At 31.9% G+C, this 72,089-nt stretch overlaps 2 protein-coding genes and 1 non-coding gene across 3 annotated transcripts; 1 reads left to right on the top strand and 2 right to left on the bottom strand.

The window, feature by feature from the left end:
• The first annotated feature begins 12,586 nt into the window (after nt 1-12,586).
• Nucleotides 12,587-17,049, top strand: LOC110636825 (mitochondrial fission 1 protein A). Its single transcript, XM_021786671.2, has 5 exons — nt 12,587-12,817; nt 13,234-13,372; nt 15,625-15,746; nt 16,570-16,633; nt 16,712-17,049. Exons 1-5 carry the CDS (start codon nt 12,725-12,727, stop codon nt 16,795-16,797), a joined length of 504 nt encoding a protein of 167 aa, XP_021642363.2. The 5' UTR covers nt 12,587-12,724; the 3' UTR covers nt 16,798-17,049.
• Nucleotides 17,050-18,361: 1,312 nt separating this feature from the next.
• Nucleotides 18,362-49,595, bottom strand: LOC110636858 (AUGMIN subunit 1). The gene is given in 10 exon segments (XM_058143312.1): nt 18,362-18,588; nt 19,221-19,346; nt 43,221-43,269; nt 48,444-48,518; nt 48,680-48,728; nt 48,731-48,796; nt 48,799-48,809; nt 48,896-49,002; nt 49,337-49,397; nt 49,399-49,595. Coding segments are annotated over 10 exon segments (858 nt in total). The 3' UTR covers nt 18,362-18,471.
• Nucleotides 21,889-21,994, bottom strand: LOC131178864 (U6 spliceosomal RNA). Its single transcript, XR_009147872.1, has one exon. It is a non-coding gene; the product is annotated as a U6 spliceosomal RNA (small nuclear RNA).
• Nucleotides 49,596-72,089: the final 22,494 nt, after the last annotated feature.

The following is a 72,089-nucleotide window of genomic DNA, read 5'->3' on the forward strand; positions in this document are numbered from 1 at the left end:
TAAAGGTTTTATAGTGGAGCTCGTCTATAGAGGAATGTACCAGGGAGTCAGAGTAAGAAATGCGAAACAAGTACCCTTACCTGTTTAGCACGTGAAACTTAGCCTGTATACTTGGTAATTGGTTAACTTCTTTGCCTTGTTTTAAAATTTGAGGACAAATTTCTTAAGAGGGAAAGATTATAATAACCTAAAAAACTATTGTTATTATTATTATTATTATTATTATTATTATTATTATTATTATTATTATTATTATTATTATTATTTAAAACTTATTTGAAAAGAGTTTTAGTAGAAGTGGACCTAATTGAAAAAGGTTGGACTTAATTGAAGAATCCTTGATAATTTAAGGATCAATTGGTAATTTTGCTTTAACTTAAAAAAAAAAAAACTAAAAATTGAAGGTTACACAGACCCACCCCCTTCTCACATTCTCTCTCCCTCCCTCCCTTTTCTTTTCTTCCCTTTTCCTCTTTCGTCCTCCCTTTTCCCTTTAACCAGCCACCTATCCCTACCATTCACCACCCTCAACAACACCCTGCAACCACCAGTACACCTTTTCTAGTGAGCTATTGGCTAGAAAAACATCCCACACACATAAAACACAAGTTTTGGTTTTTCGGTCTTTTCTTCATTATCCGGCCACCATTTATAGTGTTCTTGGTATCAAAATAATCCTCTCCTCAAGGGCATCGTGTACTACCAAGCTTGCATGTTATCATTTCTCAGTTTGCACGAATCGAGCTTCAAAAGTTTTAGTCCATTTTGACTTCTGGACAAATTTCTCCCAAACCAAAATTTTCTTAAAAATCCAATTATATCATTGTGTTGTACACTTCAAGAGTTTCAGAATAATACCAATTTGAGAATTTTTTGACACTGAAAAATTTTTGAGACCCACGAGCTTGCTAGTGAGATTTCATGTCTTTAAGGTTGATTTTTTTTTAAATAAAATCATATTCTAACTCCTAGTACTGTGGGCTTTGTGTAGGTACTTTCATTTTGAAGAAATTCCACCAGTAATCAGGATTATAATTTTGTTTCGAATGTGTGAGCCATGGGACCCATCTCGAAAGTGGGTCAATATTACAGTCGTTCCTATAATTTTCAAATGCCCTAGATGCGTTCTAGGTGTTAGAATTAGCTTAAGTAACTTCAAACTCAAATTAACTCTTTTTTGCCTTAAGCTCAATTTATCTCATTAACTAATAAAACATTTATCAATTGTGATATTAATATAATAATATTAAGGACCCCCGAGAATATTTATAGAATTTTCAAAGTTGATTTAGATAATTTTGAACAATACTGAAGTTTAAGCACCTGAACTGGAATAGAACAATTGCACTAGTTTAGGTTATTCTGGTAGGCCCCAGATGGGCATTATGCATAATTGTGTTGTGTTGGGAGCCTAAAGTCTTTGAATTGTTGAGATATAAGTTGTGTTCTTCTTATAGGGAGGTTAGGTCTTAGGTACCCGGTATGAACCCAAATTGTGGATTTTTTATTGTGTTACAGGTCGGATGAGTTGGATTATCCATTTTATGGACGGACTTTGTCCATTTGATTTCTTGATTTTTGGGCTTTATTGTTGGGTTGTAGACTATTTAAGCTCACTACGAGTTTCGAGGGCCTTATACTAACCCAAGTTCTAATATCGATCCGGCCTAGAAATTGGGTCATGACATGCTATGTTAGGTTTTTATTTTATTTTATTATCCTAACAAGAAGATCTTTTACGTCATTTCTATAATGGTGATCAAACTCCAATGGCCATTAAAGCTTCTTTAGAGAGAAAAGAAGATGAAAATGGTGGTTGAAGTTGAGGTAGGGATGACAATAGATACAGTACCCGCGAAAATCATTCTATTTGAAGGGAACTTGATTAATATTCACATAACTCAAATCTGTTCTGAATCCAATTCAAATTTATTTTTAAATACCCGATTCTATTTTAAATTCAATTATTATTACTTAAATAATACTTGAATCCATTTAATTTTATATATTTTAATTAATAATTTTATAAAATATTTAAATTCTATTTATTTAAAATAATATATATATATATATATATATGTATATATATATACATATATATATAAAATAAATATTATTATAAAAACATATATTTTATACTTAATTAGTTATTTATATAGGTATCCAATATGTCAAACCCAAATCCAATCCAAACTCATCATGGATATTATTTATCAAATCCACCTAATTATATACTACCAAACTCGTCTTACTAATATCTGCAAATATCCAATATGTTGTCATCCCTATGTTGAAGCATAAGAAGGTAGATATGGAGGGAGGGAGGCTTTAGGAATCTTGGCCTAGTTCTTATCTTCCCTAATCAAAATGGTAAAGATGGAGAAGAGATGGGTATCAACCAAGATTAAAAGATGAAGGGAAAGATGCTTGTTTATTTAAAATTAAAAAATGAAAATAATATACGTTTTTCTGCATGAAATTGATTTGGTCAATTTACACATGTCAAAAGCGGATATAGTCTTTTTTGAATGTGAGAATTGGATTGCGGGTATGCCAAGGACGCATATGATCCCATTTGTAAGTATATTTGCATCAGTCTAACTTCTAATCGGAGCGATTGGCAGGAAATAAAGGATCGAATTTTCCCTTAGGTTCCTTGACTCTACTAGGATGCACTTTGTCAAGATTTCTACTTAATCAACTTGAAAAGTTTGAGAATTGAAACTGACTGTTGAGAAATTAAAAGATCACTTATGCATGAAAGAGTAAATATTGTGCTTAAAATGTAAAGGCTGATCATGATTGATTGCTTTGAAAAGTAAATCCTGTGAAGAAAATGTAAAATTTGTGCTTGATTAAAAAAGTAAATTGCTTGCTGAGAAAATGTAAATAGATGCAAAAAGTGTAAATGAGAGCTTTGAGAAATTGAAAGATTGATTTACTTGAAAATATAAACATTTGTGGAAAATTATAAACTAGCTTGCTAAAAAATTAAAGAGCTAATTTGTAGGAACTAGAATATGAACAAGAAAGCAGTAAATTGCATTGAAAATTGAAAAGTTTGCATACAGGAATGGAAATGTAAATTGCTTGCTTGAATTAAAAAAAAAAAAGACTATAATTGAATTCGATGTTAGCCTAAAAAATAAAAGATCGCTTGGAAAAGTAAAGAGATTGGTTGAACTAGAGAAAAATTGAGCTAAGAAATTGTGTTTGTCGGGTGTTGATTGATTAGTTGTTATTGTATGTTTGTTGTGTATTCTCTGAATGAAGCCTAGCACGTCAATTATCAAGGAAGATTTGCTTGGTGCTCAAGTTTGGTGGTTTCCACTTCCACCACTTGCCACATTTTTCTCTCCTCTAAGTCACCATCCATAACCTCCCATAACCACCAACAATCACCAAAAACCACCCGCTAACTCCATAACCACACACAAGCACCACTTCACCACTTTCCCATAACTCCACTTAATGCTCATCCTTCAGTAGATAATTGTAGACACTAAATATCTATAACTGCCCAATAAATAACATCCACTCGTACAGGTAATTATTTAATTAGTCTGACTCTATATAATTAATACCCACTGACTGTTAATCTTCTGCCAGCTTGAGTTATGGGCCTAGTCACATTAAATTGATAATTTAATTTAATATTTTGGACTTATTAATTAACTGAAGTCCAAAAATATTAAAATAAATAGATGCCCCCCATGTGTATAGCTTAAGAACTTAGGTTGTACATATATAGAGAAGAGGTTCAATGTCATCTCAGGGGTCACTTGGCTTTCTTGAATTGAATTTCAAATTTTATAGCTTCTGTACTGCTCTTGTTGACTTGCTTCCATGTAGAAATTCTTAAAGAATTTAATCTATTGAATAAAAATTGGCAATAACGGTAGCACCAAAATTTTACCTAAAAATTTAAATAAAAGAATATTTTAATTCTATTAAATAAAATTTAACTAGCGATATGCCAGCCAAATTTATTTAATAAAATTAGCTTTGAATTTTTTTCGTATGACTAAGCTCATATTTTTTTCTTAGCTCTTTATTTTATTTTTTCCTTCTCTCTCTCTCTCTCTCTCTCTCTCTCTCTCTCTCTCTCTCTCTTTTACACACCACTCTTTTTTTGGATAAATTTTGACAATTGTCCCTAAACTTATCTAGTTATAACATTACAATCATTCAACTTAAAAATGTAATATAAAACCCCATCAACTTTTAAATTTTACACAATAAAATCTCTCTAATCTCCAATTACCTATTTTTCAGTTAGATGCTGACCTGAACAGTTTCAATATGGAGCTTAGTCAGTATTTCTCTTTTCTCTCTCAAGCCATGTGTAAATTGAATCCTTCTTCTTTCTATAGATAGAATAAGTTTTCACGTGTAAAGAAAATAATTTTACATTTTACATAAGAGAGGAGAGAGAAATGTTGACTAAGCACCATACGGGAGCTTTTCACGTCTGTTTCTAACTGAAAAATTAGTAATTAAAAGTCAGAGGGATTAGACTATGCAAAATTTGAAAGTTTAGAGGGTTTTATATTACATTTTAAAGTTGAAGGACTGTAGTATTACAACCATATAAGTTCAGGGACAATTGTTGATATTTGTCCCTCTTTTTTTTTTTTTTTTATCTCACACCCATGGATCAATTTTCTCATAAACCATAGAGACATTGAAAATTAAAATAATGTGGTGTTATAATTCTCAAAGATCTATTCGCAATTTAATTTTCTCTCACCTAATTACAATGGACATCAACTCTCTTACCCATAAATAATAAACCCAGTCTCACAAATTTCTTACCCAAAAATAATATACTATCAAATTTTCTCTCAAATGGGCTCAATCTCATAGCTCTCACTTTCACAAGCTGATCAACTCTTTAAATATAATGAACCCATCTCACAATCTCACTACCCAAATATATTGGACCCATTAACTCTCTCAAATATAATGGTTCCAATCTCAATTCTTATCCAAATATAATGGACCAATCTCACATTTCTCTCGCCTAAATAGGCCCATTAGCTCTCTTACCCATTCAGACCCAATTCTCACACAGATACCCAAATCACCTAAACATACCAAACCTTTTCATTCTCTTTTCCAAATGATCTCTCTCTTACTCTCCATCGATCTCTCTCTCTCTCTCTCTCTTGATCTCACAATTTTCTCTCAATTTCCCTCCCAATGTCATATAATTCCCAATTTTCTCTCAAAATTCCTTACCATTCTCTCATCCTAATCAAAACCTCACAAACCCATCCCATTAAAACACTTTTGTTGGCAAGAGGAGAATCCAAGGAACCAATTTTTCCAAACACCAAAGGGAAAGGAAAAAGAAACGCCGGCCATGGAAGAAAGAGGCAGCACAAGGTGAAGGAAGGAAAAGGAAGTGGCGGCGCAAGGGAGAAGGAAAGGGAAGGAAAAGAAAAGAAAAGAAAAGAAAAGAAAAGAAGAGAGAAAAAGGAAAGGAAAGAGGAAGAAAAGAAAGAAAAGAGAAAGAAAAGGAAGAAACATGAAGAAAGAGGTAAAGAGGTAAGTTTTCTCTAAATTTTTGGCATTTTTTGATGTATTAAAAATTTTTGGGTAATAAACAATTTTTAATTTGATGAGAATAATGTGAAATTGTATGATTCCGAGTACCAGAAAAGTTTATGGTTGATGAATTTAATAAGATTGCATGAATTTCTTAAGTATTAGAATTTTTTGAATAACAAATAAACTTGATGCAACTAGCGAATACGGGTATCAAAATTTTTTAGGCAACAAAAAATTAATAAAAGTGAATAATCTTGGGTATTGGAATTTTTTTGGATAACAAATTTGATGGGAAAGATGAAATTTGAGAATTAGAAAATGCTCGGTTAGTGTACTTTTGAATAAAACTAATGAATTTTGAGTATCAGAATTGTTTAGGTAATGTATCTTTGAAAGAACTAATACTAAACTGCATAATTTTTATCTGTACCATGTAATTGATGGATAATATTTGCAAATTGAGCTTTTATAAATTTTTTTGGACCTCTGATTGTTGAGAAAACCTTGATCACATATTGAACATATGAATTGTGTAATCGGAAAAACTTAGAGACTTTAAATAATATCTTAATTGTTTGTAGTTTGTGTCTTGATTATAACCCTTTGTGGCTTTTGAGAAAATTTTGGCACAACACATTTTTTAGAGGAAATACTGCTAAAATTTTTGTAAAATCATAATTTACCTTATAACACCAATTTTCTTACCCACGGCAAACTGGTAACCACTGCATAAATTGACACTTTGCTCCCTCTTGAGAAATTCTAGACCAAATGATTGCAAACTTGACTTGTTGTACTAACATTAATTTTACTGCTTGCCCAATATAGACAAATTATAAAAATATTCTTACACAGTTGTACCAACTTGACTTTCACTTTACATTCCATAAATGTCCTTCATTATTTTCTAAGTTGTCTTCCACTAAATTTTTGTGCCAACCCACTGCTAAATTGCACAGGCACTTTAAGCACACTACTGTACTTCATGTTACCAAAATTTGGCCCACTTGTATCAACTTAACTACAAAACCTTCACCATATTTTAAGAAAAATCATACCACATTGTAGAAACAATAAATGCATCCCAAAAGAACTTTCTCTAAAATCTAAGGATATTTCCTAAAAATTCTAGCAAGGCAATCTCATGGAATATATATCAAATGCTAGAAATTTAAATCTCAAATATAATACCCTTTAAGCTTCATTGTTGGCTATATTTGTGCTTTATAGCTAGAGCTGAGTTGGCATACCACTAGGACTTTTGAGAGGTTTTTTTGCTACCTCTAATGTTGCCATCATGGACAATCCTTCATCCACTGCCCCAGTGAGTATCACTATATTTACTGTGCACATAAATCAATCCACTTGCTTGTCTTCATTATGTTGATTTTCCATGAACCTTTATGTCTCTCCAGCACAATTATAGGAATGTTGGCGTCTCCCATTACTATAGCTATTACTCCAGGTATCTCCTCAAACTTTCTCTATTTGTAATGAACTTGTTATGACTTGATTTTACTTATAGTGACTCCTTTGTTTACTTTTGTACCATCTGCTCTGGCTAGGAGAACTCCTTCATTTTTTTAGGTATGACACTAATCTTTTTTTTTTTTTTTCCCTTTCATGCAAACTAAATGAGGAAGCTTGCTTAGAGTGATTTTGCAGCTTCCTTGTGCTCCAAATGCTAGCAAGCTAGGAAATGGTTCACTAGGAGACAATAATTTACTTAATAGAAGAGAGAGCACTCAGAGTAATGAGATTATCTTTATGCCCCTTTTCCACTTTTAGCTTACTTTGATGGAGTTGTGCCTCCTATATTAGTCCTGAGTTTCCATCTAATACACTTGTAAATTTTTGCTGAACTCAAAAACTTGCTTGTTGATGATTTGAACAATCGTGTTCTAGGCTTTTGAGACATGATAAGATTTGATAATAGGGGCTGAGGCCGTGCTTGTGATTGTGAACTATTGAATATGACTGAGCCCTTGTTGTGCCACTGTCACCCATTTCACCATATATATGAACTGTCTTCAGCAGGTACCCTATAAACTATAAAGCCCTTCTGCATGTTTTGTGTGACTTGTCTGTGCATGATAGGAATAGTAGAATGACTCCTTGAGACTTGTCTATTCACTATACTGTTGCTTTGACTTTGATGACACCACAAACCTGGCAGCCATGAGGCCAACCTAATGTTGGCCATGTTAATGGCCCTACACAATTCTGTTTAAGCCTTTTGATTGTGCTACCTTTAAAATACTAGGATATTATTTTTTGTGGCAGCATCCATTAATGCACTGCTTGTGTGGGACTTCATCTAGGTTAGCTAGCCAGTATGTGTCATGCTTTAGAACTATGCTCACATTGAATGGTTCCTCCCAGTTAGGTGACCATTTTCTTAGTTCTCTTTATTTTGTCCTTAGAGGCAAGATAACTTTCTTAGTTCTCTTTATTTTGTCTTTAGAGGCAATATAACTTTCCACACTAACTCACCTTCCATAAAACACTTCCTATTCACTCATTTGTTGTATGCCTAAGCCACTTTCTGATACTCAAAAGAGCCTTTGGTGTTGAATTCCTTTTTGCGGTGTTGTTTAGCTTTTAGCTATTGTAATCTCCTTTTTTATGTCTTGGTCAATGGCTTAGAAAATTTCTTATGCTGAACTAAACTCCATTCACCTGCAGGTGTACCTACAGGTTGTACCATAAACTAAACTCTTTCCTTTGTTGCATTTGGTTTTTGATGCCTAGGTCCTGTGATTTGCCTTATAAGTGCAACTTTCCTTGTTAGATTCATATGTTGCCTATTAAGAACCTTGTAAATCTGCTGGTTTGGAATCCAGGCCTATTTTAGCTTTGGACTAGGATTTTTCTATGTCTTATTCCCAGCTTTCTTTTCCTCCAATAGTGCCTTTACATCAACACCGGTGGCATTGATGATTGTCACTGGTGGAAATAGATCCTCATTAATCAACATTAAAGTCTCATTCTTATATGGAAACTTAAAAACACCTTTGTTAATTTTGTCCTAGATCAAATTTCTAAATGCCCAACAATAATTGGTATGATGAGTCCAAACATCATGATACTTACAGTAATTTTAGATGGCATCTTGTGTCTCTGTGGAAGAATCAAGAATTTTTCCTGCAAGTGAAAATTAAAACTCTTCTCCACCTTTATTACGTTAAAAGAAGGATTAGAAGAGGCTTTCCTCCATTGTTTTAGAGGTTTTGCTAGTTTAGACAACATAGGACAAACATAGCTACCCATATTAACAAAAACAACAATACTATCATCATGAAAAGCTTCTTGATAATAGGTACCCATGGAAATTTTCTTTTTCTGATTTTCTTCCCTAAGCAGCTCTTCATAGTTTTCCACTTTTATAGCTAACTCAAAGAAATCCCTAAACTCCATACCTTGAAACTTCTTTCTAAGCTCAATAACTAAACCACATTAGGCCAGTTTGACAAACTCACATTCAAGCAAAAATACTTTGCATTTGTTACGCATATTCTTGAACTTAGATAAGATGAATCTACAGACTCTCCTAACCTTTGGTAAATTTTAGAAAACTCAATAATAAACACTTTATATTCAGTTTTGTAAAACTGTGTGTGAAATAAGTGCTCCATGTCTTGTCAAGTATGCACAGAATCTCTAAGTAATGAAGCATACCAAGAAAATGCAATTTTAGTTAGGAAATTGGGAAACAACCTTAACTTAAACATGTCAAAATTATCATAATTAGCAAGCTCACCGCATTGCAAAGTAAACCTACCAATATGTTCTAAAGTAAACTGTAACCCATCTCCTAAGAACAAAGTAAACTCAAGTATATTATAACCCCTAAGGAAGGGATTATTCCTATCCACCCAGTTTGGATAGGGTTTATGAAACTCTGGATGACTTATTTGATGAAGGCAAATCCATACAACTCTTCAACAACTATCATAAGGGCTTCATGGTCAACATGAGATTTGAGATGATGTAACATGGGTGCATGCATAGGTGGTGGTGGTGCTAAATTATTAATCCTAGCATTATCTACATTATTTACTGTATTATTCAAGATAATATTTACATTAGCAACATTATATACATGTGGGTGAGTGAAAGGATTGGTTGTAGCATAGAACTTACCTCCCTGTTAACTATTGAATGTCCTTACTACTTGTGTAGGAGCAACAATTAGAGTTGTTTCTCTCCTTTGAGGTGGTTAGTAATATTGCTCTTCTTGGGTTGGTGTTATTTACACCTCATTGGATGTCTGTAAGTTAGTCACTGCATGACTACCTAAGATTATCGCCTGCCCCCTGGGCGTCTAGCTTTAGGTAAATGTCTTGCAGACCCTTGGCTGATCCGTTCTAGTTGAAAAGATAGTGCCTTGAAGCCAGTCTCAAAAGCAACTTTGATGCTAGCTTCAATTTGTTTTGTCACTTGTTAAGCAATTTGAGTGCTAGTGCTAGCTATATCAAATGCAATTGGAGTCACCTCTTGTCCTGTGGGTGACTCATTGTCAGGATCATATTGTTTATTATCACTGAGTTTAGCTTCGTCAGTTACTCTTTCAGGGTTAGGTCTATGGCTTCTTTTTCATAACAAATCCTTGTTTGGGCATGATGTCCAAAACTTTTATGTCAAAACAGTGAATTGAATGTGAATGAAGAGAGTAGAAAGTAGAAATAGGTGCCAGTGGGTATGCTAGAAACTATTTTTACATAAAATTGATTTTACTTAATTTACACATGTCAAAAGCAGATATGGCCTTTTTCGCATGTAAGAGCTGGATTGTGAGCGTGCTAAGGATGCATATGATCCCATTTGTAAGTGTATTTGCACCAGTTTGACTTCTAATCAAAGCGATTGATAGAAAATAAATGATCGAATTTTCTCTTGGGTTCCTAGACTCCATTAGGATGTGTTTCATCAAGATCTCTATTTAATCAACTTGAAAAGTTTGAGAACTGAAACTGACTATTCAAAAATTAAAAGATTGCTTATGCGTAAAAGAGTAAATGTTGTGCTTGAAAAGTAAAGGCTAATCATGGTTGATTACTTCGAAAAGTAAATCTGTGCCAAAAATGTAAATATTTGTGCTTGATTGAAAAAGTAAATTACTTGCTGAGAAAATGTAAATAGGTGTAAAAAGTATAAATGAGAGCTTTGAGAAACTGAAAGACTAATTTGCTTGAAAATGTAAACAATTGTAGAAAATTATAAACTTGCTTGCTAGAAAATTAAACAGTTGATTTGTAGAAACTAGAATATGAATAAGAAAGCTATAAATTGCATTGAAAATTAAAAAGTTTGCATACAGGAATCAAAATATGTGCGAAAAAAATGTAAGTTGCTTGCTTAAATTGAAAACAAATACTAGAATTGAATCCGATGCTAGACTGAAAAGTAAAAGATCACTATGAAATGTAAAGAGATTGGTTGAACTAGAGAAAAATTGAGCTAAGACATTGTGTCTGTTAGGTGTTGAATGATTGATTGTTATTGTGTGTTTGTTGTATGTCCTCTGAATGAAGCCCAACACGTCAATTTATAGAGGAAAATCTGCTTGGTGGTCAAGTTTGGTGGTTACCACTTCCACCATTTGCTGCTTTTTTCTTTCCACTAGCTCACCATCCATAACCTCTCATAACCACCAACAACCACCAAAAACCACCGACTCCATAACCACACACACGCACCACTTCACCACTTTTCCATAACTCTACTTAATGCTCATTCTTTAGTAAATATTTTTAGACACTGAATATCTGTAACTGTCCAATAAATAACACTCATTTGTATGGATAATTATTTAATTAGTCTAACTCTATATAATTAATACCCATTAAAATTTAATTTTCTGTCAGCTTGAGCTGTGAGCTCGGTTATATTAAATTAGTAATTTAATTTAATATTTTAGACCCATTAATTAACTGGAATCCAAAAATATTAAAATTAAATTGTGGTATAAACAATACTATAATGTGCAACACTTTTAAACAATGAAAAACTCGATCTTTTAATTTATTAATGAATTTTATTTTTTTATAAGTCAAGAAATTTATTAATGAAATAAAAGGCCAAGGAAAAACTTAACATGTTTCAATAAGAGTGAATAAATTTTAGTTAAATCACAACCAAGTCGTCTTTAAAATTATAAAATCTTAAATTTAAATATCAATTAAAATTATATAAAAAAATTGAGTTTTATTGCCTCTTTTAAAAGGATTTAATATTTACTCTTCTTAAGGATTTAGTATTTTCTCCTTTACGAGAATTTACTATTTTTCCTATTAGCATATCTATTTTCCTTTTTATTATGTAGTTGTTAGGTATTTTGCTATTTGGGTAGAAGTACAATAATAAAAAGTGTAAATTTTCTTTTTATGAATATATTAAAGTTTGATAATTTTCAAATCGGGTATATAGAGACTATAAAGTCAAACAGTGATAGATTACTATTAAGTGGTGTATACTTACTACTAAAAGAACAAATCAAATATTTTATCAAAATGATCAAATTTTTTAAATAAAAATAATTACTATTATATTTTATATAAATAATTTATTTTAAATTTTTTTATACAAAATTATAGTACTTAAAATTTTATATTTCATTGTTATATTCTGTCTTTTATGTTTTTTATTTTTTTAAAAAAATAATCATAAAAAAGGAAAATGATAATACAACGGAAGACATCTTAAATTATCATTTATAAATTAGAAAACCTCAATATAAATAAAGAATTTTGGAGAGTGAAAATAATTTGTAAATTAAAAAATATCATATCCATTAATATTAAATTATCATTATTAAAATTTAAATTAATTTCAAAATCTCTACCAATAAATAAAATTAATTTTTTAAAACTCAAAATTTAATTGCATTGTAATTATTTATATTTAATAATTTGAGATATGCATTTTTCAATATTTTATTAAAAAAATTATGAAAATTAGACATCACAATGGTGACATCTCAGCTGAAGCAATGACACGTTTCTCACCCTAAAAGTCAATTGCTTAATCCTCGATCTGTTTTGACAGAGGCTCTTCCCTTCCTCAACTTTGCCCTTCTTTGGCATTAGCTTAGCCTAAGCATACTCAACACAACCAAAACCTATATATATATATAAGCTTTTCTTTCAAGTCTTCCAATATACCAAAAGCGATGGATGCAAAGATCCGAGGCTTCTTCGATTCCGTTGGCTCCTTCTTCTCCGGCGGCGATCAGATCCCCTGGTGCGACCATGACATCATCCTTGTATGTGTTCTGAATTTATGTTTCGTTTACTGATTCAAGAATGCCCATTTCGTTATTGATTTTGTAGCATTTGATTATTAGTCGAGTTATTATATATAGATATATACATATACACCAAAAGGCTGCGTTGAGAAAGATTTTTCTTTTCCTGGAAATAAGAACGGAAAGTAAAAGGAATGTGTCTTTGAATATAGTAATTTATCTTGTTTATGTCAACATTTGATGTGAGAAATGCCTTTCTTTTTTTTGAATTAACAATGAGGGAAAGAAAAAAAAGGCTTTGGGAGGTGTTCGAATATTTTCCTGTTGTTGTATTTTCTGTGTGATTGATTACTTGAAAGTGATGCTTAAGCAATCGACCAATTCTTTAGGCCTTGATTGTAGTTTGATTGACATTCCATTGTTTTGGATGGCAGGGCTGCGAGAGAGAAGCTGTGGAAGCTGCTAAAGGTGACTCAGATGAACTCAAGAGTGATAGCATTATGAGGTTGTCATGGGCTCTCGTTCACTCCAAACGATCAGAAGATGTGCAGCGTGGAATTGCTATGCTTGAAGGTAAACTATGTAAATTTTGTAGAAAAGCGTCTTCTTTTCTTGTTGTGCTCGAATTTCCTCAGTTATTGTAGTATTTTCAAGAAATGTAATGGGCGGTCTGTTAAATTGGAGCGTTTACAGTGTTGATATAAAGTATAAGTTGTTTAGGGTGTTCAAATGTGATTGGAGAACAAATAATTTGGCTCAAATAATTGATGAATTCCTATGTTACTTGGACTTGAACATGAGTACATGTTTGTGAGTTTGACCCACCTATTTTTCTCAACTTTCTTTGATTTTTCCACTGATTTTGAAGTGTCAAAGTACCATGTCCATCTCTGAGCATCTTTAACTAACATGGGTGTTTTATGTTTAGGTGAAGTGTTGTAGCAACTATCATGAATTCAAAGCAAGTACAGTGTACAGAACAAATTGGAAAAGTATATGGGAATTAATTTCTGTATCAGTGGAACAATGGGATTAGTTTAGTCTTAGAGGATGGTTAGACTGGGATGGAACTTAAAGGCTGATGGGTTACTGTGAACTTATTCTTTTTTTTTTCTTTGGTTGATACATTATTGACCTCTCTTTTCTCTCTCCACATGTTTAATGAGATTTTGCTTTAACGTTTTCCTATTGTTTAAATCTCACATCATAATATCCTTCATTCAGTTGCACCTATCTTATGAATGTGACATCTCAGTTACACTATTCCAAGAAACATAATCATTTTCATTCAGGGTCATATTTCTACATGTGGGGTTTAGTTCTTTTTTACAATTCAATTAAGTCTAGTTCTTCCCATCTCTTTCATTATTCACTTGTATTTTTTAATTTAGTCAGTTCTCATTGGCATGCTTAGAGGTTTACTGAAGATGTGAGGTCTCAAAGAAGCTTACACCAATTTTTTCCCAAGTGATGTCACATCCAACTTTTGTTGGATGTATTAATTCATCATTTTATTCTTTTTTCCATCAAGTTTTCCTCAATTTATGCCACTTCCACCTTTTGTTGGATGTATTAATTCATCATCTTATTCTTTCATCTTATCACATATGACATGTATTTTACTACTCAATTTAGTCTTACTTGTTTTGTATCAATATTTTATTTAATGTATGCGTCCAACATTATTTAGCAGAGACTGGCACCTTGTAAGGCCTTTTATTTTAAACCCAGTGAAGATTCCATTAATAACACCATTGTTGTCTGTTTCATCCAAATTCTGCTTAGAAAAAAGATGTTCCAGGAATAAGTAAATAAACAATTAGCGATCATGGCCAAGAACAAAGATAGCCCAGAACATTTTCTCTGGGACATCCTTCGCCAACTTGCTATTGTCAACTGCCAGAATCCCATACCTCTATAACCACAGTCCACCACCACCACCATCACCCACCATGTTGGCAGTGCTATTTTTCACCACCATGGCAAGCCCACATCAACATAGGGCGCTGTCTCTACCTTTTGCTGCATTCTCCAACCTTAACCTTCCAAGTTCAAAGGCCAAAAGCCATCTAATCACAAGCAACAAGCACACAAAGGGGGAAAGAAAATCAGAACACAAGATATCTTTTTGAACTTCTTGGGAAAGAAAATCAGAACACTGGATATCTTTTTGAACTTCTTTCTTTCTTCTTCTTCTTCTTTTTTTTCTAATTGTTTAATCTCCTAATACTATTATAATTTTTCATCTGAAAATCTCCACCTAGGGTACAGTTTATTTGTAAACTTGTGTACCGTCATCCTTTTTCCTTCTTTTTCATTTCCCATTTTTCTATGATGCATGCATTGATTGGTTACATTTTTTCTGCATTATTCAATATTATCATCATTTTCTTCAAATGTGTTGGAAGCTTGCTTAGATTGTGTCCATTTAGGCTAAATCGTGTTTAGACCATCCTATTTAACAGTAAAGAAAATGGCTTGTCGTAATGGTGGGCTCAAGTTCAACTCCCCCCTTCCCCACATATGTAATAAAATAAAATAAAATAAAATAAAAGGCTTATCAGCAACTACAAGGTTAGTCCTGTGTTTGTGTCACTACTCACTATTTTTCTTTTTCCATCTTCATCCCATTACTTCAACAGATTAAGATCTGTTGTAATTGAGAAATTATGGGGTTGCCAACACCCTTGTGATAAATTATCAGGTATTTAATTGGATGTCCTCTAGACCAGCTTTCATTTGGAATGAATTTGATGTCTTTCATTTCATTGCTTTATCAGTAACATGCATGTTCTCTCTTGAGCCCAATACCTCATTGTTTGCAGCATCATTAGCCAATGTTAGCTCCCCTTTGCAACAGAGGGAGAAGGTTTATCTACTGGCTGTTGGATATTACAGAAGTGGTGAATTTTCAAGGAGCCGACAACTTGTGGATCAATGTTTGGAGGTCTCTCTCTCTCTCTCTCTCTCTCTCTCTCACACACACACACACACACACACACACACACACGCATGCATGCTTCCATGTGTATTTTGAACTGCAAATAAATTCTTAGATTTGTACTCTGCTGGATTTATTTCCATGCCTGCTAGAAACTCATGACTTGCAATTCGCAGTCAAAATTTACTTTAGATACGTCTTTCTGATGTTTAACATCTTAGATTTGTCTAATTTAATAAAAAAGGTATGGACTAAGAAAGTTTTCTTAGCCTCTTATGTGCTAGTGCTTTTGGGCCTTCCAAGTGAATGCCATTGAATCCTTTTTTTTTTTTTTGGTTGGCTTTCAATGTGATTGTTCTTGAATCTTTTTCAATATGACTGGAAGGAGTTGCATTATTAGTTTCTTTTCTTTAGCGTTTAAATACATTTGTTACTTACCTTCAGAGGATATTTATTCTCTATGTTGTGATTTCCTCCTCTTCTTCTTAATGTAATTTCTCTCTAGAAAAATTTAAAGAAATATTTGATTGACCATACTCTCTCTAATTATCACAGTGCATTTATTTGTAATATATGAACAGTATTGCTATGTAATGAAGTCCAGTTATCACCACTGTTTTCCACTATCATTTCTGTGTGGTTAATTATATTTTAGCGTCTGATGGTGGATTCTTTGTATCCTATTTAACTGCAAAATCTCTATCATCGGCTAGTTTTATCTGCTCTCGTATCTCTCTCTCTCTCTCTATGTTTGTGTGCATGAGTGCATTGCGCATGCACATGTGCTCATTTTTTTTTGTTCATTATTCTGAAACTTGTGCAATTGTAGGTTGCACCGGATTGGAGGCAAGCTCTGGTCCTCAAGAAGACAATTGAAGATCGAATTGCTAGAGGTTTTGACCAGAACATACTTGAACTTTTCTCATTCTTGTCATAGCATTAACGCATCTATTGGGTTTGTTGGAATGCAGATGGTGTTATTGGAATAGGCATCACTGCTACTGCTGTTGGACTCCTAGCTGGTGGAATTGCTGCAGCACTGTCTCGCAAGAAATGATGAATATCAATCCCAACAATGTGCATATGAACATGCTTCCATACTGTGTCACTTTTGTCATCCCCAACTTTTTTTTTTTTTTTTTACTAAAGCAGTGCTCTAAATAATCGCATATGATATAAGTGTAGCATCACTTGTCAAATTTTATACATCAGCCAAATACTTTTTGCATCCTTGACAAATAGGCTTTAGAATTATGTGAATGTGTAGAATGTGCTGGGAAAGACTTAATTATATGGTCATTTTTGTGAAGCTGACTCGCAGTAATTACATTATGTTATATTTCCTGTAACAATGGCTGTCGAATGTTTTGATGGAAGAAGAGCACAAGGTTCCGGATGCTAATAATTTACAAAGGCAAGGAGCATGCTATAATTTTTGAACTTCTTGCAACTAAAATCACACGTAGCACTCAAGGAGTAAAGTTCATTTTTGCCCCTGAAGTTTTTATCAATTCCTAATTCTAACTTTTTGGCTCAATTTACCCAAACTTTTTGATTTAAGATCACATTTGCCTCTCCTCCATCAAAGGGAGACTCACGCACTGCTTCAATGCGTGAGCCTTTTTTTTTTTTTATAATATTAATTAATTAATTAATTAATTAAAATATAGGTTAATTACTCTAGGATCCTTTAAAATTTTGGTTAATTGAAAACAAGTCCCTAACTAAAAATATTCTATTTTTTAACAAAAATTAAAATGATAATTACTTTAAGATCTTTAAAAATTTTGAATTACGAATAAGCCCTAAATAAAAATAGAATAAATTATAATTTAGTTTTTAAGGTTTAGCAAAACCTATATATTATTCTCTTGTATTTTTTAAACTTACCTATTTAGTCCTTGAGATTTTAATAAATAGTTAATTTTATAATTAATTGTTATTTTAACTATATTAATTATGTTAAAAATTTCAACATGTAATTTATAAATTTTTAATTTGTAGAATAAAAAATTTATAATAAATTTGTAATTGTTTAAATTTTTAATTTTGTCCCATCAGGTACTATTTTATAGATTTATTAAAATTTCAAGGACTAAATAAGTGATTCTAAAAATACAATGACTAATATATATATTTTATTAAATATCAAATACTAAATTATAATTTGCATAAAAAATATTCTTTCTTTATTAATAATAATTAAAATGATAATTAAATAAAATATTTGAATTATTTTTAATAAAATTAAAATATTAAAATAATAACTTATTATTAAAAAATAAAAAATAATTAATTTTTTTTGGAGCGTGTAGCACACCTAACTGGGCAGGGGGTAAATTTGAGTTTAAATAGAAAGGTCTAGGTAAATTGTCAAGAACTTAAAAATGGGTAAAATTGAACATTAACAAGAAGTTAAGGGGCAAAATGAGCTTTCGGCCTAGCACTCAATAACTTATCAGGAGAAGAATGATCCGTTTCAAAACATCACTGATATGTATTTCAATAATTTGTCAAACATATATACTATGATCTTTGTTTTGTGCTCCTGACTCTTTTAACATCACTGAACTAACACTTTGCTCCTTACACCAAATAGAAAGGATAGAAAACCAAAAAAATGGAAGTATCGTTGGCACATCAGAGACAATCACTTCATAGTTTCTGTAATAGCAGAAAACATATACCTGAACAAATACAAGAATACAACAATCATCTATATGCAAGGTATTTAATCAGCAGTGGCAAGGGCTGAATGCAATACATCTTCAAGATACTTCTCAGCAGCAGCATACTATCTTTTCTTGTCCTCTATTGCCAGAGCAGCCAAGGCTTTTTCCTGTATTAACACCAAATATATATATATATATATATATAGAGGATAAATTTCAACAACTGTCCCTGAATTTATATAGTTATAATATTACAGTCCTTTAATTTTAAAATGTAACATAAAACCCCATAAACTTTTAAATTTTACACAGTAAAATCTCTCTGATTTTCAATTATTGATTTTTTAGTTAGAAACTGATGTGAATAGCTCCTACATGGCGCTTAGTCAATAATTCTCTCCCCTCTCTTATGCAAAGTGTAAAATTATTCTCTTTACGCATGAAAAATTATTCTGTCTATAGAGAGAAGAAGGATTCAATTTACATATAGCTTGAGAGAGAAAAGAGAAATACTAACTAAGCTCCATGCTGAAACTGTCCAGGTTAGCGTCTAACTGAAAAACTGGTAATTGGAGGTTAGAGGGATTTTATTGTATAAAATTTGAAAGTTGATGGGGTTTTATGTTACATTTTTAAGTTGAGGGGCTGTAATGTTATAACTAGATAAGTTCATGGATTGTTGTCAAAATTTATCCTCTATATATATATATACACACACACACATAAAATCTTTTTCTTGAAAAGTAAAATGAATCTTGATGTTAGGTAACAATTATGTGTTACTTAAAATGCGGAATTACCAGTGAAAGTCCTGGTAACTCAAAATATCCAGGATGGGCTTTGTTTTCTTCTCCAAGTCCTTTCTGTGTTTGGCCATTTCAGCTAATACTCCATGGTTGATCTCTAGTGTGTAGCCCACACGGTTAAGAAGTGCCTGCTCAGACAAGTAGTCATTGTAAATATGGTAACATATAAATAGAAAAGGGTAAATTGTAACACCCGTCTTTGAACCAATCTAGTTGTAACATTGCAGTCCCTTAACTTAAAAATGTAACATGAAACCTTATCAACTTTCATATTTTGCACAGTAAAACCCTCTAATCTCTAATTACTAATTTTTTTGTTAGACGCTGACTTAAATAGTTTTAGCATGGAGCTTAATTAGTATTTCTCTTTTCTCTCTCAAGTTACGTGTAAATTTAATCATTTTCCTATTTATAGACATAATAATTTTTAATGTGTAGTGAGAATAATTTTACACTTTGCATAAGAGAGAAGAGAGAAATGTTGACTAAGCACCATGTGAAAGCTATTCACGTTAGTTTCTAACTGAAAAATCGATAATTAAAAGTCAAAAGGATTTTACTGTGTAAAATTTAAAAGTTTAGGGGGTTTTATTTTATATTTTAAATTTGAAGGACGGTAGCGTTACAACCATATAAGTTCAGGAATAATTGTTAAAATTTATCCAACAGAAAAGCATGTAGGTAAGGTAATACATTTAAATCATCATTTTGTTGTAGAAGGCCTTAGTGACTAGTGACATGAAAACTTTCCGATGTGCCAAAGAGAGAGAAAAAAAAAACAAAAAACAACCATTAAACCTATTATATGAATTCTTTGCTCATTCACAATTATCAAGAATATAACACCTCACTAGAAGGGGATTCACACATATTTTACTGTTGTTCAAAATCTTTCATTCCCCTCCATAAGCTAGCAGGGGTTCAAAGCCCAATACCAATGTTTTTGCAGCTCATAGTTGTCATATTATTAAGTACTGACCCTATTATTGCTATGAGTTGGCAACTCAGACAAGCCAAAAAAACAAAAAAAAAAAAGAAAAGAAAAGACATTGCGAGTAGACCCAACAAAGACTCAATATGAACCTATAAACCTCCATCTCAACATCCAAATTCCATCTTGCGGGAAGAAAACAAGAGACTCTTTTGAAAGATATTGAACTTGATAAAAAGATGAGAGGAAGCCTTGTCAAATGATGAAATTAATGTATTTAAGAGAAATTTCTATATTTTTCATATGTATCAATGACTTTTTATCTATGCCTATTTATATATAAGATTCCTAACTTTACAAAAAAACCTAAGTTAATGTAAACTAATACAAATAGCAAATAAATATACATATGGAGAAAGAAATAATAATCCCTTTAATGTAGGGATTGAGATTAAAACACTCCCCCATAAGTTGATTCACGTATATTAGATAAGCCTAACTTGCAAACTAGAGGATGAAATATTTTGCTGCTAAGTCCCTTGGTGAACACATCTACCATTTTCTCTTTTATGAAGTGTCGGTAAATCTCTATATGTTTGGTTCAATCATGCTGCACTGGATTGTGGACAATACTAATCGCAACTTTGTTATCACAAAACAGGTATAAACTATTTATTTTTGATAGTTTCAGTTTCTATTTGTTTATGATAGTTTCAATTCTTTCATTAACTTTCATAACCACAACAATTCACAGACACCTTGAGCTATGGCTTGATATTCAACCTCTGCACTGAATCTAGCATCACACTTTGTTTCTTACTTCTCCAAATGACCAGGTTACCACCAATAAAAGTATAATAACCTATTGTTGACCTTCTATCATCAAGAGATCCAGCCCAATCTGCATTTGTAAAGGCCTTTATTTGAAGATGTCCATTCTTTGAGAAACGAAGTCCTCTCCCAGAGGCAGATTTCAAATATCTTAAAATGCAAAAAATAGCTTCTAAATGAGATTCACGAGGATCATGCATATATTGACTCACCAGACTTACTGCAATGGCTATATCTGGTCTAGTGTTTTAAAGATAGATCAATTTGCCAACTAATATCTAATATCTCCCTAAATCCACTGACTCCCCAACTCTAGCTTACAATCTATGATTTGCTTCAATAGGAGACTCTGCTAGTTTATAGCTTAGCATACTAGTTTCTTCCAAAAGATCTAATATGTACTTCTTTTGAGAAATAAAGCTGGATAAATTTTGACAATTGTCTCTGAACTTATTTAATTATAACATTATAGTTTTTCAACTTAAAAATGTAACATAAATCCTATGACGCCCTTTACCCGTCTATTGTATAGCCGAGCAAGAAGTGCCACATTCGGTGCCGGAGCACCCTATCTTGTCTTGTCATGTCTATTGTAAATTTTAATGTCCTTTAAATCAGGTAATTTACGTGTAGAAATTTTTTTTTTTTATATCTTATTTTTGTGGAGACCCGAACAGATCCTCCTCTGTTTTATTAGCATCTGGCGGGTGTGGATTGTAACACCCTAGGCAAATCCCACATCGACAAAACACGGGAGAGATGCTAGATTTATAAGTTGATGGTTTGTAACCCCTAGTGACGCGTTTTAAAACAGTGAGGGCTTCGGCCAAGAGCGGACAATATCACTAGTGGGCCGGGCCGTTACATTTGAAAATTGTAACAGCCCGATCCTTCTCCAGTTAGTATTGTCCACTTTGGCCCATTTCTCGATTTGTGCGTGTCATCCTTGCGCAGGGGCCATGCTAATCTTCTCTGTATCGTTCCAATTTTATCGGATGTCGCTTAACTGGAGAAGGATCGGGCTGTTACAATTTGGTATCAGAGCTGGACTCCCTCTAGTATGGTGTGTGGTGCGAGGACACACCAGGCGGAAGCTGGTGGGCTTGTCACGACCTAGGGATGGGGTTGGGAAGTGCTTGTTTAACCAGCTACGCACTGGGGTGGAAACTTCGTGTCCCACATCGGAAACGGGAAGAAAAGATTTGGGCTATAAATGTAGGAGCCTTCCTCACTTGGTCAGCGCGCTTTTGGGAATGAAACCTCCCAAGAGACAAATCCGTGAGGCCCACTGGCCAAAGCGGACAATACTAACTGGAGAAGGATCGGGCTGTTACAAATCCCCATCAACTTTCAAATTTTGCAAAGTAAAATCCCTCTAACATCCAATTATTAGTTTTTCAGTTAGACGCTGACTTGGACAGTTCCAGCATGGAGCTTAGTCAGTATTTCTCTTTTTCCTCTTAAGTCATGTGTAAATTGAATTTTTTTTCTCTCTATAGACAAAATAATTTTTTATGTGTAAAGAGAATAATTTTACACTTTGCATAAGAGAGGAGAGAGAAATATTAACTAAGTGCCATGCGAAAGTTATTCACATCAGTTTTTAATTAAAAAATTAGCAATTGAAAGTCAAAAGGATTTTACTGTGTAAAATTTAAAAGTTTAGGGGGTTTTATGTTATATTTTAAAGTTAAAGGACTATAGTGTTATAACTATATAAGTTCAAAGATAATTGTTGAAATTTATCCAATAAAGATCCCTTTATCTAATTTAGCAACCTCTATTCCAAGAAAGTACCCCAATTTTTCCAAGTCCTTATTCTCAAACTTATGTGTAAGATGTTCCAGTTTCTTCCAAAAGATCTAATATGTACTTCTTTTGAGAAATAAAGATCCCTTTATCGAATTTAGCAACCTCTATTCCAAGAAAGTACCTCAATTTTTCCAAGTCCTTAATCTCAAACTTATGTGCTAGACGTTGCTCCAGATTTGCAATTTTTTCCTCATTATCTCCTGTCACTACTATATCATCCATATAAACAATAAGTAATGTGATCTTACCTTTATAATATTCTATAAATAAAGTGCGATCAGCATTACTCTAACAGAAGCCAAAAGAGATCACAGTTTTACTGAATCTATCAAACAATGCCCTAGGAGACTACTTTAGGCCATACAAACCCTTTTTCAATTTGCAAACCTTCCCTTTAGTTTTTCATCATCAAATCCTAGAGGTATTTTTATATAAACTTCTTTCTCTAAGTCTCCATGCTAAAAAAAAAAATTCTTAACATCGAACTGCTGTAAATTCCAATCAAGATTTGCTGCACAGAACAATAAAATCCTAATGGTATTCATATTTGCAACAAGGGCAAAAGTCTTCGAATAATCTACCCCATATATCTGTGTGAATCCCCTTGCTACCTGTTTGGCTTTGTATCTCTCAATTGAGCCATCTACTTTGTACTTCACTGTGAACACCGACTTGCATCTAACTAATTTTTTTCCATCAGAGAGAGTAACAAGATCCCATGTCCCATTCTTTGTTAAAGCCTTCATCTCTTCAATCATAGCAGTCTTTCATTTTTTTATCAAAGCATGCTTCCTTCTAATCCTATGGTATAGAAATAAAAGAAACAGACAAGACAAAGACTATATAGGAAAGAGAGAAGGAGTCATAGGAAATAAAATTAGAAATAGGATGCTTAGTACAAGTCCTGACTCCTTTTTTAAGAGTAATAGGAACATTAAGATCATCAATAGTAGAATTCAACTTAGAAATAAAATTAAGATCATTAGGAAGTAAAGGAGACTCACAACATTTTTCAGGAATTAATTTCAGGGATGCTGGTTAATCAGGTGTATCAAGCTCAATGACTGTATTTGTTTTATTCCGATACATGTAGGTTCTCAAATCCAATCTATTCAATCTCCCAGAGGTTTAAGGAGGTGGTTGGTGTAAATTAGATGGCTCATTGCTAAGGTGTGACCCAAACTTAATAGTCTCCCCCTAAGTTGGTTGGTCCTGGTTAGATGGCTCATTATTAAGGTGTGACCTAAGTTTGATAACTTGGTTAGGGAAAAACACCTCTTCCTTTTCTCTCTTTATATTCCCCCTGAAGAGGTGACTTGACATAGAAATAAGGCTCAGATTCTCTAAAGATAATATCCATAATCATGAAATATATCCTAGTAGGAGGATGATGACATTTATACCCTTTTTGAGTATCAGAATAACCTACAAACACACATTTAACAGCTCTAGGTTTTAACTTCCCAATATTTATTTTGTGGACAAAACAAACACATCCAAAAATTTTTGGAGAAACAGTATAAGAATTATGACCTTGTAAAATCTCTAAAGGGCTCTTAAAGTTTAATGTTCTTAGAGGCAATCTATTGATAAGATATGTTGCAGTAAGAATTACATTCCCCCAATAAAGTGTAGACATAAGAGATTGAACCACATCCAATAAATGTCTATTTTTTTCTTTTAGACACCAAATTTTGTTCACTAGTCTTGACATAACTAGTTTGATGCACTACACGATTTGAATCCAAATAAACACGAAAAATACTATTAACATATTCTGTGTCATTATTAGCACTTGAGATTTTAAACTCAGCATTAAACTATGTGTAAATAATTTTGTGAAACTGTTGAAAGCAAGAAAACATTTTACTTTTTGCTCTCATCAAATAAACCCATGTCATCCTAGTACAATAGTCAATAAAAGTGACAAAACATCTATATCTAGGCAAAGTAGTAGTTTGAGTAAGTCTCCATATATCAAAATGAATAGTCATAAAAGGGACTAAACTTTTATTATTTGTTAAATGATAAGATTGTCTTGTGTGTTTAATAAATTTGCAAGCATCACAAACTAGTAATTCTGAGTTGTAATTTCTAAACAAATTAGGATATAACCTTTTTAAAGCAGGAAAAGATGGATGTCCTAATCACCTATGCCAATGGATAATCTCCTCATTAGCACTCATAGACTGTCCTAATAGAGCTTAGTTTGCTTCAAACTTTGAGGAACTACAATCGTCATCTAAAAAATATAGACCATCTCACAATCTACCACTCTCAATCATTTTCCCTATTTTCAAATCCTGAAATATGTAATTAGCAGGAAAAAAAAATTCAATTTTGCAATTAAAACTTAGGTAATGGAACTGACAGATAAAATATTAATAGGAAAGCTAGGAACATGAAGAACTGAAGTGAGATTTATATTAGGAGTGCATGTAACAAAATTTGTACTAGAAATTATTGTTAAAGAACTATTTGCTATATGGACTTTTTCTTTTCCTGAGCATGGAGAATAGGTAAAGAATTTATTTGACGAGCCCGTCATATGTATATTTACTCCAGAATCTATAACTCAACAAGATTTGTTAAGATTGACAAGAAAAACATTACCTGACTTGACAAAATTGGAAGAGCCAACTGTGGAAGATTGAGATTCAAGTCGAGACAACAAATGCCTTAGGAATTGAACTTCTTTATTGGAAAAAATGCTAATATCATTTATTCTTTTAGAGTGATATACTATTTCAGACATATTCGCTTTGTGGTCAGATTATGGATAACGGCTAGGTAGAAGCGCAACACACAATGAATAGTTGAAAAAGTTGCAGGTCTATGAGCTGTGAACAGTGTTGATGAATAGTACCTAAGAATAGTACACATAAACAGTTCCTGTGAATAGTATGCATGAATAGTACTAATGAACAGTGCTAAGGCCTGCCTTAATGAATCGAAACTCTGATACCATGATGAAACTAATGTATTTAAGAAAAACTTCTTTATTTTTCATATGTATCAATGACTTTTTATATATTCCTATTTATATACAAGATTCCTAACTTTAAAAGGAAACCTAATTTAATGGAAACTAATATAAATAGGAAACAAGATATACACAAGGAGAAAAAAATAATAATCTCTTTAATGTTGGGATTGAGATTCCAACATCAAACAATAGGACAAAATTTTAAAAATAAATCTATTAAAACATCCAAATATAAATGAGTGTGGAAAGAGCATAAATTTATATATGTACATGTAAACACAGCCATATGGTTCATGGACCAATTTTCGGTGTATATACTACATATGCAAACGCATACTCACAGAGTAATAAAGTCCCTTTAAAGCAATTTGGCTCATGATTTACAAATGTACAGAGCCAAAAAAGTAGAGAAATCACAAGGCAATTGCAGTTAGAAACTACACACCCACATCCAAAGATAAGAAAAACAGCAACTATCAAAATGCAATTGAGTTGCAACCTAACTCTTCACACAACTTTACTATATGACCTCTACATATTCAAATGTGTATGATAGAGAAAGGGGCTATCACACCTAAACCCTTCATAAGGCATAACAAGATCCCGTAGTATACCTAACAAATTACCGAACTTCACTTACTAATAACTCATTAAATATACTACAAGGGATTTTAAACCAAATTCAATTTATTTTAAGATGTAAAGTGAAGTTGAATCATTATTAAAAGTCTTTAATTGGAGTTTAGGTCACCAGTAGAATTTTTAATTAATTCGACATTATGAAAATTTTATAAAAATTTCGATAGAGTGCTGGCAGTAATTTGAGAAAATAGTTCTTCAAAACCTATTACAAAAACTCCCAATATTTTTCACAACCACAACTCCAACAATTATCAACACAATTCAACACATTTTCAATAAAGCTCATTGTCATTTAATTTAATTCAATTTACATATAAAAGCCTCAAATGACAGAAAGGAAAAACCAAAAATATTATTAATATAAACTTTAAGGTACAACTGCTCATAAAGTTCTACAATACATATGAACAATTAATTTACACTAAAATAAATCTACAAGGGTATAAAATTTTATACTCATACAAGATTCACAGCAAGATCCCTTCACTGTAGCTAAAAGCAGCTCACTCTGCTGCCTTATCTTTCCCCCTGTCTACGATAGCAAGAAAAAGCCATCGCTAAGTACTATACTCAGTGGTGCACAATAAAAACTTTAAGTTGTTGAATATAAAAGCATGCATCGATAAACAAATATTTAAACCCTTTCACAATCACATTTTATGAAATTGATGTCAACATTTATAATAACATTTTATCGAAATAATTTATAAATCATAGTGTTGCCAATTAATAATATAACTTAGGTCATGACACAAAATTTCTAATCAATGCCATATTGTATACCACGACAAAGCAATCTCAACCCCACTAATCGAAATCAATGAGGGAGGTGGCTAGCTAGCTATATGAGTACTCATCCAATCTCAACCTCAAACTGGCAAGCCAGAGAGGGAGGAACATAGTCAATCTCAATCCCATAAATGGAGGAGGAATACAATGATATTGCCATGCCAAGTGTGAGTCCAAAACCAAATTCAAATCATATTGTTCAAAAATTTCATGCAAAGCACTAAGCATTTTTCATTCCAAATTTTCATTTATAAAATAGGCAACATAATATTTCTCAAAGCTATAATAAGCATAAATTATTCACCATACATATTTAAATAAAATTTTCAAGTAGCAAACAAGAAGTAAAAAATTATTGTGCACAAACCTCGTATATTAGCTTTTCCTTAATTCACTCTCATCTATTTCCTTATTCAGAAGGTTAGCTTTTCCTTAATTCACTCCTGTCTATTTCCTTCTTCAGAAGGCTCATTTCTCACTGAAATACAAAATTAAGGTGTTTTAAGATTTATCCAAATTATTTCTAATAATAAGTCCAACAATTGAATTTTTATATACTAATTTCACTTATAAGGTTTCATAAGTCAAGTTCTTTGTGTTTTTGATTATGGTGATTACTATTCATTTGACCAATTAGATGAAATATTAACTTTTTCATACTTAATAGGTATACTAGTTCTAATTGCACCCACATACCACATTTTGGGTTACCATTGTGTTGGCATTGATTGCCAATTGAAATTCAAAACTTCCTAAGAGAAATTCCAAATTTTTAGTTTTTGTTTCCAAAATTTACTGTTCCATTGGACCTATCTACAGTGGAAATTTGGCTAACTTTTCTGCACTAAAGTTGTTCCTTAATGTCTTAGCTTTAATTCTCTTTTTGAATTACTCCATTTGGAGTTTTGTAGCTCAAGTTATGCTATTTTTGCAAAGGCTAGCCGAATTGGTCAAAACTTAGAAATTCTAGGCAAATTTAGGTCTGGCAGATTTGGTGACCTAAGTTTAGTTGGCAATTTAACTAGGCTGTAGTTAGAATTTGGATTTGTGTTCCTCATGAAAGTTGTTCTACTATGTCTAAGCTTTCCAATGGTATAAAATCAGGTCATTTGGACCTTTCTACACCAAGTTATGACCATTTGAACATGTACTGTTCATATGATCAGTTTTGTCCAGTGGCAGGGTACCTAATCCGGATTTAACTAAATTTTACACTAACTTGTGGTCAGTTTTAGGGCAAGGTTTCTGCATGAAAATTATTTCTTTGGCTCTTAATTTTCATCTTTAATTGGCCTCACACCAACTGGAGCAACAAAATTTCAGTTATAGCCATTGGAGTGGGCAAGGGTCAAGCTGTCTAGATTTGGACATTACCATGTTTACACTTCAATTCAATTCCATGCATTCAATCACACTTATAAGCACACCAATTGATCAATTTAAGCATCAATAATGTCAATTGGGCATCAATTCACCAAAATCCCTAAATTTTCCCCAATTTCCCAATTGCCAAGAACCCTAATTTCCAATTGCTTAATTCATGTAAATTTTACTACACTAATCAAATCCAACACTTCATAACTATCATAAAACGTGTTTAATACCATCAATTACCATCAAACCCTAATCCTTTTCAAGGTGGGCCAATTCCATACAACATTCTTCATGCATGATTTTTAACTTTTCTAAGAAATTTTCACTAACATAACACCATTTCCATAAGCATAAACCATTTTAAATAAGAAGAGAGAGAATTACCTCAATTGACCAATTTCAAAGCTTCAATTTCTTCAAGTTTTCCCCTTCTTCTTACTTCCAATCTCATTATTACGGCTCAAAATAATTTTTTCTCTCAAGAAGCTATGGAAATTATAGGGAAATTTTGATGATTTTAGAGCTTGAAGTGCTCTTTAATGGAGGAAAGAAGAGAGGAAAGAGAGAGAGAGAGAGTGGAATCAGCACCCAAGAGGAAGAAGACCAAAAAATTTGTTTTACCTAAGAGAAAGAAGACCAAAAAATTTGTTTTTCTTTTCAATTTGTCTCCTTTTAAATTGTTAATTATCCAATGATTTCATAAATTAAAATTATAATTTATTATTGTGTCATCGATGATGTGATAAAGCATTAAATTTTTAAATTTTCTTTTCCCTTTTCCCTTTTTCCTTTCTTCCTTACACCTCTTCACTTTTAATCTATTTTTCATAATTTTAATTTCTTATATTGTAATGGACATTTAGGCTAAGAGTCACATCTAAGGGTGAATTGACCATATTGCCCTTTATCGGTCTGATTCGTTTTCTAATAGCACTAGATTGCTTCTTGAACTCTGATTCAATTATTTGAGCTGGTTCTTGATTACTTTCTATGGTTTTCACATTTCCACTAACTTCGCAATTATCGCTAGGCCTGGGGTGTCACATGGTCCCACACGAAATTAGGGCAGGAATTGAGCTCGCAGTCACTTTCCATTTCTGTCATCCATCGCGGGGATCTTGGCTCATTTAAATAATTATGTTTTGTTTTTCTTATTTCTATTTTACCTTCTTGTAATTGTTATTAATTTTTGTTTGTGGCTTTTTTAGGTGACTTAATTATGGTTTTAAACCCCTTGATTGTCCGGACCAACACTAGTCACCAGAACAGTGGAATGTACAGAACTAATGAATATAGGGGTGTTTCAATTCTCCCCCCTTGAAATAAATTTCATCTTGAAATTTTTACCTGGTGTTAGTCTCTTAACAACTATGGGTGTTGTCTCCTCATGTCCTCCTCACGTTCCCAAGTAGCCTCCTGGCCTGAATGATGGTTTCACAGTACCTTAACTAGTGGTATCTGCTTGTTCTTCAGCTGCTTCACCTCATGCGCCAGAATCTTTATGGGTTCTTCCTTATAAGTGAGGCCTGGATTCAGCTCTATTTCCTTAATAGGTAGAACATGAGAGGGGTCTGATCTATACCTTTTAATATAGACACATGAAAGACATTATGTATCATTTCTAGCTCTGGAGGTAGTGCCAATCTATGTGCAAGAGGACCCACTCTTTCCAGCACCTCATACGGCCCAATGAAATGAGGACTTAGCTTCCCCTTTCTGCTAAATCTCATAATCTTCTTCCAAGGGGAAACCTTGAGGAATACCTTGTCACCCACTGTATACTCAATGTCTCTTCTTTTCAAATCAACATAGGACTTTTGGCAATCTGATGTAGCCTTGAGTCGATCTCTAATAAGCTTAATCTTCTCCTCTGTTTGCTGAACAATTTCTGGGCCAATTAGTTTTCTTTCACCCACTTCATCCCAACATAGAGGAGTTTTGCACTTCCTACCATACAGAGCTTCATAAGGAGGCATTCCTATGCTTGATTGATAGCTGTTGTTATAAGCGAACTCAATCAGAGGCAAGTGTGTATCCCAACTACCTTCAAACTCAATTACACAAGCCCGTAGCATATCCTCTAATATCTGAATCACCCTCTCAGACTGACCATCTGTCTGTGAATGGAATGCCGTGCTGAAATTCAATCTAGTTCCTAGGGCTCTTTACAAACTACCCCAGAACCTAGAAGTGAACCTTGGATCTCTGTCTGACACAATCGATACTGGCACTCCATGAAGTCTCACTATCTCATCAATGTATAGTTTAGCCAATTTGTCTAGGTTATAGTCCATACTCACTGGCAGAAAATGCTCAGACTTCATTAATCTGTCCACAATGGCCCATACTACATCATGATTCTTTTGTGTTCTAGGAAGTCCCATCACAAAATCTATCATGATTCTTTCCCATTTCCACTCTAGTACTGGCAGTAGATGTAGCAAACCAGTTAGCACTTGATGCTCTGCTTTCACTTGATGACAAGTTAAGCACTTGGCCACATACTCTGTTATGTTTTTTTTCATCCCATTCACCAATAATGTTCTTTCACTGTTTTGTACATTTTAGTACCACCAGGGTGCATAACAAAAGGGGAATCATGTGCTTTATTCATAATGACTTGCTTCAATTCTATGTCATTTGGAACGCACATTCTACTCTAGTATACCAGTAAGCCATCATCATTCACTGTAACATCTGGCTTCTTACCATTCCAAGTCTCTTCCATCAATTTCTGATACTTTTCGTTATTCTGTGTAGCTGTTTTTATCTGATCAATCAACATTGGCTTCACTTGCCAAGCAGCTATCATCTGCCTCTCTTCATCTATCTCCAGATTTGCATGTAGTGCCCTTAACTCATGCACCATAGACAAAGGAGAAATCCTTAAACTAGTCATAGTCTTGCGACTTAAGGCATCTGCTACTACATTTGCTTTTCTTGGCTGATAATCAATCAAGCAGTCATAGTTTTTAATCAGTTCTAGCCATCTTCTCTGTCTCAAATTCAACTCCTGTTATGTGCCTAGATATTTCAAGCTCTTGTGATTTGTGTAGATATAACACTTTTCCCCATACAGATAATGTCTTCAGAGAGCAAATACAATAGTTGCTAGCTCCAAGTCATGTATAGGGTAGTTTCTCTCATGCGGCTTCAGCTGACGTGATGCATAAGCAATGACATTTCGGTCTTGCATCAGTACACAGCCTAACCTATTGTGAGTAGCATCACTATAAATAGTGTATTCTTTACCTAGAGTAGGTAAAGTTAGGACTGGAGCTTCGATCAAACATCTTTTCAACTCATCAAAACCCCTATTGGCATTTATCAGTCCACTGAAATTTTACATCTTTCCAAAGTAGCTTGGTCAATGGAGATTCTAACATAGAAAATCCCTTCACAAAATGACGATAGTAACCAGCTAAACCTAAAAAACTATGAACTTTTATAACATTCTTGGGTAACTTCCAATTAAGGATAGCTTCAATCTTGTTAGGATCTACCTTTATACTTCAGCTGATACAAAGTGCCCCAAGAAAGAAATTTCTTTCAGCCAAAATTCACACTTCTATAGCTTGGCATACAACTGTTTCTCCCTTAAAGTATGTAGCACAATCCTCAGGTGCTTGTCATGCTCTTCTGCATCCTTGGAATACACCAAGACGTCGTCAATAAATACCACAACAAACTGATCTAGGTATGGCCTAAAGATAGTGTTCATCAGGTCCATAAAAGCAGCTGGACCATTGGTTAACCCGAATAGCATAACCAGAAATTCATGTTCTAAAAGTAGTTTTTGGAATGCTCTGCTCTTGCACCTTCAACTGATAATACCCCGATCTTAAGTTAAATTTGGAGAACATAGCTGCACCCTTCAACTGATCAAATAAATCATCCATGCGGGACAATAGATATCTATTCTTTATTGTCACCTTATTCAATTGTCTGTAGTCGATGCACAGACAGAGAGTACCATCTTTCTTCTTGACAAATAGGACTGGTGCTCCCCAAGTTGACACAGTGGGGCGAATGAAGCCCTTATCAAGCAACTCCTGTAACTGTACCTTCATCACTTTCAGTTCAGGAGGTGCCATTCTATATGGGGTAATGGAGATTAGGTCCACACTAGGTATAACCTCTATTTCAAACTGCACTTCTCTTTTTGGAGGTAGCCCTGGTAAATTTTCACAAAATGTATCCGAAAAGTCACATACAGTAGGAATATCCCTCACTGCTGGACTCCCTACCTGGGTGTCTCTCACATGGACCAAATATGCTTCACACCCTTTTTGGATTATTTTTCTAGCTAGTGAAACTGAAATGAGATTTAATGGCAATAACTGCCTCTCCCCATGTATTACCACATCACCATACTGAGGGAGACCAAAAGTGACTATCTTTAGTCTACAGTCAATCATAGCATGATACCTAGCTAAACAATCCATGCCCAAGATGATGTCATAATCTCTGAAGGGCATTTCTATCAAATCTAACAAAAAAGTATGTCCTTGGGTCACCAAAGGATAATCCTTATACATCTTATTTACCATAACCTCTTGTCCCAAAGGACTAGTACACTAACACCTCAAAATCCATTTTCATACGAGGAATAGCAGTAAAGCAAGCAATGCTGGCACTGACATAGGAGTGTGTAGATCCCGAGTCAAACAATACATACACATCTTGGTTAAAGATTGAGAAAGTACCAGCAACTATGTCGAAATTCTCAGCCTCTTCTCTCTATTTCATAGAATACACTCTAGCTGAAGTACCCCCCTATTTTGGCTGGTTCACTGTACTCTGGCTACCAGGTATACTACCCTTACCTCTACCTCGGCCTCTACTAATTGATGGTGAACCTCTGGGGATAGAAGCTTGGGCTGATCCCTCTGACGTAGCAGACGGTCCAGAACGACGGGCACTCGTACAATCCTTAACAAAATGACATGTCCCTCCACAGTTAAAACATGCTCCTATGGCTTTATAACATACCCCACTATGTGTCTTACTATAAGTCTCACAAAGTCGAATCGACAACGCATCTCTAGGTGTCTGCTGGGTTAGCTGACCGGATCAGGGTGTTCTTTATCCAGAAGATCTGCCTCTACCAGACTTACATGAACTGGATCCTCCAAATTTTTTTCTTTTTCTTGACCCACTATTAGAAGCTTGACCAATAGTCTTTCCACTTTTCTCTTTCTTTTTTGTAACATTTGTAGGTGCCCCTTCCAATTCAATTCTCTCCAGCTCCAGAGCTTGCGAAATCAGTTCTAAAAAATTCTATTGTCTGAACCCCACTACTTGCATTCTCAAGCTAGGCCTTAACCTGGCCTCAAAACATTTACATTTGTCTCTAGCAGTGGCAAGCAGGCTTCCTGCATAGTGACTCAGCTTGGAGAAGTCCCTTTCATACTCTGCTACTTTTTTGTCTCCTTGCTTTAGGCTCATAAATTCTTGCAACTTCATGTCAACATATGTGTCGGGGACCCATTTCTGTCGAAACTCCCTCAAAAAATCCAACCATGTGAGGACTGGGGGCTCCACTAGACTGTGGGGGACAGTCTTCCACCACTCATATGCATCCCCTTGCAATAAAGAAATAGTGTACTCGAACTTTAATTCTTCTGTACAGTGTAGCTTCTTAAACACCCTTTCCATTCTCTCCAACCACTGCTCAGTTTCTAGTGGATCCATAGTTCCCTTGAATTTAGTAGCCCCATACTTTATCAGCTTATCATACAGTATGGTTGGAGGCTGGGGTTGCACTGCTAGTGTTTGAGTTGAGAATTGGGTGGATATACTTCCATCCATTTATTGAAATAATGCAGCCATCTACTGAGCGGATTGAGCAGAAAACTGCGGCATAGGTGGAGCTAGTGTAGCTGACCCACTAGCATTCTGTAAAGCTGGGGCTTCCTCTTATTCCTCAGCCTCAACTGATTGCTCAACAGAGCAGTCTCCTTCTTTCATATTCAATGAGAGAATATTTTATCTCTTTAACAAATAACATAGGGAGATTTCCCTCCATTAGTTCATATTCATGATTTAAATGTATCATATCTATCAATTAAGAACACTTGAGCAGTTATACTTATCAAGAAATTATTTCAAATGCATAGTTCAAAACTCATTCAAAACATGCTTTGATACCACTAAAACATGTCACACCTTACCCCTCAGTAAGGCATAACATGATCCTATAGTATACCTAACGAATTACCAAACTTCGCCTGCCGATAACTCATTAAATATACTATAAGGGATTTTAAAACAAATTCAATTTATTTTAAGATGTAAAGTGAAGTTGAATCATTATTAAAAGTCTTTAATTGGAGTTTAGGTCACCAGTAGAATTTTTAATTAATTAGACATTTTGAAAATTTTATAAAAATTTCGACAGAGTGCCGATGGTAATTTGAGAAAACAATTCTTCAAAACCTGTTAAAAATACTATCAATATTTTTCACAACCACAACTCTAATAATTATCAACATAATTCAACACATTTTCAATAAACCTTATTGTCATTTAATTTAATTCAATTTACATACAAAAGTCTCAAATGACAGAAAGGAAAAATAAAAAATATTATTAATATAAACTTTAGGGTACAACTGCTCATAAAGTTCTACAATACATATGAACAACTAATTTACACCAAAATAAATCTACAAGGGTATAAAATTTTATACCCGTATAAGATTCACAGCAAAATCCCTTCACTGCAGCTAAAAGCAGCTCACTTTGCTGCCTTATCTGCCCCGGTGTCTGCGACAGCAAGAAAAAGTCATCACTGAGTACTATACTTAGTAGTGCACAATAAAAAATTTAAGTTGTTGAACATAAAATCATACATCGATAAACAAATATTTAAACCCTTTCACAATCATATTTCATGAAATTGAAGTCAACATTTATAATACCATTTTATCAAAACAATTTATAAATTATAGTGTTGCTAATTAATAACACAACTTAGGTCATTACACAAAATTTTCAATCAATGCCATGTTGTACACCACGACAAAGCAATCTCAACCCCACTAATCAAAATTAATGAGGGAGGTTGCTAGCTAGCTATATGAGTACTCATCCAATCTCAACCTCAAACTGGCAAGCCAGAGAGAGAGGAACATAGTTAATCTCAACCCCACAAATGGAGGAGGAACACAATGATATTGCCATGCCAAGTGTGAATAAAAAACCAAATTCAAATCATATTGTTCAAACATTTCATGTAAAGCACTAAGCATTTTTCATTCCAAATTTTCATTTGTAAAATAGGCAACAAAACATTTCTCAAAGCTATAATAAGCACAAATTGTTCACCATACATATTCAAATAAAATTTTCAAGTAGCAAACAAGAAGTCAAAAATTATTGTGCATAAACCTCGTATATTAGCTTTTCCTTAATTCACTCCCATCTATTTCCTTCTTCGGAAGGTTTCTTTCCCACTGAAACACAAAATTAAGGTGTTTCAAGATTTATCAAAATTATTTGTAATAATAAGTCCAATAATTGAATTTTTATATACTAATTTCACTTATAAGGTTTCATAAGTTAAGTTCTTTGTGTTTTTTTTATTATGGTGATTCTATTCATTTGACCAATTAGTTAAAATGTTGACTTTTCTATACTAAAAATGAGGAAAATGATGAAGATATTGATTTTAAAGATGAGTATTAAAAGAATAAAAGCATAGAAGAAGATGAAGGAGATTATGATACTACTCTTGATTCAGACTGAAGAGCAGTTATTTTATAATTGCTTGACTTTAGTTTTGAAACAATAGAATACTTGAATTTATTAGTTATTATTATTTTAGTTTTATGTTAATTGAAGTTTGATGGGACATTCACATTTATTTGATTGTGATTTTTTTTTTTGCGCCTCAGCTCTATGCAAAATATATAAACATACCTAAACATTTGCAAAAGACAAAAAAAAATTAAATACACAATCATTCAAATATCCAATTATTCAAAAATCATAATAGATCTAAGCTTGAACCGATAATTTGAAAATCCTGGTAGAGTGATAAACCAATGACAAGCCCAAATAATTGAAATTGATAAAACAAAACCCAATTTACAAATTCTTCAACAAAGATCTAAAACTTGATGAGACAAAACTCAATACATCTAAACTTGATAAGATATAATGATATATGGGGAGTCAAAAGTGAAGAATGAGAGAGTGAAGGAGTGAATATGGCCAAGAAGCTTAAGAGAGTGAAGGACTAAAGAGAGAACAACCTATGAAAATTAAAAGAGAAGATAATTGAGGAGGTGGCAAGCAATGCAAAAATAGGAGAGAAATTGATAGGATAAGGATATAACATATATTGTTAGATTTAGAGTTAGTTTTTTATACTTTAGTGAAAAAAATGAGTAGTATAGGTATATTAATAAATGTGTCATAACAAGTTTAAATAAATCAAAATTAAACAGGTAAACTATTAACCTGATAAAATAAACCCTTTTTTTTTGGGTGCCCTAAATGGCTAACCCATTTATGACCCGAACCTGTTTATGCTAAACCAAAACTCACTAAATTTCGTATCAATTCGTACTATTTAAATGGGTTGTATTCGGTCTGATAATTAGTGATGCGACCCATTTATACGATACGACTCGACACAAAGTTAGGTGAGTTTGGATTTAGCATAAATGGATCAACCCGTTTAGGACACACTAAAACAAGGGGTTTAATTGTGTTGAAGACCAAAGTCACTAAAGTTCGTGTCAAGTTGTACCATGTAAATGGGTCGTATTAGGGGTGGCAATTTATGATACAACCCGTTTACACATGATACGACTTGACACGAAGTTAGGTGAGTTTGGATTTGGCATAAATGGATCAACCCATTTAGGACATGCTAAAAAAAGGATTTAATGGGGTTAACTTGCTTAACCCGATTAAACACATAACCTGTTTATTTAATTGGATTATACCCGTTTAATTTTGATTTATTTAAACTTGTTATGACTAATTTATTAACATACCTATACTACACCTTTTTTTTACTAAAATGTAAAAAGTTAACCCTAAACCTATAAATACATCTTATATTCTTATCCTATCAATTTCTCTCCCATTTTTGCACTGTTGGCTGCCTCTTCAATTATCTTCTCTCTCAAATTTCATCGATTGTTCTCTCTTTAGTCCCTCACTCTCTCAAGCTTCCTTGATATATTCACTCCTTCACTCTCTATCTTTCGTTCCCTCATTATTTTCATTTTTGACTCATCATATATCTTATATCTTATTGAGTTTAGATCTAGTGAGTTGTTTTATCAATTTCAAATCTATGTTGAAAAATTTGTAAATTGGATTTTGGTTCATTAATTTCAATCATCTGGGTTTGTCGTTGGTTTATTATTCTACCAGGATTTTCAAATTGCCATTAGTTCAAACTTAGATTTGTGTTGATTTTTGGATAATTAGATATTTGGATGTATGAGCATTTGTTTTTTTTTTTTTTAAATATTTAGGTATGTTTATATATTTCAATAATATTTTTTAATGTGTCTTAGTATTAAACAGGTTAAACATGTCAAATGGATTAGACTACTTGTGTCGTATGAGATTTATAATGACCCATTTAGTTAAATGGATTAAACATATTATATTGTGTCGTATGACACGTTAATGACCTATTTATTTAAATGAGTTACAGGGGTTCGTGTCGCATAACCTATGTCAAACATATTCGTGTTAGGGTTGACCATTTTGATGTGATTAATTAAACGGGTCGTGTTTGGATTAGCCATTTTTGTGTTATATGTGTAAGTTGAGACGACCTATTTATGATCTACAAATATGAATTGCAAGCACTAGGTCGTATCACAAATTGCCAGCCCTAGCCAGGACTTTGATTTCTTAGAATTCCAATTACAGAAATGGAGAGAATTCCTTAAAGAAATATCTACCCTAGCAGAAAACTATTATGCCTCCAAGCTAAATCTTAGCTGGAATTACAACTAAGTTTTTCCATGCCTCACACACTCTCCCCTCTGCTCTATTGATACATTTTTTTGGGTTGTTGTCTCATGCTTTCCCAAGAATTGCTCCAACTGAATGCCATGCTACTGGTCACTCTAATCCTAGCCTTCTAGAAGCTTCTTTACTCTTATGAAATATGCCATATCCCTAACAGTGTATGAACTCTCTCTTTCTTTACTTTACCTAGTTTCATTTCCCCTCTTTTGGATAAATATGTAATTTTGAATTCTTTCAAAACCTAAGTCTTTTCTTGATTTTCTAACAACAACCATTAATAAATACAGTCTTCATCAAATTTATAGGTCCTCAAGTTCAATTGTTCCTTATAAGCCTCTTCCATGTATTTGCAAATTGGCATTCTCCAATTGAACAAAAAGAATATCGACCAAGACACATAGATTTTGCAAGAAATGATGTAAATGAGAAAAATTATCAATATGAAGCTTCACTGCTATGAAACCATCAAAGTAACTGACCAAGAGATCGATAACTAAATTTCAACAAAGTAAAGTTATGTCACACACTCATGTTCCCCTCATTTCACAAGAATTAGATCATTTAATTTGAACATATCATAGTGTCAAAAATCAAAATAAGTAATAAGCGAAATTGGGGTAGATGAGAGCAATCAACATACTCATTTAGAACCACCAATTGTTATGAAAGAAAAGGACCAACTGATAATGCTACTCCCAATTCTAACATTCTTGAAAAGATTAAAAAAAAAAAAAAAAAACCAAGCATGTTGCTGGCTATATAAAATATATATCAACCCATAAATGACAATCTGCCTGAAAACACAAAAGATAAGAATAACACAGTGGACCAACTTAGGTTGAAATAGAACAGGGAGAAAATTGAAATTCATTTTCATGTTGTAAGCCATGCAGATTAACCCTTTAACAGATTCTAAAGATAATATTTGAGTTGCTTGCTAACTACTCTAACCTAAACCAAAGTTATTAAAGCTGCTGCTCAGGCTCACTAGGCTCCAACTCTAGCGCCTCTGCCAGAGAAAGGTGGGCGATATTTACTAGGCCCTCACCTTATGCACCTAGGCATGTGCCTTGTTCTAGTTCCAAGGCTCTAGAAAGGCACACCTTTTTCATTTGCACCTTTAGTGAGCACTTCCATTAACAAAAAGCATTACTCAAAATTTGTCGATCTAAAAGCTTTCAAAATTAGTATCACTGATGATAATTAGTCACCAAAATCCCATCAAACTACCAGGATCAAAAACCTCCCATATTTCCATTTTCAACACTACCACTCATTATCTTTTTCAAAAAACAAAAGTTGCATATACACCTATTTCAAGATTTATGCCAATCTAACTTAAGAACTAAATAATACTCCTTTAGTTGTCAAAGATGAAGAAGATAATAAATATATTGATTTTGAAGATAAGTATTAAGAGGATGAAGGTGTAGAAGAAGATAAAAAAGATTATGATGCTACTCTTGATTAAGACTGAAGAGTAGTTATTTTATAATTGCTTGACTTTAGTTTTGAAACACCAAAAGAATATAGTACTTGAATTGTTATTAGTTATTATTATTATTATTATTTTAATTTTATGTTATTTGAAGTTTGATGGAATATTCACATTTATTTGACTTTAATTTTTTTTTTCACCTCACCTCTGTGCCTTTTGCCTTGCAACTAAAGTCTAGGACCCCTTGGCATATTAACACACTTTGAGTCTTTAATAACTATGATCTAATCAACTATAACTCCTCTCAAATAAGCTGGAACAAGAAATAACTGAAAGGGAAGTGAATTAAACCTACTTTGATGGAGGGAAAAAAATACACACAAAGTAAAAATTGAAAATGGTAAAGATTTTTCCACATCAAATTAGCACAAATATGTAAACAAAAACCAAAAACTAAATTTCTATATTTTGGACTCCTGTGCTTTAGCCCTCTTTTCCTCCACCGCTGTCTTTCTCAAGGAAATATCCCCCATTGCTACAAGAAAACTATATGCATTTTTTCCATTTCAAACTTCAAATATTAAGAACAAAATAAAAGAAATAGAATTGAAGAGTTAGAAAGAAAAACCCACCTACTTAGTTCACTATCTCTTATGTTCAACAAGTTTGCCACATTTGCAAGAAATTGAGCGGACCCAACCACATTTGAGGGCAAACGATCTTGTGCTAGCCCCACATTCTCCAATGTCTCTCTAATCCTTGCAGCTATAGCCATAAAAACATCCAAATAATTGTTTCATGAGACCAGAAAATCAAGAATTTCTATTACAACTTCATATTCAAAAAAAAAAAAAAAATAAAAAAAATATAAATATAAATATATATATATATATATATATATATATATATATATATATATATATATATATATATATATATATATACAAACATTCAAATATCCAATTATTCAAAAATTATCACAAATCTGAGCTTGAACCAATAACAATTTGAAAATCTTGGCAGGATAATGAACCAATGATAAACCTAGATAATTGAAAATGATAAACCAAAACCCAATTTACAAATTATTCAACAAAAATCTAAAACTTGATGAAACAAAACTCAATAGATCTAAACTTGATGAGATATAATGATATATGGTGAGTCAAAAGTGAAGACAGAAAGAACAAGAGAGTGAAGGAGTGAATACGGTAAGGAAGCTTGAGAGAATGAGAGACCAGACAGAGAACAACCAATGAAAATTGAAAGAGAAGAAAATTAAGAAAGCGTCAAATCGATAGAATAGGAATATAAGATGTATTTATCATAACAACTTTAAAAAAATTAAAATTAAACATGTAACATGTTAACTCGATAAAATAAACAAGTTATTATATATTTAATCAGGTTAAGTAAGTCAACCCAATTAAACCTCTTTTTTTTTTTTTTAATGTGTCCTAAATGATTGACCCGTTTATAACCCGAACTCATTTATGCTAAATCCAAACTCACTTAACTTTGTATCGAGTTGTGTTGGATAAATGGGTCATATTAGGGCTGGTAATTTGTGCTATGACCCATTTACATGGTACAACTTGATACGAAATTTAGTGAGTTTGGGTTTTAACCCCATTAAACCCTTTTTTAGCATGTTCTCAAAGGGTTGACCTGATTATGCTAAATCCAAACACACCTAACTTCATATCGAGTTATATCATGTAAATGGGTCGTATCACAAATTGCTAGCCCTAATACGACCCATTTACACAGCATGACTCTATATGAAGTTTAATGAGTTTGAGTTTAGCATAAATGGGTTTGGGTCATAAATGAGTCAACCCATTTAGGACATGCTAAAAAAAAGAGTTTAATTGAATTGACCCGCTTAAGCTAATTAAACATATAATAACCTATTTATTTAATTGGGTTAACAGTTGACTTGTTTAATTTTTATTTATTTAAACTTGTTATGGCCCATTTATTAATAAACCTATACTACATATTTTTTTACTAAAGTGTAAAAAGCTAACCCTAAACCTAAAAGTATATTCTTATCCTATCAATTTCTCTCTCGTTTTTCATTAATTAAATGGATTTTTGTTAGAGGAAATTAGAGGGAGATTATATGATTTTTATGAATTTATGCAATTCATTTTTAAAAATGATGAACTATGTTGTGAGTTTTTTTACCATCTTTGTATGATTTTTTTCTTAATATATGCTGTACAAATGTACTATCTTTGTATTAGGATGGGGACTGTATTGAGGACTATAGAGGTGAGGTGTTATTTTCAGTTCATAAAGAAGTATCTGATTTTTTTAAATCTGCATATTGTAGAGTCTCTTGCTATCTTTTATAGAATAGGGTAGTATTGGATGGTGGATTTCACCACATAGTTGTGGAACCAGATTGCCTTGTTCTCATTGAAGCTCTCCACAACAAATCTAGATGTCTGGGTCCTTTCCAACTGGTTGTTAATGACATTTTGAAGCGTAGTTCCCTATTCTCAACCTTCTCATTCTGCTTTTGCTAAGGGTAATTGTAATGTGGTTGCTCATTCATTAGCCCAATTAGCTATTGATATTGATGTGGAGTTTGTTCTTATGGAAAACATTCATCATTGTATCCAAGTTGTTGTTAGAAGTGATACTGTCACTTCAGTTTTAATGAAATTTAATTTCCTCTAAAGAATTGTTAAGGCATTTTTAATTAGTTTGTTTAAGGAGATGAAGAGAATGACGATTTTAATTTTTCAATGTAGAAAAAAATGTTTCAAGAAAGACAACAACATTGACAAAAAACTATTGTTAGTTTTTTGAAAATAAAAACAAAAAACCAGCAATGTTATCAAACAGGACCTAAATTTCTATATTTCATAAACTTGTCAAACAATCATGCATTCAGGGCAAAGATGTGATGAATTGAAAACTTAAAACTGTTGTTAGTTTTCTGAAAATAAAAACCTAAATTTCTATATTTCATAAACTTGTCAAACAATCATGCATTCAGGGCAAAGATGTGATGAATTGAAAACTTAAAATCTGAAGTTGAGAAATTATCATTAGGATGCCAGGTCATCAAATCCATAATTAGTAGATGTTCATATAACCTGAACAAGGATGGGAAATGACAGTTTAATCTTTCTAATTATCGACTTAATTTCTTCCTCACTGTGATAACAAAGAATATGTACCTTTTAATTAGAATATTGTTGCAGATATTGCCGCTTCTTTGATGCCATATGATAGAAGAATTTTACTGGACTAAGAGATAGACAGATTAAAAGCGGAGAAAAGAAGAAGAATCACACTTTCATTAGAATAAAAAATGAGTACATCTCATCAATTACATCTTATTTATAGACTATTCAATATAACTAACTACTTCTCAGATTCTTCCATGAGGCTCGCCTGATCATCCGCCAGATCTTTGCTATACTTGCCACGTGTGCGTATACAATTTCGACTTAACAATCTCAAGCTGCATTTATTTAACAAATAACGATTCTTTCTTTTGCCCACTACTTAATCCCTATGCTACGTTTTACTATTGTTGCTGTTTTTCTTGTATCAACTACCCCTCCCATTAGATTCCTTATCCTCAAGGAATGTAGGAAACCTGGCTTGTAACTCATCAGCATACTCCCACGAAGCATCAGCAGGGGAAAGACCTCGCCAATGGATTAAGAGTTGAGTGGCAGCTGCATTATGCCTCTTCACCATGCGACGATCCAAAATAGCTTGTGGATAAGCATCTTGGATGTGAGACATAGGTGGTATGGTAGGACTAGCAGTCACAGGTGCCGATGCATGTTTAAGTTGAGAAACATGGAAGACATTGTGGATTTGAGCATCAGAAGGAAAATTAAGATGGTAGGCAACTACACCAATGAGATCCGTGATCTGGAATGGCCCAAAATACTTTGGTTGGAACTTATGATGCCCCTTCCGAATAGAAAGTTGTCTATAAGGCTGCAATTTAAGAAATACCCAATCTCCCACTGCCAATTCTCTATTTACTCGACCATTATCAGCTTGAGTTATCATTAGATGCCTAGCTTTATCCAAATGAAACTTTAGAATGGATAAAGCATTTTCTCGATCCCTTAAAAAAATACCTACTACAGCAATTTTTGAATCACCTGGAAAATAAGGTAGGTGTATAGGAGGTGGAATTCCATAAAGGGCCTCAAATGGAGACATACGAATAGTGGAGTGATGTGAAGTATTGTACCAAAATTGAGCCAAGGGTAACCACTGAGCCCACGAGTGCGGTAAATCTCTTGTCATACACCTGAGGTAAATCTGAAGGCATCTATTTACCACTTCAGATTGCCCATCCGTTTGTGGGTGATATGTAGTGGATAGTTTTAATTGAACCCCTTGAAGAGAAAATAATTCCTTCTAAAATGCACTCAAAAAAGTTGAATCCCTGTCACTCACTGTTTGAGGTAGTCCGTGCATCTTGAATACAGAATCTAGGAAAGCCATAGCTACTGTTTTAGCAGTAAAAGGGTGATGGAGGCCAATAAAGTGGGCAAATTTGGATAATCTATCTACTACAACCATAATGACTGTCATACCACGAGATAGAGGAAGGCATTCAATAAAATCCATGGTTATGTCAGAGAATAATGTGGTAGGGACAGGCAAGGGCTGCAGTAAACCTGGTGTCGCAGTCAACTCTGGTTTGTATCTCTGATAGACAAAACAATTCCTAACATATTGTCTCACATCTCGATGTAACCCAAGCCAAAAAACAAGAGAAGATATTTTTTTTTTAAAGTAGCAGTCACACCCTAGTGCCCTCCAGTAGCAAAATCATGGAATACAGCCAATAATTGTTGCTTTAATTCATGATTATGACCCACCACTAATTTCCCTTTTCTCCTCAATTATTGATTATGCCACTGAAAAGATGGATGAGAAGTAGAATCAAGTTCCTTATCATTTATAAAATGTTGGCAATTAGAATCACTACCTTAAGTTTCTGCAATCTACCCATATAATGATGAAGGAAGCAGTGTAGAAGATAAGACATTCAATTCTAGTAGTGGTGATCTTAACAGAGCAGCAGCTACTACATTTTCAGAACCCTTCTTATATTTGGTATCATAATCAAAATGCACAAGCTTCGCCATCCAAGCTTGCTAAATGGGGGTTGTAAGTTTCTAATCCAAAAGGTATTTTAGGCTGTGATGGTCAATTAAGATAGTAAAATGCTTTGTTTGCAAGTAATGATTCCATTTTTTAACAACAAATAAGATTGCAAGTAGTTGTCTCTCATATGTAGAAAGAGATTGATGCTTGAGGGATAAAGCCTTACTGATAAAAGCTACCGGATGTCCAGATTGCATTAATACGGCCCTAATACCAATATTTGAAGCATCTATTTCAATGACAAACTCTTTAGAGAAATCTCGTAATGTGAGAACAAGAGCAAAAGTTACAGCTAATTTAAAGACTCAAAGGCCTGTTGAGCTTCGTTTGACCAATGGAACCCATTCGTCTTGAGTAATTCAATTAAAGGCCTAGCAAGAGCTCCATAGCCTTTGACAAAACGTCTGTAATACCCTGTGAGCCCTAGAAAGCTCCTTAATTACTTTGGAGTGGTAGGTCTAGGCCATTATCTTACCACTTCGATTTTAGATGGATCAGTTTGAACCCCTTTTGCTGAGATAACATGTCCCAAATACTCCACTGATGGAAAGCCCAAAAAACACTTACTCCTTCTGGCTAACAATTGGTGATCCCTCATAGCTTGTAGGACTTGTTGCAAATGAATGAGGTGCTGCTCTTTATTCTCACTATATATTAGAATATCATCAAGAAAAACTAAAACAAATTTCCTCAAAAATGGCTTGAAAACTGAATTCATGAGACTTTGGAAGGTTGCAGGAGCCAAAAGGCATAACTAGGAATTCATAATGTCCCTCATGAGTCTTAAAAGCTGTCTTGGGAATATCTTCCTCATGCATCCTGATTTGCCAATATCTAGAACGCAAGTCAATTTTAGAAAATATAGTGGCATGCCCCAGTTCATCAAGCAACTCTTCTATCACAGGTATCAGAAATTTGTCTTTCACAGTAGCATGGTTAAGTGCTCTATAATCAACACATAGTCTCCAGGTGTTGTCTTTTTTCTTTACAAGCATAATTGGACTTGCATAAGGGCTAGCACTGTTCCTTATCACCCTAGCTTTTAACATATCTGTAATCATGTCTTCAATTGCATCTTTTTGCTTAGCTGCATATTTATATGGTCGAATGTTAATTGGTGAAGATCCTGCTTTGAGAGCAATTCTGTGATCATGAACACGTTTTGGGGGCAAGGTCTTTGGCTCCTAAAACAAATCATTATAAGTCAATAAGAGATTATTTAAATCAGGCCAAGATTTCTGTTGCTGTTCTAACTCGACTTGCTCCTGCGGACCTGCTATTGAATATAGATAGGCAGTAGCTTCACGTCCTTCCACGTGAAATAATCCATCATCATTAAGGCAAGTCATTAAGCTACTAAGCTCTTTTGAAAGTCTCTTTTTAGTTTCTCCCAGCAACACACAAAGCATAGATTCCCTTTTAAAAGTCATCATCATAGTCTGAAAATTCCATAATATCTCCCCTAAAGTGGAAAGCCACTGAGCCCCCAAGATTAGGTCATAGTTATCTAAAGCAAGAACATATACTTCTGCATGAAATTCTAAACCTTGCATGCTCCATGTAAAATTCTTATAGAAGCCCTCACATTGTAGTTGTTGCCCATTAACTACTTCAACTGATACTCCAGCAGCTTTTTGCAATTCACACTTAAGCTTAGAAGCCATTTTCGTACTCAAAAAGTTATGAGTACTTCTTGTATCCACTAGAATATGCAATATTCTTTTCCCACACTTCCCTTTTATTCTCATAATCTGAGCTCCCTGTGTTCCCCACATGGCATTGAGAGATAATTGCATATCTGATGCCATTTCACCTTTAATTCCCTTATCCTCATTTTCCTCATCTTCTTCATTCTCTTCTGTAATTAATTGCACCACATATGCTTCTTTTTTCTTACATTTATGAGCAGGTGTATATTTTTCCTCACATTAAAAACACAACCCCTTTGCCCTTCTTTCTTCCATGTCTTTATCAGTAATTTTTGAGTTTTTGGCAGGTACAGCAGGTGGTTTAGGTAAGGAAGGTAGTGGTAACACTCCTGGTTGTTCTTTAGAAGCAGAAGTTATTGTTATTGTGGGTTTATTGGTTTGGATTTGGGTGATAATACGAGAAAAACGTAGGTAATTGCAGCTGGCAGATTTAACTGAAGGTTTAGGTTTATTTTGAATGGCAACTACTATGATCTCTTGTAATCTTGCTAATGAATAGGCCTCAGCCAAAGTAGAGGGTTTAAACATTCTTACTGGCATTTATAATTCATCTACAAGGCCTGAAAGAAAAAAACTCAATGCTTGGTCCTCCCGGATGCCAGCTTTAAGATATATCTCATCAAAAGCATCAAGATAATCTTGTAGAGAACTAACCTGTTTAAGGTTCCTCAAATCTGCTAATGGATCCTCATATGCATTACTACCAAATCTGGCAGTTATAGCTCTCACATAGGCACCCGAATCAAGGTAAGTTATAGGTCCTTTCACCTTAATGAACCCTTGATGCCATTGAAGGGCTTTACCTTCTAAATGCAGAGTAGCCATCTTAACCTTATCATCTGCGGCAACATTTGCAACCTCAAAGAAATAATCTACCCTTAGCAACCATCCCTCCAGTCCTTCTCCATTGAACCGAGGAAACTCCAATTTAGTAGAATTTCCCTAAGATTGTCTAATCTTATGGCTAGACACATTTTGATTGCTAGCACTTCCATTTGATCCTTTTCCACTTGCCAACTCCATATTCTGCAAACTAAGACAAGCTAGTAAGGCCTTAATCTCATCCATTGCCTTTTGATTGCATTGCTTAGCCTCTTTTCTTAAATTTTCCTGCCTTGCTTCAAACTCTTGCATTAAAGCCATCACTCTTCTCTCCAATTGATGGGAATGAGTTCCCTCTGCCATAGCCAAGGAACAATGAGCTCTGATACCACTGATAGAAGAATTTTACTGAACTAAGAGATAGATTAAGAGCAGAGAAAAGAAGAAGAATCACACTTTTATTAGAATAAAAAATGAATACATCTCATCAATTACATCTTATTTATAGACTATTCAATAGAACTAACTACTTCTCAGATTCTTCCATGAGGCTCGCCTGATCATCCGTCAGATCTTCGCTATACTTGCCATGTGTCTGTATACAACAGCTTAGCTTAACAGTCTCAACTATTCTGTTATTCAACAAATAACAATTCTTTCTCTTGCCCACTACTTAATCCCTACGCTGCGTTTTATTATTGTTGCTATTTTTCTTGTACCACCATAACTGCCAGGCTTGTCTTCCAGTTTTCCATTTGAGCTTTGCAAGGAACTACATCATCCTCAAGTTTTCCAAGCATTCTACCAAAGCACATTCAGAAAACAAGAGAGAAAAAAGGGAAAATTTAGGAGAGGGAGAGAGAGAGAGAGCATCCTGTTCATGAAACAACAGTTTGTTTAAAGTAGAAAGGTTTGAAGATCTAATATTGAAGGAGAATCTAAAATTAAATTTAGGAATTTACCTTTTTAAATAGTTAAGTCTAGCTATTGCCTTCCAAGTGTAATCAAGATGAATTTGGACTCCTGCGCTTTAGCCCTCTTTTCCTCCACCTCAGTCTTTCTCAAGGAAATATCCCCATTGCTATAAGAAAACTAGATGCATTTTCTCCATTTCAAACTTCAAGTATTAAGAACAAAATTAAAGAAATAGAATTGAAGAGCTAGAATGACAAACCCACCTACTTAGTTCAGTATCTCTTATGTTCAACAAGTTTGCCACATTTGCAAAAACTTTAGCCGAACCAACTACATTTGAGGGCAAGCTCTCCTGTGCTAGCCCCACATTCTCCAAATAATTGTTTCAAGAGACCAGAAAATCAAGAGTTTCTATTAGAATTTCATTTAACAACGAAACAAGATCATTCTGTTATTATTCCCAAAAGCATTCAAAAAGCATAAACTACAAAAAAAAAAAAAGTTGAAATTTGAATATTGCTTACACCCAAATAATCATAATGAAAAGAAGAAAATCAATGATATCGATAAATTTACAGTTCGCTACTTCAAAATGTCTACAAAAAGAAAAGAACTTTTTTCACAATGCAGCAAAACAAAACCAACAAGAGAGCAATATCTAGCAATTAGCCTAAGCACAAACACTAAAAAGAACACACAAAAACCAAACACAGACCTTGGGCACGATACTCGATGGATTTCTGGCGGAAATTGTTAGCAAAGATGCGTCTTGGCCAAGGAAACAGTGGCTATATTGTACAAATGACCAATACTGGGAGGAAAATATTCAAATTCAGAAACATCTTTACCAGCCGCATCGAATTGAGAGGCAAGCCACCCCTTCACCTCTGCACTTCTAGTGCCATCAGTGCCATTCTTTGCTTCAGTAACCGGCATATCACTGGTAGAAATTATATCGCTCATTGCTTGGATGAGAATTTCCTGATAGGGTTATTAGTAAGTTACACAATATGCACTTCCGTAGACTTCTCATGTGGGGCCACGATTTGATTTAGGGGATAAAAGGCCGCCCTAGTGGTGAATGGCATTCGGCTATGGTGTTTGTAGACTATGGACTTAGCCGATAGACGCTGAATAAACTATCGTGAGCAGTGGTTTTAGGGTTCCGTCAGGGGCGAGAGAGATTCAGCGGGAGAAATGTTACTCTGTGTCGTCCGTATCACCGGCCGCGACCATTATTTGATAAAGAATACGAATTCTCTACTGTTATAGGATGGCTGTTTTTTGAATGTTTTGGGTATTTTATAAAATGATCCTTGAGGCTGAACAAAATTGATAGATAAGGCTCAATAATTTAATCTTTTAATAATTAAAATTATTAACAAATTAGTTTTTTTGTCCAAAATCAGCCATATGCCATTAAATTAGATATAAAAGATAAATTTTAATTGATCCTAATCATAATCATAATAATAACTAAAATCAATTCCGAACAAATATGATGGAATTTGAAATGAATTTCACAAAACTTATGAGCAATTTCTTTTGGATTAAAATGCCCTTATAAAGAAAAATATACTTTTAATGATTCATTTTTTCATATACTCCTATGCTATAATTATTTACTTTGAAACTTTGATCACTAATGCGATCAATAGAATGTACTAAACCCACTAAGTACCATTAATTAATAAAAAAAATTAAAAGTGGTTTGAATCTTCAAGAAAAATAATCAAGTACCATTAATATCATCCTTAAACTCTCAAGAGATGTGTGAATTTATTTTATATTTATTGCTATATTATTAATTGGTCTACATATTTGTTAATTTTTATAAATTTATTAGGTATAATTTTTTTTTTGAATTTTATAGAAAATTGTAAAAGTACATCTAATATAAACTCAATCTTATATGAGAATGAGTTTAATAACTGTTAAATTAAATATTTAGTATAATGAATGCAGGAATCTAAATTTAAATACTTAATGTAATGGTTATTGAATTCAACCTCACATAAGCTCAAGCTTTCCATGACTGCACTTAAATTATAATTTTTTAACTTTATTATGAGGGAGCATCTAATATAAACTCGACGTTAAAGTGCATATAATAAATGCATGAATCTAGATGCACATATTTAATCTAATGGTTATTAAGCCAATCCTCACATGAGATCAAGTTTTCCATCGCCACACCTAAATTATAATTTTTAACTTTATTACTAGATAGTTTAAGAGATGAGGATAAATAAATTTCAATTTTGAAATTATTACTAAATATGAATTGTATGAAATTCAATTAAATTCTGCATTTTAAGTTGTATCATACCAAATAATAAAACTCATTTCGAACTAATTCTAGCTAAAATTCATTTCGAATGAATTCCAAATTTTGTGTTATAATTGAACCAAACACTATGTAAAGCAATATAAAAAACAGAACTCACAAGTAAGCGTGTTCTTCTGCTTCTCCTCCATCCCATCATACAACTAAGACCAATCTCTCTCTAGCACCCTTGCATTTAGTGTCCAATGACAACATCAATAACTTCTCCTTTTGTGTCTTGACTCCCTAATTACACAACTAACATTTATGTGCATCCAAACTTCTTAGTTTCAAAGAATTAAAGGAGAGACGATTCTATTGGAGATTTTTTTTATCTCATCCAACAATAAGTCTTCCTGATCACATAATTTTTCTCTCTCTGGAGGCATGATAAGTTTGTTGGTAATCCTCACTCGATCTAATGATGCTAAAATCATCACTGATGGCTAAAAGAAACTTCAAGCGTCTTTGCAATTTTCAAGCAAGTTTTTTCTCTCTCCAAAGTGAGAATTAAGGTTAGTGATGTCTAAAAGCCTATTTAATTGAGTTTGGTGAGATTCTTTTGGTTATTTTCATAATCTTTTGGATTGCTTTTTCTTCTTATTATGATGATTATGGTTGTGACTCTTAATTAAATTGCTTTGTAAGATCAATTTGTTTGAGATAAGCTAATGAATGTTAATAGGTTTTTGAAGATTGATCTCAATTATTATGCTAAAGTTTGCACATTTGATGGAATTAGGAATTGTAAACTAAGATTTTCTAACATGTTAGAAAGAAATGGTAGGAGGGAAAAGAAGACCATGACAAGAAAAAGAGAGATAAAAGAGAAGGGGGAGACGAGCAATTAACCAGCCAAATTATTTTTATAGTAAACAAATCCAAACATCATTTTTATGCTTGAATCTTACAACAAAGATGATATGAGATTTAAAGTAGAGTTATACCATACTTTTCTAGCTATAGCACTAGGACACTGTAAGAGTAGCTCTAGAAGTAAGGGAGTAAATTGCACAAACCGTCCTTCAAATTAGGGATTGTTTCAATTCTATCCCTGAAATTACTCAAGTTTAATTTTGTTTCAAAAAAACCCTCTAACTTACAATAGTTGTTTCCAATTTAAAAACAATAAAATTACCCTTTCACCTTCTCTCTCAAAAAGAATTAAATTATAACTTTAATAATTAATTTTTTCAAAATTATTCTTTTTTAATAAAATTAATATTTATTAAATTTATTAATTAAATTATCCATTTTTTAAATTTATATGTAAACCTATTAGTATAAGAATAGTGTTACTTTTTTTAGATGGATAATTTTATATATATATATATATACACACACATTGTTTTAACATTTTTTTAATTTAAATTTAATATATTATAAATTATATCAGAATATAAGAACAAAGCAATTTTAATTTTTTTGTTACTTATAAATCAAATTTACACATTTAATAGACTAACAAATCTAAATAGATGTTATGAAAAATCTATAGATTTTTTTTAGACAACAATAATAATTACAAAATTGTGACAATAGAATAATAATAATGTGTGATTATAAATGTAACTACTATATAGTATGCACTACATAATATGTCATTATTCACTTATGAGTAACTATATATCATAATTACTATTCTATTAGACTATATGAATAATGTGTCATTATAAATGTGTGTCATTATAAATGTAACTATTATACATTTATATAACATATATCACTATTCATTTATAGTAAGTAACTATATCATAAGCGCATACTGGTATAATGTCCATGCTATGATAATTTATAATTTTATTTTTAATTTAATTTTTAATTACATTTTAAAGAAAATAAATTAATATTATTAAATTAATTTTAAATTAAAATTTCTCTTTTATTTAATTTAATTTAAATAAATTTTTACTTGTTATAATGATAAATTTTTAATTAATTTATGATATAACTAATTAAAATACCTATTTAATTTTTTTATAGATATATTAATAGTAGTTTCCATGATTATTTCATTTAAAATGTAATAAAAATATTTTATTCAAAAAATAATTTAAATTTTATGAAATTTTTATATTTTATCTCATAATTTATGTAAATCAATATTTATTTTTTAGAAATTATAGAAAATATATTAAATTAATGAGAAAATAATATTATTTTAAAAATATATAAATATAATATTGTTCGTTATTAATATAATAAAAAAATTAAATTATTTAATTTTAATAATAATGAAAATATATAACATTATTATTCATTAAAAATAACATTCTATTATATTATTTTTTAAAAATACTATATCTAAGTGTAAATTCTTTTTTATTAATTTGATATATTTTTTATAAAATAATTCTTTGACAAAAATAGTTATCCCTTTACATAAATTTATAATATAAAATAAATACATTTCATAAAAATTAAAATTTTAAAATATTTTCATTTTCTATAAATATAATAAATATTAAAAAAATATATTATTTTTTTAAAAAATAGATTCCATAATTTTAATACTATAATTTTAATTATTTTTAATCATCTTTATTTATAGCTAAATTTTTTATGCAATCATATTTGTAATTTATCTTTGAAACTCTACTTTTATATAAAAATATAGTTGAAGGATAATTTATACATGAAAATATAGATACTTGATTAAAATTTAAAAATAATTCTATTGAAAGTTAATGATAATAAAATATGGATAATCAAAATATTAGTTATCATTGCATTCGATATATAATTATAATGAAATAAAATATTCAAAAGTTTAAGAATTATTAAATAAGAAATTTATAAAAATTAATAATTAAATAAATATTCATTAAATATATTTAAATAAATAAATTTTGAGAATGATAATAATAACTTTTGAAAGAAATAATAAAAAAAAGATTTTAGAGCATTTAGGTGAAATAAAAATATCTGATGAGAAAAGAGTGTTTAATATATATTAAATATCTCATATGATATACTACATATAGACAAATAAATGAAAACTATTTAAATAAAAATTAATTTATAATTAAATATTATTTAATTGAAAAAGGGTAATAGATATTTAAATTTAATTTTTATAACAGTAAAATATTTTCTATTTACTTGGCCGTTTCAATTAAATCTTCATAAGTTGGTCATAATGATAGTAATAATAATAATAATAAGCTAAATAATACATAAAAAATTACTAAATTATTAGGAAAGTGAAATAAAAAGAATATTAAATTATTAGGAAAGTAAAATTAAAAAATATTAAATTATTAACATAAAAAATAATACATGCTAATTATAAATAAGTCAAATCTCTATATTTTATTTTCATAATTTTTTATATAAACTACACTTTTGTTTGTCTAAATTTTTATTAAGGATTTTATAATAAAAATAATAGAAAATATAATAATGTAATAAAAATATTTATTAAAAATATGAAATAATTTAAGGTTGATTAAATTATATGACAATTGATTATGAGATCACAAATTAATAGTCAATTTTCTTTAAACTAATGGCCATCAATGACCTTTATTATATTATTATTATTATTATTATCTTTTAAATTATTTTTTATTCTAAACTATTATTATTATTGTTGTTATTATTATGGAGAGTAACATGTGGCAAATAACATTTTTGCATAAATGAATTTATAAAAAAAAAATAATATAATCAATTTTTAAATATTACATTTAATCATAAAAGGTCTTAATCAAATTTTAAAGAAAAAAATAATTTAAATCATAAATGTTAAAGTGTTATTGTAAATAATAATGATAATTAAAAGAGAAATAAAAAAATAATTAGTATTTATAAAATAATATAAATAATTTTTAGATATTGCATTTAATTACAAGAGACCTTAATTTTTAAAAATTAAATTTTAAAGAAAATAATAATTTAAATCATAAATATTAAGGTAGTATTATAAATAATAATAATAATAATAATTAAAAGAGAAATAAAAACTAAATAGTAATTAGTATAAAGGAAAATATTTATGAAATATGACTCGTGGTAAACTTTTCAAAGAAAGTGCGATTTATCATTTCCTTGGGAATACCTTATATATATATATATATAATACTATTCTATTAGATTATATGAATAATGTGTCATTATAAATGTAAGTACTATATAGTATGTACTACATAATATGTCACTATTCACTTTTAATTATTAATTTAAATTTTATTAAACTTTAATTGATTTTATTAATAAATAATTCTATTAAAACCTTTAATTTTATAATATTATTTCCTAAATTTTATTTCAACTAAATAATTTAATTCAAGTGTCAATTAATTTATTTGTCATCTTTAATTTTTAAAAATATTTTTAAAAAAATATAATTTGAATTAAGCAATTAAATTTCAGTATCAATTCATTGAGTTAATCAATAAATTAAACAATCACCAGTAATTAAAAATGTTAGGGATCAAACAATAATTTTGCATTATTAAAAATGCAAGAAAATCATGGGGATTTGGGTCATCTACTAAAGGGTGTAGATTTTTCTTCTCTTTTTTCTTCTTATAATTATTATTATAATAATATTTAAAATAATATTTTATTAAAGTATCTCTATACCCACCATTAAATAAAATAATTCTATATATTTTATTTGATGTTAATAATATTAATCAATAAAAAAATAATGAGAATTAAAAATAATATATATTAGTAATAATTGTGTTAATAAATAAAATAAAATAATTTAACTGATAAATAATTATTAATTTGATTATAAAGGTAAGAGAGAGAAAGAGAATGGAAAACAAGTAAGATGGTAATTTTATTTTTGAGAGAGAGGGGTAAAAGGGTAATTTTATTCTTCTTTTGACATGAAAACATGCTATTATAGGTTAGAAGGATTTTCTGAAATAAAATTAAAGTTGAATAATTTTATTGTAACAAATTAAAGTTTAGGGACAGAAATGAAACAACCTCATGAGTTCAAGGATGGTTAGTACATTTTACCCCTAGAGTAGCTTGAAGCTTCCTGAAAACCTTGAGAAGCCTTCTAAAAATTATTATTATTATTATTATTATTATTATTATTATTATTATTATTATTATTATTATTATAAGGTAATACATGCTATAAATATATGTAATTAAATATTTTAATAATGTAAACAAACTAAAAATTTTGAACCTAAATTAATAAAATATAATAGTGATATAATTACATAAATCCTTTAAAATTATAATAACACAAATAAATTATGATTAAAATAATGTTAGAATTTGTAAAATTTATATTTTTAAAATCCAGGTTCTTACACGGCTTGACCTTGAAAATTGGTAGTGACATTTTTCATTGATAAAAATGAATGTTATTTGCATATTTTCTTCATGAAAACAAGATTAGAGTTAACCAATGGGTTGAATAGAGAAGGTTAGAATCATTTAAATTCGAGTTATTTCAAATTGTGAATCATATTAGGTATTGTCTTATTTTAAACAGGATTCGAATCAGGTTATTGTGGGTTGCAAGTTGATTGGAGTTACCCAATTAGGTCGCCATATAGAAAAAAAAAATTATTTCAATTTTCAATCTATTTACGAGTTGTGATCATTTCATATTAAAATGTTTTTTATTGATTTAAATATTAGATTAAAATTTAAGTGGATGAATTCAATTCAAACATGTCAATTTTGAGTTAAATTATATATGTCATCAAGTTGACTATTAGTTGGACTCTTAATTTTGAGGATCATTTTAAATTTTATATAAATGAAAATGAATTACAAATCCTTAGCGGATACATGTTTTGTTTCTCAAAACAAGATGCATGAAAGAAAACGCTATGGTGGAAGAATAAATAACTAAGTGTTGCAAGTAGTGGATGTCCTAGTCTTGCATGCCAAATGGACTGTGAAGCTCAGCTAGAGAGTAAAGCTAGAGAAAAACCATGACGAATAGGACTTGAATTAAAAGACAGCCAAATACATCATTATACACTTGAATTATTTTGGATTTATTTATCGCTCACCTAAACTAATTTTGTAACCCATTGAACACCTTAACTTTAAAAATTCATTACAATTAAACACAAAATTACACAACAAAGAGATGTAAGATGTACGAGTGAACATAATCTAATGTGGCATTCCCACCTCAACTTTTTTTCCTCTCCAAAATGTTAAGTGTGTCCCTTCCTTAAGCCTATATATGGAAGTATTTGTCTTTGACAAAAGAGAGAGAGAGAGAGAGAGAGAGAGAGAGAGATTTCTACTACTTTCACATGGTTGCTTCTTATAGATCATTCTCTATGATTTTTCTATTGCCTGTTAATATAAAAGAATAGTTTAAAAGATAAGAAGAAATCCCCATATTACAATAAGAATACTAAAAAAATTATGGGGTTCATAAAGAGTAGATTGCTTCTATAGTTCCTCCTCGCTCACCTTGGGCCGCCATCTCAAGTTTATTTCTCAGTGTCATGGCAACCAAGTAGTAGGAAGCATGTCATAGTAGTCGTTAATGGTGACTTGAATTCTTAGTATTAAAGAATTCTTAATTATAAAGAATCTAGAATTACTTAACCTTGAAGATTGTGGCTGGAAAGTTATCATGAAAAGAATAAAAAAAATTATTTTTAAATATAGGTTGTCCAAGTTGAAATTGAGTTGCTGACTTTGGCAATTATAGCTAACTTTTTTCCATGCTTATACATAGGAGATCATTTCTCCATTTTGTTGTAACCCAAATTTTGTGATAAGATGAGAAGAAGATTTAGAGAGAATTTTCTTTTAGGTTTTGGATATAATTGGGTTTGAGGTTTTTGAGTGATTTATGAGTGAGAAAAATATTTAATCCTTGTAATTATTTTTTCCTTATAATAAAAATTTTATTTGCGGAATAGGCTTTTGCCGAACCACTTTGAATTTATGCTCTTTGAAATTGTGAGCTTTTATTTTTAACAAATTGGCATTAGAGCCGAGATTTAAATATGGCAAGCACAAAATTTGAGATGGACCATTAAATGGAAAAAATAATTTTAGCTTGTGGTAAAGTACCATAAAGGATGTCCTTGTACAACAAAGATTAATCAAAACTTTGAATGAGAATCAACTGACCACAATCAAAGATGATGATTGGCAGGAACTCCAATAAAGGACGATGAGTATGATTTGATTGATGTCAACCCCTGATGTGAAGTACATTTTCTTGGAGGAGACTTTGCTAGTTATTTTATGGAAGAAATTAGAAAGTTTGTACATGTTAAAGTCACTCACAAATCATTTATACTTGAAGAAGGAATCTAGCTCAAAATAGAGGAAAACAGTGATGTGAGAGATCACCTCAATATCTTCAACAAATTAATTACTCAATCGGCTAGTATTGGTGTGAAGGTAGATGAAAAAAACAAAGTCCTATTGCTTCTAATCTCTCTCCCACATTTTTATAAAAGCCTAGTGATAGTCTTAATAGTTGGGAAGGATACTTTAAAGATGGAGGAGGTTACTACAGTAATTTTGAATGATGAAAGTTCAAAAAGACAAGTAGTTCAATGATGGTAGAGCTTTTGTTGTAAGTTATAGTCATGATATAAGCTATCCATATGAGAACAATTTGAGAAGGAATAATAGACTAAGCTCTAGATCACGAGTAGACATTACAGATAAGGAGTGCTACTACTGTCATCAAAAGAGTCGCATTCAATACACTTGTAAGAAGATGAAGGAAGACCTTGCAGAGTTCAAGGAATTCAAGAAGAGTAATAGAAAAGAAGGGATTGTTGTAATTGCAACTGATGAAAATATTGAATGTGATGTTTTAAGTGTGGATAATGGAAAGGAAAAGGCAAAGGACCCATTAAATGATGAGTGGTTAATGGATTCTACTTTTTCATTCTATATATGCTCAAAGAAGGAGTGGTTTAATGCAATTAAAGTAAAGAAAGGAGAGAAAGTGAAGCTAGCCAATGGAAATAAGATGAAAGTCGAAGGCATTAAAAGAGTGAAGATCAAATTTCATGGTGATCATGTGAAAGGGAAAATTAGATTCCTCGAGTTATGGGTATTCCATTCCAGATGGAGTCATGAGAGTTAGTCGAGGTGCTCCTGTAATCATGAAGGGCAAGAAGCTTAAAATGAAAAATATCTACAAATTGGAAGGTAGCATATTAGTTGAAAAAATGCAAGTTAAGGTAAGGGGTAATATCGTTAAAAAGGAGTGGAAGGAATTACCTAAGCGAAAATTAACTTTTGCAGAAATTGTGAAGGTTAATTCTATATGACTTAAAAATGGAGAGAATTGAAGAAATTATTTGATCAGTGCAAGAGAATTCAAGTCAAGGTGGAGATTTGTTAATGGTGACTTGAATTCATAGTGTTAAAGAATTCTTAATTATTAAGAATTCTAGAATCACTTAACCATGAAGATTGTGGTTGGAAAGTTGTCATGAAAAGAAAAAAAAAATATTTTAAAATGCAAGTTGTCCAAGTTGGAATTGAGTTGCCAACTTGGGCAATTGTACCTGACTTTTTTCCATGCCTATATATAGGATCATTCCTCCATTTTGTTGTAACCCAAATTTCGCGAGAAGATGAGAAGAAAATTAAGAGAGAATTTTCTTTGAGATTTTTGGTATAAATGGGTTTGAGGTTTTGGACGATTTCTGAGTGAGAAAAATATTTAGTGCTTACAATTATTTTTCCTTATAATAAAAGATTTATTTGTGGAGTAGGTTTATGCTAAACCATTTTAAATTTTGTGTTCTTTGAAATTATGAGTTATTTTCTTAATAGTAGTAATGAAAGAAAGCATTATGGGAAATATGCAATATTTTGACATTATTAATAGCTAAAGGAAATAACTCTTTATTTATTTAAATAATTTAATTATTCATTTCATGTATATTTAATCCATTCATTAATAGTATTCAAATAACATCATCTTATATTACTAACAATATTTAATAGTTTACAATAAGTAACAAGGTGCTAGTCATTGAAGTCATCTCTGTGTGTATAAGAACAGGACATTATGGGACCTCTTCTAGATTTTTTACAATAGAAAAAAAAAAGGTGGAAGAAAGAAAACTATCGTGTCAATGGAGAGCTCTGTTTAAAATGCAGGCAAAAGATGATAAAATTGAAGAGATAACTTTTATTTTCCCTAACCCTTCCAAGATAAAGTGACCATGATTAGCGAAGCTAATACAGTGAATATCATTAACAAGATCAGGAAATTTTGAAAGTCTGTAATAATTATGAGCATAGGGCCTTCTAAGGAAGAAGAGAAGGAAGATAAATATTCACCGAAGAAAGAAGAGATCATTCCTTATGCTCCAAAGACTAGCCAGAGATGCGATGTTTGGTACGTGGTTGGTGATATTTTTATAGTTGTTGTTCTATCCGGTGATATTTTTAATAGTTATTGTTCTATCTTGTAAATAAGAAAAATATCCTATCCCTTGCAAAATCTGTGTTGATCAAAATGCTATGTTTTCATGATTTAAACATCTTTTAGTTATATTACATGCTGATAAAAATTAATCTTAAGCAACAATGATTTCTTCTCCAATGATTAAAAAACCAAGTAAAATAAAATAAGATTTAACAAACAAGTCCTCTTGAAGTCAAAATCACACAAATTTGCTACTTAAAACCAAACCAAGTTGGCTAAAATGGTGGATAAATTTTGACAATTGTCCATGAACTTATCTAGTTGTAACATTACAGTCCCTCAACTTAAAAATATAACATAAAACCTTATCAACTTTCAAATTTTGCACAGTAAAATCTCTCTAACCTCCAATTATTGGTTTTTCAGTTAGATGCTGACCTGGACAATTACAGCATGAAGCTTATTCAGTATTTCTCTTTTCTCTCTCAAGCCATGTATAAATTGAATTCTTCTTTTCTCTACAAACAGAATAATTTTTCATGCATAAACAGAATAATTTTATACTTTGCATAAGAGAGGATAGAGAAATATTGGCTAGACTCTATGCGAGAGTTATTCACATCAGTTTCTAATTGAAAAATCAGTAATTAAAAGTCAGAGGGATTTTACTGTACAAAATTTAAAAATTTAGGGGTTTTGTTTTACATTTTAAAGTTAAAGGACTATAGTGTTACAATTATATAAGTTCAAGGACAGTTATTGAAATTTATCCCTAAAATGGTAGATAAGTGAATAAGCTAACTATAGAAAAGGTAGCAAAGGGAAGAAACTAAGAAAAGAGAGCTCTCTAGCATGAAAAAAAAATAGGCTATTTTTCTTCTCCTGTAACATTTAGCTCATAAAATAAAAAGATAAGGGCCCATTAAGAAGTACCATAATAAAAATATAAGGGCCCTTTAAGAAATACCATTAAGAATTCTCTAGAATAATAATAATAATAATAATAATAATAATAATAATAATAATAATAATAATAATAATAATAAAGAGGAAAGAAGCTAAGTGAGACAAAAGGAAAAAAAATTGTATTTTTTTTCCTTGAGCAGAAATAGGGGAGAAGCAACTCAACACCAATTTCTTCTTCCATTCCTTCATTCACATCCAAATTTTAAATCAACCCATAAACCCATAAAATCTATAGTTAAACAGCCATTTTCAACCAAAACCTTAGCCTATTTCCCAATTACAAGTGCTAGTAATTTCTTTCAAAATTGGTAAGTTGTTCTTTCCATTCTTTTCAATTATTAAAGCTTAATTTGATACCCTTGTTTTATTATGAATTCTATGACATGCAAAAAAATGAGGGAGATTAGTTTTGTGTTAGATTATTAGGTAAATCTTTATTTTTAAATGATAGATTTCTAGGGTTAAACAAACAAATAAATAAATAAATAAATAAAAAGTAAATTCCTAGCTACTAAGTGTGCTTTCTTTAAGAGATGAAATTAAAAGTGGTGTTTTTATAAAGGAGAATTGGATTCAAGTTTTTATGTCTTAAATGCTAGGTTGAGAAGGAAGAAATTAAAATATGATGTGGTGGATTTTTTGGGGCTATTGGTGTATATTTAATTGTGTTTAAACTAGCAAGAATTTTGATTTAATAAATGGGAGGAATTTTAGCATGAAATGCTAAAGGTGAAGAAAAATATGTTGAATGGAGAAGGAGAAATAAATGGAGAAAATGTGGAATTTGTTATATTATTTTGTGTAGGCCCCAGATGGATGTTTTAAATTTATTAGTGATATGTTGTGAATTGTTGAGAGCTCATCGAGCTATTGGAATTTTGGGGACTATTTGGTTTATGTTGTAGTTCTGCTCGAGTTTGTTAAAAATTTCATACATAAATCATGCATTTCACATCTCACTATTCTCATTCTAGAATTTAAATTTACTTCCTTGATCCACTTTTATTTTCCTTAACTTTAGGAGAGGATCAAACTCCTGTAGTGGATATTAGAGGTGCTCCAGCGGTCTAGGCTTTAGTCTGTCGTCGGTACAAGTTAGTGAATAAATATATAACACTGATATTTTTATTAAATGTATATTAATGTAATTTATTTTCTTTATGCAAATGGGAATAAAAAATGTTAATTATGTACTTTTTAATTACAAAAATGAGATTTATAATTACAGCTGAATAAATAGTCGAATACACTCAATGTATGCATAAATACATAGCACCTTGATGATAGGTGATTTATTTTCAGCTCAACTTATATTTATACTGTCTTTGGGATAGCGCTTGATTTATATATATAGCCTTTGAGGTGTATATCAGGTGGTTGCTTTTTGGGAGTAGCTCTACATATGTGTAAGACCTGTATATTTATTACTCTAAGGTTATTTTTATCATTATAGAGTCTAAGATGCTAGCATTGCTCTCAGGCTGTCAGAGTTTATTTATGCGTCTGAGAGGCTAGCAATATCTATAGGAAGCACATTGCAAGTGTATGAGAAAATTATAGATTTTATGATATTTCAATAACTTTATTTTAGCAATACTTTTATAGTATAAATTTTTATTTTAACTCAGTTATGTGATTTTGATTAATATTTGTTCAATTGAATTATTTCAGCATAGCATATTGGTACTGTTAAGTACCAAAACTTTATCTGTTTCCTTTATTATTTATTTATCCGCTCATTGAGTAGTTTTACTCACTCCTCAATTTTTAATATTTTAGATCCTTTTTGTTGATTTTAGCACTAGCAGCCTCTCTTTTAGTATTGTCTTCTCTTCTACTTAACCAACTAAAGAATCTAGTGGAGGTCAGGCCAATATATTTCCTGTGTATGTTTATTTTGTTTTAGATGATTGAACATATGTATAGGTAGCTAGAGGCTCTGGATTGTATATATTTCCTTTTGATCCTCCTAGAGAGGATAATTCTGTATGTGTGTATTTAAATATGTTTAATTGGCATGGAGCCATGTTTTATATACCACATTTATTTTAACAGGTTTTCAAATGTTCTTTTGGCTATGAATTTTAGAGAAACTCTGTCATTTTTTCAGGTTATATCAGTTTTTATAGGTTAGGGATGGGTGTCACATCTTCACTGTTGGCAATACAACATCATAACATAGGTGAGCTACTTTTTTATTTTCTCTTTTAAACTACTATCCACATGACGCCTGAGATATAAAAGTGCATCTCGGTCTATATTGGACATATTGGTCGATATACTCCAATACAGACGTTATGGCCGTGAATCCCAAAGTACAATCCCATTATGTCCTGTCTAGTATATTATCATTTATCAGCTTAAAATTCGATGATGATCCATCCCATGGACCAGTAGAAACTCTTATATGTCAACTTTGAATAGCAAGAAAGATGTAGAACAAAGGAGTTGTAAGAATAATAAAGTTGTGGAGATTGGAAGTGTAACACCCTCACTTTAGCTAGTCTGTACATTCAACTGTTCCGGTAACCAATGTCTGTCCAGACAGCTAGAATGACTAGAACTATATGTAAACTAGAGTGAGGAGTCATAAATAACCCAAATAATAGTAAGGAAAAATTTAGAAAAAATTTAAGAAATGAAATATAACAAAGTTAAATGAGCCGATGCCCCAGTGATGGGTGACCCTAACGGGAAGTTGCTGTCTTCACAGCTAGTAACCCTAAACCCGAGGGGAATCCCGTGAAATAATTTTTGGAACTCCAAAAAAGAGTCATTGAGGTTTCGATGGCATTAGAATGCCAATAAAATGCTTAGAAAATTTATTCAATCGGTACAAACAATTTTAGTCTTTTAAGCAAAATGAAGGGCATTTTAGTTATTTCGCCTTTAGAGACGATTTTTGACCAACTTGTCCAGTTAAGTAAATAGATTATATGACATAAAATATGAATAAATATTGCTAAAAATTTAATTGAAAATGAGTAGAAAAGAAAATGAAGTAAAACTTGAATTTTGACATAAGATGATGTCATTAAGAACACTCCAACCAATCACCATTCAACAATCCTTCTTAAAACAATTAAAAGAGACAAAAATTAAAGAAAAAAAAATCAGAAACTGTGGTCTTTGTAACGGCCTCACCATAGGTAGTCCATGCATTTTACTGTTCCGACGACTCATGTCTGTTCGGACAGTAAAAAATTTCTGGAACTACACCTAAACTATAGTGAGGAGGCATAAATTGAAGAAATAAATGTTAAGAAAATATAGGAAAAATTTAGAGATTTTATTAATTGGTATAAAATAATAAAAATAACCCAATGAGTACCATGAAGGGCATTTTGGTCATTTCACCTCTAGAGGTAAATTTTGACCTAAATGTCAAATTAAAAATTAGGAAATAAAATAATTAACATAAATTAAATTTATGAATTTGAATTTGAAAAATGAGAAGAGAAAGAAGAAGAAAAGAAAAGGAAAGAAAAGAAAAGAAAGGAAATAGATTTATGAAATTTATGAATAATAAAGTACACATAAATGTACATATATAAATACCCACAAGAGACAAAACCCCACCAACCATCTTCTTCTTCCTCTTCTCTCTCTCTCCCTGCCGTCTCCCTTGGTCTCTCCCTCCCAACCATTGTTATCAAGCTTAAAGCTTTATTTCCTCTTCATTTACCCATCAAAACCCATAGCTCTCTTCACAAATAATTCTCCCCACTCCACAAGGAAGCTTTAGATACCCATTTGAAGAAGAAAAATTGAAGTTTGCAAGTTGGTTCACAAGGTAAGTGCAAAAATACCACTCCCTCTCTTCTTTAAATCTTGTAGGAATAATGAGATGAGTGAGTATTCCATGAAAATGAAAACAAATAAAAAGAAATTGAAGAACCCTAATTTTGGCAGCCATGAATCTTGTGAGGTTTGCTATTTTTAAATGATGAAAAATGGTTCCATAAGGATGTTTGAATAGTTGATATTATAAGAAGTGTAAAAGAGTTGAGTTTGTATAAATTGGGTGATTGCAATTAGGGTTTATGTATATGATGTGGAGACTTTATGTAAATGCTTGAAATTGACTTGGTTGAGTTGAGATTATTACTTATAGAAGTGCTATGCATGCCAATTGAAGTAAGGAAGATGGAGGAAATTTAAATTGGGAGTGCTTATTTTTTGCAGGTTTTGGGACTCATGAGTCCAGCATGAATTTTGAGCCATAACTGAAAATATGTGACTCCAATTGGTATGAGGCCAATTGGAGGTGAAACTAGACCCAAAATAGCCCATTTTCCATGAAGAAATCATGCCCAAATTCTGTTCAAAACTTGACCTAAATACTGTCCAAATCCAAATTACCCTGCACCAAACCCAGAAAATGACCAAATGAACAGTACGTGTTCACTTGGTCATAACTCTCTCTATACTGGTCCAAATGACTTAAAATTACATCAATGGAAAGCTTAGACATAGGGCTACACTTCTCATGAAGACCACTTGACCCAGTTTTGCTTTTAACCAAATCAAATTGTTAGCACAATTTGAGTCACTAAAACTACCAACCCAAAAATTGTCCAAAATATTGTTCCTTTGGTATGCTTGACCAGTTTTGGTAAAAATTCCATAACTTGGTCTCCAAAGCTGCAAATTGAGTGAAACTAGTACCAAAAGTTTTATAAGACATAGCACAACAATTTTTATGTTTTGACCAAGCTCTAGAAACCATTGCATCCTAGGGAAAATATTAGCCAAAATTAGGAATTGAAATCTGAAAAATGTTAAGTTGAACCCAGAATGCCATTTGATGCCCGTGTGTTCATTTGGCCATAACTCCCACTAGGAAATTCCATTTGAGATGTGACAATATGATATGGAAACATGATACTTAGGGCTACAACATTGATTTAGACACCTTAAGACCCTAAAAAGAGGGTCAAATACACTGCCCTGAAGTTGGTTATTGCCCTTATAGGACTGAAAGTCCAGGTTAATACATTGACCATAACTCACTACACCAAGCTTGAAAAATTATGAAATTGTACCTGAGAGTCCCTAAGACATAGAGGAACATATCTTGTGAAGGAACCTAAGTCTAAAAGTGACAATAAAATGATCAAATGACTGGTCAAAGTTTATTGACTAGAAATTGTAAATTCTGGACAGCTTAGGGGTAAAGGGACCAGTTATGGTATTTTGACCATAACTTGAGTTCTATAACCTCAAATTAAGTGATTCAAAAACTGAAATTCAAGTTTAATCATAGAGGATAAATTGTTATGAAGGAAGTGTGACTAAATAGACATTCTAACCTAGTCAAATTCCTAGATAAAGATAACACACTAACATGAACCTAAAGAAAGGTTCATGGGAAAAATACTATATATGATAATTAAAATACTCATAAGGATAATTAAATATTAAAAATGATATGAATATGTAAATTGGGACTAATGTCTTATTAATATGAAATTAATGGTACCAATGAATAGTACCAAAAAATAGTAACAGTGAATAGTGCTAAAATAATTAAAAATGTTTAATTGCCCATAATATACCTAGACTTATTTATTTAGTTTGGATAAATTGGTATACCAATTAGGAACTATAGATAGCAGTACTGCCTACCGAGAAAATCATGAACTGACAAAATATGTCTGGTATGATTATTCTACAGACTATATGCCTACTTATTGATCATTGTGCCTAACTTTATTTCTGGCTTTACAAGCCTGACAACGGGTTTCGTGCCCGACAGCTGGCCTCGTGCCTGACAGACGTATACTGGATAAACATATGGCTGTCTAACCAGTATACACCCATGCATCCAGCTTTTATAATTTGTTATAGGTTTCTTGGGCACTGATAAAAATTAATTAAGACTTAAAATACAATAAGTAATCATAAAAGATCTCGATAATGTTAATTGTTTCCAAAGAGCAATAAAAATGTAAAAGACCCAGAAATTATGATTCGCAAATATTAATTCAATTGTTTAATTATTGTTATTATAAATTATGCACCACTAAGCGTTATGCTTAGCGCGTTGGTTTTCCATCGCGTAGGTACTGAAGATCAGCAGCTGTCATAGCAGCAGCCACCACAGTAGTGTTCAGACAGAGTTTCGACCAGATCTGCCATCGACCAAAGTCACCTCACCAGTCTTTTGTATTTTGGTAGGGCCCATGTATAGACTAGTATTTTGGTTCATTATGTCTAGTCATGATGTATTTCATTTTGGACTTGTAATTAAACTTTGAGATTGAAATGAAAACTTGTAATTTATTATCTATGAATTTTTGCATATGAATTTCTAGATGAATGAATGAACTTGAAATTGTATGAATAGAAATGACATGATATGACATGTAGAGATATGAAATTGTTGTTAACAGGTGATTAGTGGAAACCCACCAGATGCTAATAAAACAGGGGAGGCTGTGTCCGGGTCTCCATAGAAATAAGATATATATATAAAAAAAAATTTTACACGTAAATTATCTGATTTAAATGACATTAAAATTTATAATAGACATGACAAGACAAGATAAGGTGCTCCGGCACCGAATGTGACACTCCTCGCTCGGCTACACTGTAGACAGGTGAGGGGCGTCACAGTCTTCTTCCAGCAGCCAACAATCCATAATTCTCTCTCTCCCTCTCCCATTTTCTTTCCTCCATTGTTACACAATTGAAGCTCTAAAACCCTAGTCTCCCACCACTAAACCCTAGACTCCCTTCATTAAAACTTGTTTACACCTCTTGGGGAAGTGTTTGGCTGCCAAGAATTGAAGAGAAAGTGAAGTTTAAGCTTAGAAAAATTCTGCTTAGACAAGGTTAGTGCATAAAACAAGTTCTCTTCCTTCTTTAATCTTTGTAAGCATACTAAATCAAGTAGAAATTGCATGAAATCAAAAGAAAACCATGAGTAAATGGAACCTCTAAATGTTGGCAGCCTTGAGAAAGTTTGAGAATTGTTGGTTTTTACTGAAATTAAGTGGTTATTTATGTTATTGATGAGTATAGATGATGGATAAAGTGATTGGTATGAGTTTGGTGTGTGTATGCCATGAATTGGCATTTTGGAGTTAGGGTTTGGGGCAAAATTTGAGTTTTGCTCATGTGTTAGTGAATGGAAGTCCTAATGGTCAACTAGTGACCATTTGGCTATATTTGATAAGGAATTAAAGTGATTTATGCCAATGGAATTGAGGTTAGGTATGTTACCTTAGGTGACCTGCGGGGCTAGATGTGAGTCCATCAAGTTTGGGTAGCTGTAACTTGAGTGGTGTAGATTCAATTGGTGCAAGGACAATTGGACATGAAACTAGACACATAATGACACAACTTTGATGAAGGAACCTTGCCTAAAAAATAAACTTAGGATACCCTAAAAATTAGCCAAATCCGGGTAACCAATTTTAGACCTGGTAAAAGTGACCAAATGAACAGTGTTTGTTCATTTGGCTATAACTCAGTGTCGGAATATCCAATTGACCTGAATTTTATATCAATGGAAAGATTAGACAATTTAGAACAACTTTCATGAAGAACACAAACTCAAATTCTGAACCTAACTAATTCAAATTGTTACTCCAAGTTAGGACACCAAATCTGGCAAAATCAAATTTGCCCAAAAAATTTGAGTAAGGACCAATCCAGCCAGTTATGGTAAATTGATCATAACTTGAGTTACAAAACTCCAAATGGAGTGATTCAAAAAGGAAATTAAAGAAGACACATAAAGGAACAACTTTGATGAAGAGAATTTTATCAAATTTCTACTGTAACAATGACCAATGGAACAGTAAACTTAAGGTGTGAAATCTAAAAATTTTGAATAACATAAAATAAGTTTTGAAATGGTATTGGAAATCAATACCAATAAAAATAAAATGTGAAATGTGGTATCTTGGTGAACTTAGGTTCAATAAATCTATTATGTATTAAAAAGTCAACTTTTATGTAGGAATAGTTAAGTGAATAGTAACCTCAATGAAATGAATGCCAAGGACCAAAACTTAAATTGCTAATGATACCTCATTTAAATGATTTAAGGTTTGTTTAAATCATGTGATTAGTTTGATGGAATTTGTAGGCTCATCACAAATAGAACTTAGGAGAAATAGTTGATATAATTTGAAATGTGAATTGTAAATTACTATAAATGAAATATTAAAGGTATAAATGATGTGTAAATAATGTTTGGGGACTTTCCCTTTTTATTGAATAAAAATGAAAATTTGCTTGAACCTAGGTACATGTGAATTGGTGTGATAGATTAGATATGAAATTGTAAATGAACTATACAAATGAAATTTATGAACATATGCATTAGATAAAAATGAATTTAGACATTGTATTCCCACTAGAAAATAAAATAAAACCTATTGACACTTAATGGTACATGAGTGAAATTAAGAGTAATTATAAATACATAGTAAGCAAAAACATTTCTTGAATTTCAAATGATAAATTATATAAATAGTGTAATGAATAAATAAACCATATTAATGTATGAATGAGACATGAGTTCTCATTATCGTAGAAAGGAAAAATATTTTGAGTACAATGGCACATGAGAACCATTGTTTTGAATTGTGATCATTATGGATAACATAATGAATATGTAAATTACGATGAATGCATAAATTATGTTGATATTAGACTTAGAGATTTATGTTTCTATTATGAAAAAGATTAAAATGCTAGAAATTATAATTAGAACTTATAATGAAATAATGAAACTTATGAACACTTAATGGTACTATATGCCCATGTATCACCTAGACATGTATGTCAGATTGGATAGATTGGCATGCTAATAGGGTATTGTTTTAACAGTACTGCGTAAGGCTTTATGCCTGTATTCATGGCTTTATGCCTGTATTCATGGCTTTATGCCCGCACTCATGGCTTTATGCCCCCACTCATGGCTTTTATGCCCGATTATGTGTTATCATGGCTTTTTAGCCATATTGACTGCATACGTAGTTGACGTTCCGCGTCCCATGGTATGACGGCCCGAGGCACCACGGTGTCCAATGCCAATGACTCGTTATCCAGTTTAGTAAGCCTGTCATAGGTTACCTGGGCAGTGTAAATTATTAAAATTATTTAAGCATATTAGCAATTAAAAACATTAGAAAGTATTAAATAAAATGTGAAAAAGAGATTGGCAATAGAAACATAACAAAAATACAATTTGCAGAATCGTAGAGAGACCTCAAATACAATACTCCTAGAATAAAATGTATATTGAATATTATTACTGTAAGGCTATAAACTCAGTACTTCCAAAGAGGAACGAATTAGCATATAAGATATTTAATACTAGAAATGTCATTTTAAATCAAATTGATACTTGAATATTTAGAATGCTTGATTCTTTCTTTATTTGTATACATTATTTCTTGTTATATTATTGCACCATTAAGCAGAAATGCTTAGCGAGATGGATTTGTTTCCTTCACGTAGGTACTAAAGGCAAAACCCAGTGGATATTGGACTGGAATTTTGAAGTCTAGATCTGCAGAAGCGTCAGAAGGGTTCACGGTTGTCACCTCCTCAGCAATGCATGTAGATAGGGCCCATATAAGTCATTTTATGTATTTTGTATATTATAAATATTTTGCATATTGTAATGCAAACTAAGAATTGTAAACTAAGAATTTGTAAGTAATATTTATGTGATGTAAATTAATAAATTGATTAGTTCATATGTAATTAATTTGTATATCATGTAAATTGTAAATTTATTCAATTAGTTTATAAATTATGTAAATTAATGGAAATATGAGAATTTTGATATGTGACTGGAGTATGAAGGAAAGTGGATGGAAATGAATATGAGAATTGAAATACATGGATGATATTGAAATATGAGATGATTATGAGATTTTATTTTGAAAATATTATTGAATTTCAAACAGGTGAATAGTAAAATACGCAAAATGGTAATAGGAACAGGGGAAACTCCGCTGGTTTCTCCATAGAAAGATCATTGATATTAAAATATAACGAGAACAAAAATTTTTAAAGGAATAAAGTAAGATAAAATAGGGTGCTCCGGCACCGAGTGTGACATATCTTGCTCAGCTACATTGTAGTCAGGTAAGGGGTGTCACAGGAAGCCAAACAATAAGTGATGTTAGTGAGGGTGAGATTTGACGTAATGATCATTCTCGCAGGTGTAGATCTAAACCATCCCTCCGTTTTTCCATTTTCTTTTTCCTTTTTTCCCTATGAAGATTTGTTTGGAGACTTTTGTAGAGATTCATTTGCATGAAAAAAGCAAGAGTGAGGCTGGGTGGGTGAGTGCCATGTAAACAATAAAAATCCTTCTCATTTTACGCTCCATGCTAATTGTGCAATTTTGGGTTTAATTGTAATGAATATTTAAAGTGAAGGTGTTTAATAGGTTACAAAATTAGCTCAGGTGTGCATTAGGAAAATTTCAAATAAATCAAGTGTGTAATAATATATTTGGCCATTAAGAGAATATAGACCAGCATCACTGAGGCGATTATGTCCTTCATTCCAACATGTATGGTAATGTGAGTATTGGTGCAATTTACCCTTAGGGAGTAGCAGGAAGCTTCCTGGAAACTTAAATAAGCCTTCTCAAAAATTATTATTATTATTATTATTATTATTATTATTATTATTGTTGTTGTTGTTGTTGTTGTTGTTGTTGTTGTTATTATTATTATTATTATTTAAATTAATTAACCTCCTCCCAGACAAAGGCTTACTTATTTATTCTTCTACCATAGTGTTTTTCTTTCATGTATCTTGTTTTGAGAAA

The sequence above is a fragment of the Hevea brasiliensis genome, chromosome 3 (genome assembly GCF_030052815.1).
Source record: "Hevea brasiliensis isolate MT/VB/25A 57/8 chromosome 3, ASM3005281v1, whole genome shotgun sequence".
NCBI lineage: Eukaryota > Viridiplantae > Streptophyta > Magnoliopsida > Malpighiales > Euphorbiaceae > Hevea > Hevea brasiliensis.

Bases quoted from the DNA above. Each gene is read 5' to 3' on its own strand.
- LOC110636825 (XM_021786671.2), top strand. From the start codon at position 12,725: ATGGATGCAAAGATCCGAGGCTTCTTCGATTCCGTTGGCTCCTTCTTC. The intron at 12,818-13,233 runs GTATGTGTTCTG...TTTGGATGGCAG, and splicing joins GCGACCATGACATCATCCTT to GGCTGCGAGAGAGAAGCTGT. The intron at 16,634-16,711 runs GTTTTGACCAGA...GTTGGAATGCAG, and splicing joins TGAAGATCGAATTGCTAGAG to ATGGTGTTATTGGAATAGGC.